The sequence below is a fragment of the Polypterus senegalus genome, chromosome 5 (genome assembly GCF_016835505.1).
Source record: "Polypterus senegalus isolate Bchr_013 chromosome 5, ASM1683550v1, whole genome shotgun sequence".
NCBI lineage: Eukaryota > Metazoa > Chordata > Cladistia > Polypteriformes > Polypteridae > Polypterus > Polypterus senegalus.
This window is the reverse complement of record NC_053158.1, coordinates 148,209,796-148,281,884: the sequence shown is the minus strand read 5'-3', so window position 1 is coordinate 148,281,884 and position 72,089 is coordinate 148,209,796.

Sequence of the window (72,089 nt, the reverse complement as noted above, 5' to 3'; positions counted from 1 at the left end):
CTCGCACCCCAAAGAGTGTATATATATATATACAGTATATATGTATATATGTGTGTGTGTGTGTATATGTATATATGTAGATATTTATGTATATGTATATATATGTGTGTGTATGTATATATATATATATGTATTTGTGTGTATATATGTGTGTGTATGTATGTATATATATTTATGACAGCAACACTTATCACTCACAGCAGTGACAAAACAATTACATTGACAATCATGTTACGTTATTTTCAAAATGTTTCCTTTTCTTTTTCATTACTTCTTTAATACACTACTTCTCCGCTGCGAAGCGAAGGTATTTTGCTAGTACTACATATAGCTTACTGCTCCGACAGTAAAGTAAATACAGTAATCCCTCGCTATATCGCGCTTCGACTTTCGCGGCTTCACTCTATCGTGGATTTTAAATGTAAGCACATCTAAATATATATCATGGATTTTTCGCTGGTTCGCTTTCTGGACAATGGGTCTTTTAATTTAGGTTACATGCTTCCTCAGTTTGATTGCCCAGTTGATTTCATACAAGGGACGCTATTGGCGGATGGCTTAGAAGCTGCCCAATCAGAGCATGTATTACATATTAACTAAAACTCCTCAATGATATGCTTCCTGCGCGGTGCTTGTTTGCTTCTCTCTATCTTTCTCACTCTCTCTGCCTGACGGAGGGGGTGTGAGCAGAGGGGCTGTTTGCACAGAGGACATGGAGTCTCCTCCACAAAATGCAGCTTTATCTCGGTGCTTCTGTATACTTAAAAGCACGTATTGATTTTTTGATTGTTTGCTTTTCTTAGCGAGCGCTCTCTCTGACATTCTCTGCTCCTGACGGCGCTCTTTTGAAGATAAGATATGTTTGCATTCTTTTAATTGTGAGAAAGAACTGTCATCTCTGTCTTGTCATGGAGCACAGTTTAAACATTTGGCTAAAGGGTGTTATTTCATGTCTAGAGGGCTCTAATAATGTTAACAGGGTGGGAGAGTTTATAAGGGTTTAAAATATGTAAAAATAACCATACAAACATATGGTTTCTACTTCGCGGATTTTCACCTATCGCGGGGGGGTCTGGAACGCAACCACCGTAATCGAGGAGGGATTACTGTACAGCGTACTAATTAACAAGAAACACAATGTTTTTCGACCACATTGCCGTCAGCTGTGTTGTTATTTTCTCTTTCTGTTTTATATTCAAACTAATATTGGCGTGGCGACCCCTGGGATTTGGCGGCCCTGTGCAGTGCACAGTTTGCACATGCCTAAAGCCGCCCCTGCTGCCTGCTGCTGCAGCCTAGCACTTCAGTTATGACAAAGTGGCTCATTAACTTTGGTCAAGGCTCATGGCTATACTAGCAGATGACGTTTCCGGTACTGTAATGCTATGGGAAAATGTGCTTTTGTCAGAAGGCACAAGTAAGAAAAGTCAATAAGTTATGCCGAAAGTGCAGAATGATTCAATCACAAACGATAGTAATCATTTTGTACAAGTTCAGTGCTAACTAGGATCTGTCATGCAGGCTGCGTGTTTGACATGCCTGGAATAAAGGACACCGCATACCAAAACGAAAACATTATCCCAATGGTCATGATTTAGGACTGCTTTGCTGACTCTGGACCTGAATAGCATGCCATCATTTAAGAGAAAACAAAATTCCCAAGTTTATCAAAGAATCGTTTAGGATAATATTATGGTGGCTCTCTGCCAAATGAAGCTCAAAATGTTGGGTGATAAAGCAGGAGAATGACCCCAAAAATTGAAATAAATCTACCACAGAATGAGTTCAGAAAAAAAATGAAAATGCAGCCTTTGGAGAGGCCCACCCAGAGCTCAGCTCTTAACCCAATAGAGATGTTGTTGATTGACATCAAGAGTGCAGTTCACCCCAGACATCTCAAGAATATGGCTGAACTGAAGTAGTTTTGTAATGAAGAATTGCCCAAAATTCCTCCTGAATGCTGTGCAGGTCTGATGTGCAGCTAACAAAAGTGTTTGTTAGATGTTGTTGCTGCCTAAGTATGTTGCTCCTGATTAAATTTTTTAACTTATAAAATACCAAATTCGTCTGTGAATAAATTGTGAAACAAGGATAATCATTCCTGATAATTCTGATGTGTCCAAATGTTTTTGAAAATGAATTTGTTTTGGACTTCTTCTCCAATAAGATCCCTGATTGACTTTTATTGATTAGACACACCACTACCCTAAACCTAATTTGCAGAAGAGAAATTAATTCCTAAAATACTAAAAAAGAAACGGGCCTGATTGGCAACAACATTCAGTTATTCAAGGTATTCAAATATTATCGTGCTTGTTTTAAAGAATGTAATATATAGCCTACAGTACCATGAAAACACTCTCATGCCATTTCACCATCACCAGCAGGCTTCAATGTGAACATCCGGTAGAATCACACCATAATTTCAAAATGCTATCAATATTTTTACATCTTCTCATGTCTATTTAAATTGGTAAGATTTATCATTCCACACAGCATCTTTCTGTTCTTCCAGTATCCAGCATTTGTGCTCCTTAGTTCTGTGATTTTGAAACTGATGGCAACCATAAAGATCAGTAATATTCAGTGCCACACTGTAGTTTGTGAATTTAATAAGCTTTGCACTCATATAATCTGCATATGAAACATTCTTTCATTTACCATATACATTTTCTTATTATGTTATATTACTCACTTTTCCTTTTTATTATACATTCTTGCATTTCAATTTAATTATTGTATTCTAACTGTGAGAGAATATTTCTTGGGCTCTGACAGGAGAATTGATGATAATTTTTTTCCCAGGGATTCTTCCAAGAATGGGCAGAGAGCCGAGTTAAGTACTGATTGGTTTATTGTCCCAAAACAATATAATCTAACAGTTACAATAAAGTGTTAGCATGTAGCGACATTTAAGAACCAAAAACTGCTGAACCCTGCACACATGAGAGCTGTCGACTTGCTTAACCCTGGGACCTTTGAATTGTGGAATTATGGCCCTCCGCAATCTTCCTCTCTCCAAACTTCTGTACGTTCTGATAGCAGATGTAGCGGATATCAGCCAGCACACCTCAGCTGACTTTTGCATTATTTTTTTTTTGACTTTTATCTTCCAGCAGGGCTTGACTGTGGATTTGTATGTTGAATGATTCTTCAATACAAGATTAGTATGAAATGATTATTTGTGTCCTGACTGATTTTGGTTGTTGTGGTTATTTTTGTTTCTGTTGTGGCTTTGAAGCAGAACCACCTTTGTACCATTTTGTGTCCAGTATTTAATCTGGTTCAGCTAACATTCTACGATGGACATAGAATCATCTTGTTTTTTGTATTCTCAGTTAGTCAGCTGCCATTCCCCATCTATAACAATGCTCACTGAGATGTGATTAGATGCCTCTTTTAACAGCACTGTTGTATACATGTTATCCAATTGAGTATAATTTGTCACAGTTATTGAGCACAAGTCATGTCACCTTTTCTTTTAAAATTTTATCAGTTTTTCTTTGACTACAATATACTTCTTGATGATTTTTTATTGGAGTGTTCCATTATCAATACACACTTATTAAAAGCTTCTGAAAAGGGTGTTGTTCATACAACTACCAACTGTGACGGTGCAGGTCCGCTTCAGGCTCCCTCTTCCAGTTTTGGGAGCATCTTCAATCCAACACTGTCAATAGCGTAACTGAACAAGCTGACAGATGGGGACAAATCTCACAAGGAGCAATAATAAATTGCTTTTATTCAACAAAAATCAAAACAGGGTATAGATAAATAGTGCAGTGCTCAAAAAATAATCCATAGATAAATAATCTATAAAAACAAGGTTAAAAGTGGGAATAAAATCACAATAAATAAATCATTTAAAAGCAAAGGTTAAAAACACAGTTACTGGATCCCTAATATTCTCTTCAGAAATTAATAAACACAGCCCACCTCCTTCTTGGTCTCCCTGGCTCACCCATGACTCACACAACAGCCACGATCTTCATCCCCCGACCCCTATCTTGGCTGCCTCCACGCAGAAATTTGAAGCCCTTCCTCTTAACACCTTAAAACCAAGAGAAACACTTCAGTGGCTTTTATACTTCCAGACTGTTACATCACAGCATGCAGTTTCCTGCTGTCGCATAGTAGTAACAGATCAAGAACAGTAGGGCTGAGAGACCCACAAAATGGTAGTGACCACATAAACCAGCATGGAGGCCAAAACCAACAACAAAAGAACAAAAAAGATAAGCAGTAATGTAATAATAAGAATAATATTAAAAAAAACCTTAAACAGTCATAACACACACCTGTACAAACTTTCCAACCCAATTTTCTTTATATTTGTTTGACACCTCCACCTTTTAGTTATGTCTTATCAGGTTTCAAACAAAATTGTTACATCATGCATCTTTATTATCATATAAATTATTTTTCTTCAAATGAATTAAACACATCTCTTAAACTAAGTAAAATATTTTTCAATTTTCTGAAATGTGAAAGAAACTTAAAAATGCTCTTCCCTAAATAGTCACCTAAAAGTACTTTACAAGACTAAAAATGTAAAACATAATACTTTAGCTCAATTATAATAAAGAATAAATTATTTCAGATCATGTTCATGTCATTTTGAATTGCTTTAAGAATATTACGGTTACTGCTTAAAAGCTCTTGGAATATACTTCATGCACTGGGCATCATCTTCACTCATTCCTGATTTTAATTATTTTTTATGAACATGACAGCTTCTTCTTCTTCTTTTGGCTGCTTCCATTAAGGGTTGCCACAGTGGATCATCTTTTTCCATATCGTCCTGTCTTCTGCGTCTTGCTCAGTTACACCCATCACCTGCATGTCCTCTCTCACCACATCCGTAAACCTTCTCTTAGGTCTTCATCTTTTCCTCTTGCCTGGCAGCTCTATCCTTAGCATTCCTTTCCCAATATACTCAGCATATCTCCTCTGTACTTGTTCAGAACAATGCAATCTCACCTCTTTGACTTTGTCTCCTAACCGTCCAACCTGAGTTGACCCTCTAATGTACTCATTTCTAATCCTTTCCATACTCGTCACATCCAATTCAAATCTTAGTATCTTTAACGCTGCCACCTCCAGCTCTGTCTCCAGCTTTCTGGTCAGTGCCACCATCTCCAGCCCATTTAACATAGCTGGTCTAACTACTGTCCTGTAGACCTTCCCTTTCACTCCTGCTGATACCCATCTGTCACAAATTACTCCTGACATTCTTCTCCACTCATTCCATCTTGCCTGCACTTCTCTTACACAATCCCTGTTTGCTCTGTACTATTGATCCCAAGTATTTAAACTCATCCACCTTCATCAACTCTACTCCCTGCATCCTCACCATTCCACTGACCTCACTCTCATTCACACGCATATATTCTGTCTTGTTCCTACTGACATTCATTTCTCTCCTCTCTAGAGCATATCTCCTCGTCTCCGGTGTCTCCTCAACCTGCTCCCTACTCTCACTACAAATCACAATGTCATCAGCAAACATCATAGTCCACGGGAACTCCTGCCTTATCTCATCTGTAAACCTGTCCATCACCTTTGCAAATAAGAAAGGGCTCAGAGCCGACCCCTGATGTAAACACACCTCTATTGCAGACCTCACAAATGTCACACGTCTCTCGTACATATCCTGTACATACTTTTCTGCCACTCCCGACTTCCTCATACAATACCACAACTTTTCTCGAGCCACCCTGTCATATGCTTTCTCCAGGTCCACAAAGACACAATGCAACTCCTTCTCGCCTTCTCTGCACTTCTCCATCAACACCCTCAGAGCAAACATAACATCTGGGGTGCTCTTTCTTGGCATGAAACCATACCTGCTGCTTAATAATCATCACCTCCCTTCTTAACCTAGTTTCCACTACTCCTTCCCATAACTTCATGCTGTGGCTCAACCATTTTAACCCGCTGTAGTTACAGCTCTGCACATCCCTCTTATTCTTAAAAATGGGTACCAGAACTCTTCTTCTCCACTACACAGGCATTCACTATCTCCACATCATCCAACCTTCTCTCCCTCTCATTCTCTTCATTCATCAGCCTCACAAAGTACTCTTTCCATCTTCTCAACACACCCTCCTCGCTTGTGAGTATGATTCCATCTTTATCCTTTATCACTCTAATCTGCTGCACATCTTTCCCAGCTCGGTCCCTCTGTCTAGCCAATCAGTACAAGTCTTTTTATCCCTCCTTAGTGTCCAGCTTCGCATACAACTCATCATATGCCTTTTCTTTAGCCTTCACCACCTCTCTCTTCACCTTACGCCTTATTTCCTTATACTGTTGCCTACTTTCTGCATCTCTCTGACTATCCCACTTCTTCCTCACCATCCTGTTATTCTGTATACTATCCTGTACTTCCCCATTCCACCACCAGCTGTCTGGTAGCTCTTCACTTTCATCCAGTGCATATCTTACCTCCTCCCTAAACTCAACCTTGCAGTTTTCCTTCCTTCCTTTTTCAACATCCACCAATTGATCCTTGGCTCTGCCCTCACTCTACTCCTCTTCTTGATCTCCAACTTCATCCTACAGACCGCCATCCTATGCTGCCTAACTAAATTCTTCCCTGACACCACTTTGCAGTCTTCAATAACCTTCAGATTGACTCTTCTGCATAGGATATAATCTACCTGTGTGCATCTTCCTCCACTCTTGAATTTTACCCTATGATCCTCACTCTTCTTAAAATATGCATTCACCAAAGTCATGTCCATCCTTTTCTCAAAATACACTATCATCTGACCATCTTCATTCCTCTCCTTGACACCATACCTACCCATCACCTCCTTGTCTCCTCCATTCCATTTACCAACATGTCCATTGAAATCTGCTCCAATCACCAGTATCTGACCCTTGGGTACACTGTTCATCACTTCATCCAACTCACTCCAGAATTCTTCCTCATTCATCACACACCCAATTTGCTGGGCATATGCACTAACAACATTTATCATCGTACCTCCTATTTCCAGCTTCATAATCATTACTCTGTTTGACACTCTTTTCAACTCCAAAACACTCTTGACATACTGTTCCTTTAGAATAACCCTTAACCCATTTCTCCTCCCATCCACACCATAATAGAACGATTTGAATCCACCTCCGTTCCACCTGGTCTTACTCCCCTTCCACTTAGTCTCTTGCACGCACAACATCAATCTTCCTTCTCTCCATCATATCAACTAACTCTCTCCCCTTACCAGTCATACTGCCAACATTCAAAGGTCTTACCCTCACTTCCACTTTCTTTACCTTCCTACTCTCCTCCTGCTTTCAGACACGTCTCCCTCCTCTTCTTCTCCTTCTTTGGCCAGCAGCAGCCCAATTCCTACCAGTACCCTGCTGGCTAACAGTACAGCAATTTTGATAATTTGTAACCTGATAAAAAGAAAAATATGGATGTCCATAGTACTAAAATACTTGGATAAACTACAATGATGTTTAGTCATCAAGACACACATTTTCCTTTTTTATCTCTCTCTCTCCTTGAGTGTGTTTACATGCATGCTAACATCCCGGTTATTCACAAAAACCTAGTTTCAAAAATGCCATGCATACCCTTTTTCAGGTTAATGAAATCAGGATATTGATCTCTGAGAAGATGGGTTAACACATGTAAATTTCTCCACAAGTAATCTGATTATGTGGCCATGTAAATTTTTAACCAGAGTGCAGTTAAGAATTTAATAGTTTGTGCATATTAGTTGCACTTTGTTAACCTGTGCACGTCTGTGGCCAATTATGTTATCTTGAACATTTAAACAAGGTGAGTGTTGTATCAGAAATACCAGTGCTGCCACCGTGGCTGCAAAAGACTTGCCAGTTGGTAGCAAGGTAGAAAAAATGCACTGTTGTTCCGCTCCCAAACAGTGTAAAATAAGTGCTATTTTCTTTGCTGTCTCAACATTATCCAACCTGGCCGCCAACTGGTACATCTCAAACGAATGATACCAGCGGCTCCAGGGAACTAGCGGTTCACCAGGTACTGGCACGAAAGAAGCTTCAGAAGGTAAGCCAAACTCTGCCATCCTCGTCGCCAAACTGTTGTATCAGAAATAGCGATTCACACATGTATAATGCTTAGCTACTTTTTTATTAACATCCACAACAATAATAAAAACTTCTGTTTTTCTCCTACAAACCCCCATATCCACCCCTGCACAGACATCACAACAAGCAGTAGCAGCAAGAAAAAATTGGAAATGCTTGAGCGATCACATTATTACTTCTCCCGGTTGAAGTAATCAGTCTCAGTATTTTAGTATTTCCTAAATTTATGTTGATGAGCTAAATGTACAATGTTAAACTCAGTAGAAAAATCTTTAGAAATACATGCTCCATGCTTGTTTCTGGATTTACTACAGCCAATGATAACATTTAACTCATTTTTGTGCAATTTAATAATGTTAGAGCAATTTGCCAAAGGAGAACTCTGTACTACAAGTTTAGTCCCACATGTAAACTGGATTTTTTAAGAAATCAGGTTACTCACCTTATCCCAGGTTTGTGTGTGCATGTAAAAACACACTGACTGCAACCTCTTGTATGCCCCCAGTAATGTATTTTTTCCTCAAGTAATAGAGTTAGCTAAAATTATGGGTTTACAATATACTTTTATTTCAGTTTCATTCAGTTTATTTTTGTATAGCGTACTTCACTAAGCACAGACCATGATCATTTTTATTATTTAATGCATTAACAGTGAATATATATATATATATATATATATATATATATATATATATATATATATATATATATATATATATATATATATATCCATCCATTCATCAATTATCCAACATATACTGTAACAGAGACTATATGAACGGACACACTGAACTACACTGGATCATTAATATACATATATGGATAACACCACTAGTGACCCTACAAACCTATAGAGGATAAACCGGCATCAAAGATAATGCTTTTGTTGTGTGCTGATTCAATAAAAGTAAAGAAAAGGCAAGTAGTTCTACCTTGTCGCTCTCTGTATCATTTCCATCAGAACACAATGGTACAAATACTATAAAGGTACAGGAAAAATATACTGTATGCAGTATATTGTATAAAGTAGGAAGCATACTGGTCCCTAGTGCTGATTGATGACAATATTCTATTTCCTAACATTATTTATTATTACATATATGGTGACAATAACATTTACAGGTTAAGTATGAACTAAAATGTAATTTATTTTTCTGCCTGATATCTCATAGAAATATTATTCTGTTCAACCGTTGAAATTTTTTTCATTCCTTTTCTAACTTTAACAGGCTCCTTTGGTGCATGTCTGCTTCTTTTATAACAGCATCATGCTCTCAATTGTCCCAAACCACAATGCTGTAACACTTGAAATGTACTCATGTTTTGAAGTGGAATTGATCACATTTTGGATTCTCTCCTGAATTTTCAATGTCTGTGGACCACTTTTTTTATTGCTGCCTTCCTGGAAAGAGAATGCCCTTTCCATTTAATATTTAATAGTAGGTTTCTTTGTATATAGTATAAATGCCAGACACATCTCCACAAGTTCACATGTTCTTGTTGAATAGAAGTAATGGCTTATAAAACACTGCCAAATTGTACACTGCAAGAAGCAGATAAACAGGTGAAGCAGTAATTATATCCTATGTGTATAATGCTGCAAATCCCTAATTTACATCAGTACCTTCCTGTTTCCTGCTGCAGCTGAAATTAGAAGCTGGAAAGCCAAAGGGCAGGAAATTAAAGATTGGATCCCATTTTGCTGAGGAAGCTGTTGGGCAAGAATCCCCATTTCCAAACAAATCAACGTCATCATATTCCTATTAATGGCACTGTTAAAAATAGAAGGCATTTCAAAACCTTAGCTTACAGTTTGTTAATGTTATATAAAATAAAACCTATTAATTATTAAATGTTGTTGAATGGAGCTGAAATAAACAATAATGTTGGTATGTTTCTGTTGTGTTTACTAATTTAATAACTTTTTTATACTGGGAAAGATATTTTTGAATAAGCTTGCTATAGGTACTGCACTCTTTAAAGAACTTTCGTGTAGTAATTACAAGCAGCTAATACTTAATAATATAGTATATTTCTAGGGAAAATATTTCAGAGATTGGTTGACACAGCAGTTAGTGCCAAGGATTCATAGTGCCAGGGACCCAGATTCATTTCCAGGTCTAATTCTATGTGTAATATTTGGCTATTTTATCCTATGTGCATGTAAGCTTGATCGTAACTGGGTCATTGTGGGTTTGTGTGGTGGACTAGTAACCACTTCTGTTGGTGCTTACCAACCGCGACAGCAGTTTTTTTTTTTATTTTTGTACAGTGTTGCTCATACCACAAAAGTTTGCATCATAGCTCTAAACAGATGGAGCACTGGATATTGCATCAATGCCTCCATTCATCTACACTCTAACCTTTTCAATCCAGTTCAGCTTCACAAGGAACTGGTGAACTTATTCTAGGCTGTCACAGGATACATTAATGGACACAAACATTCTCACTCATAATGGAGAAATTAAAAAAATGGAGAAATAAGCAAATAGCTGAAATTAATTTTACTGGGAGGACACTTAGTTGTTAGAAATTTGTTTTGGCATTTCAAAAGTAGATTTGACAACAATAAAACATAACATGCACTATATAGGTATAACCACAACATTTCATGCAGTGGTAGATCCTGGCTTGACATTTATATAATTTGTTTGACCCTGTAAGAGACATTTTTAGTGAGTTAATATTATGTTAAACTAAGGTTCTACTTTAACCTCTACAAGCTAACATGTAAATGGAATGTTCTAACTTATTTATTGCCATTCTGAATAGAGACCAGATTAGTGCTTGTTAAACTTTGCAGTTGGCAACACATAGATGGCAGTTTTAAACCGTACAACTGTGTATTTTGTGTACTTTATAATTTTTTTCCGGAATTTCTTGTGATAGATAGATAGATAGATAGATAGATAGATAGATAGATAGATAGATAGATAGATGGTGTAATTTATTAAATTTATTAATGTATTTAAGCACAAGCATAAAGTTTTGGGGAATATAGACTCTCTATACTTAAAGAAATGCAAAATAAGAAAAACATCTTTACAGACAGAAGTTCAATGAGGAACTGAGATGAGAAAAAGGTGGCAGATTAATATAATGGGAATAGGAAGATGTGGGATCTTGATTGTACTGCAACTGGAAGTGTTGTCATCATTAGGTGGGATATTGGGAGGTGGAAGTGACATCTTTAGGAGGCAGGTTCTGTAGAAGGAGAAAAGGAGAGAGTGTTACTAGACAGCACCAACCCCTGGCTTAGCTGAAAAACACTGACATTTGAGCCCGTAAATGGTCTTTCATGCACACGTGTGTGACACATGCAAGCCAAACTTTGTCGGGTTGGGTGGCCCCAAACCAAGAGTTCATGAACCCGAGAAAGAGCATCGGCATTAGCTTGGAGAGAACCCCAGCAGTAAACAAACATTGACCTTAATGGGCAGAGCTTAAAATTTCAATGGTGCAGCAGAGGATGATGCAGCTGCCTGAGCCGGCATGTCGTCTACTTTGTCACAGTAGGTCACCACATGACTCCTCACTGCCGGCTGTGTGCACGCCGTGGAGACATTTTGGAATGGATTATGCCCATCCATAAAAGGGCCCAAAAATTTTACCAGAGTGGATTGTGTTATACTACTTTTACTTTCAGACCACTCTTCCCCAAGTATCACTGGATAAGGTGGATTTCGGAGCACTACCACCTGCAAAGCCCTTAGGGAACCATCGCAGTTAATAATGCAATCAATAACACCCTAGATCATTACCACCAGGTTTCTCCATAGATACAAATCAGATTGTTTTTCCCATGTGTCATTGTTGCCGTAACACATATTGGCAAGCGACAATTGAAATGTTGTTGCCTGAATCTATAAGTGCACCTTATGCCCATTAACCAATACCACTCCTGTACAAGGGAAAGACAATGGGTTAGCAAGAGCCTCTCTCCTCTCTCCTTTGCCCATTTGCAATCCATAGTTTCGCCAAATTGAGGGTAGTTGGGGATGGTATGCCCCACTTCCTGCTTGCCTGCGGACCAGCTAGACGAGAAAATCAGGAAGGACATTAATTAACAGGTCACATGTTACTTGCTCCACAAAGTGCTTAGAATCATTTAAATCTGGCCTCAGCCATCATTCTGCTTTCCCCCAGACATTATATGCTTGTGGGTGAGATGGCCCCTCTGGGTCAAACCGCCACTCTCAGCACAACCTCACCTACTGGTCTGCAAAGACCCCGTAGTGCTTTAGCACCTCGGTTTTCAGGGTGTTGTAGTTAGCAGTCTCCTGCTCACCAAGGTCATAATAGGTCCTCTGCTACTCCCACTTTAAGAGTGGCGCCAGAATGTTTGCCCACTCTGCACAATCCCAATTGTGTCTGGTAGCAGTGTGCTCAAATATCAAGAAATACGACTTTCTGTCATCATTGTCCTGAAGTGACATCAGTACCTGGAACAGAGCCCGAGTGCGATCCTGTTGGACTGCAACACGTGCCTGTACCCGTGCCTCAGACTCAATTTTAATGCAGAGGTAAGACAAGATGGTGGTGGATTTATATAATTTGAGCAGGAAGAGGTGGGATCTTGATTGAACTGGAACTCGAAATGATGTCATTTAGGGGGGATCTTAGAATGTGGAAGTGAAGTCTTTAGGAGGCAGGTTCTGATGAGGGTCCCCAGAGGAAGAAAAGGAGAGAGTTTATTATTGGACAGCACCAACCCCTGGCTCGACTGAAAAACACTTACTTTTGAGCCCGTAAACTGTCTTTCATGTGCATGTGTGTGATAGATAGATAGATAGATAGATAGATAGATAGATAGATAGATAGATAGATAGATAGATAGATAGATTGTTACAAATATAAACTTGCAATATCAATACTGTTTTAGAATAAGTAAAGAAATTTCACACCAATTACAAATTAGAAATAAAAACTGACAAATGTTACAAATATCATAAAATCCATAAGGAAACAGGGACATTTACTTTTACAATAATTTTTTTTGTGATATTTTTCTGGCTGTATAGTCATTGATTGCTTCTTCACATGGCAGTGATTTTGTTAGGCTTGATTCCCACCATGGTTGCTTTATAGTTCATGTCCACACACATCTGAGATAGTTCTGCAATCAGATGCTATTTATAAAAAACATCCAGGAGGGGAGCAGTGTGGATGAACTTATAGTCATAAAAAAATCTGTGTAATAGACGGCTGTTAGAAGTTGCAGCATACCTTGACTGTGGAAATTAATGAATGGTGGAAGCGTTATCTTGTGATATAAGCTATCATGGGCCATTACCCCAACACATAAGTGTTCCATCAGAGGGTTACAAGGACCTCTGTATGTTATTAACCTCCATGAACCAAAGGTCATAGACTGTAGTGTGCCAGTTGATGTATTCAGCAGTCATATCAATGTTATACTATGTAAATTGAATTATTATTGATGTTTATGTGCAAGGGTTTTATGTCATCAACATAGCAGTGTTATATAACATTATATTACAGGGACTTGGGACAGGACTTTTCTAGAAAGTCAGGCTTTTTCCAGGATTGGTACTAATGACTTACCTGTACGCCAAAAAGATGTTGAATCAAAAACATTAAATTAGTCCCAGAACCCAACTATTCCTTAGCAGGATGATAATAATGCCCAAATACTGTTGCTCTACAGTAGTGGACAAAAGTCTTGTCAGTGACACAAATGTTTTGTTTTGCAAAATTTGCGGATTCTGTTTTTCTGGTTGCAGTTCACATTGTTTTTGTATGATTGTGCAGAGTGATCAGAAGCACCACATGTGCTATTATTCTGGGAACAGTTTGCTGCCTCTTTGGGTGCATTGCAGGGAAGAAGAATGCTATAAATGCACCTTTAAAGGGGTGGTCATAACTCAGTCAGGGCGGTTGAGGTTGAAAACTTAAAAACTGGAAAAGATGGGGAGAAAGAGAGACATCTTGTGGTGGAGCAAAAAGAAGAGACGAGGTAGCGCCAAGTACAGGATTTACTGGAAAAAGTTCTTTATTCTAAAGACTCGGCGACACAAGGGAGACACGTCTCTGAAGACGGGACTTTTTTTTCCTTTGATTTCGCTGAGGAATACTGGAACCGGTAGGATTAAATTTTGTTGATATCAGCTTGATGGCCGGCGTATTCCCATTGGGTTTCTCTTTGCCCTGCACAATAAGGACAGTAAGCCCATTTGGACAAACCGGTTTATCTTCTTTATGAACATCGCGCGCTTAAACCAAGAAGGGGGGTTTCAATTGTTATGTATTTGTTTGCTTGTTTTTTTTTTATGTAAAATGTATATGTGTTATTCTTTTGCTTCTTCTTTTTTGTGATATGGCTTGTTGTTAATGCTGAGTTGGGACTTGTGATGAGGGGTCAATAAAAGGATGAGCATTGGCCACGTTGCCCGATATATTTTCGATATTGAACTGCTTTACACCAGCAGTTTTCTAATCGTGCGGTAACCCGGGGTTTAGTTGTTCTCCAGGGGCAGCGGTACAGATTAGTGGTGGCCCGTACGGGGAACTGACTAAAATACATCCTCTATCTCCTTTCACGCCCTATTTGCCACCAGAAGTTCAGATGGAGGTTCAGATGTCTTCTGAGGATTTGGCGCAGGAGGCTTCCGGACCGAACGAAGCGTCAGAGAGAGGGATGATGCTGGGCGAACATGTTACAATCAAGGGGGCATGAAGAGGTTGAGGAAGCAGCCAGCCTGTTCGATTCACTATACATGTCTACTCCTAAGGTGGAAAGAGATGAAAACATCCTGCCGTTGTTGTGGGGCGAGTTGCAAGAACGGATGGAAGAGATGCACGATCAGATCAAGGAATTGGCTGAAGGGGCTGCTGTGAGCGAAGAGGCTCTGCATGGATCATTGGAAGGAGCTATAGAAGTGATGCGCGAATATGTGCAAGGTCAGGTGCGGCAGTTAGAACAACGATTGATTGCTTGTCTCCAGAGAAGGGATCAGCAATGGGAAGTCGAGCTGCAGGACGTGGTAAGGAGGAGCATGGACGCTTATTGCAGGAAATCACGGCAGTCTAACTCAATGGGAGGTACAGCTTCCAGGGTCTCCCTTACTGCTGCACCTGCCGCGGAACTACGCTTAGAATTCCCTAAATTAGAAACCTCTTGTACATCAGCAGAAGTTCTCAGATTTTTGGAACAGGCAGATTCGTTTTTAGAACTACACCCCTTAACTAATGTGGAGTTGATGAGCTTTTTAAACGCCTCGCTGAGCGGTCCAGCGGGGTCATGGTGGCAGGCAGAAAAGACAAGCATAACCGACTGGTCTTCTTTCCGCTCCGCATTTTTAGAAACATTCCTGCCGGCGGATTATCAGGCTGAGGTGGAAGAGCAGCTAATGAACACCCACCAGGAGCCCATCAGAGACTTTGCATACGAATATCATGCGTTGTGTTTGACATGGAATCCCAGTATGTCAGAAGACAACATCGTGAGGCTTGTCCTCAGTGCTTGTAACCCGCGGTTGGCTGTGGCTTTACGGGGTATTGTGGGCTCAGTAAAATCTCTGGTGAAAATCGGTACTTTAATTGAGAAAGACTGGGCTGCCATGAGGGTACATAAACAAAAAAGTAATTTGCCTAGTGGACGGGGTCAACGACAAAAGGACCGATCCGCTGGGGTTGAGCTCACTACTGTGCAAACCCAGTTACCCCTGTTGGTCGTGCCAGTAACTGTGAGGGACATCACTGGGGATGTGGTAGTAGACACTGGAAGCACTCTTACCTTAATGAAGCGCAGCTCGTGGGAAAAGATAAAAAACCCCATGAGCTGCCCAAGGTGAATGGTACAATGAAGTTCTTTTTGGCAGACGGGAGGGCATATGGTGATAGTGGCAACGTCCTGATGTGGTTTGCATTGCACAGTGTTTCCTGGGAGGTGGACGTATATGTCTTAGAGGATGACTGCTTGACAATGCCACTGCTGCTGGGGTTGGATTCCATCATTGCAGCAGGCATGAATTTATGTCCGAGGTCCGGAGATTACATGCTGCCCGGTGGAAAGGCGTTTAGGTTCGAAGAAAGATCTCAGGAAGAGCTGCGGTGGCCCAATCTTTTTATTATCTGGCACAATCCGTTGCAGAGCTGAGTCCTATAGAAGCTAGCATAGGTGCTCATGCCTGGGAGGTGCAGCCTCTATTGAGAAGATGGCCTACTGTTTGGACAGATAAACTGGGACGCACAGCAGCAGTTACTCATCATATATATACTGTGGATGAGGTCCCTGTCCAACTTAGGGCTTACAGGGTGACGCCAATGAAGAGGAGGCTCATTAAAGAATGGGTTGACCACATGTTGGAGGACGGTATTCTTGAACCTTCATCCTAAGCTTGGGCAGCTCCAGTAGTATTGGTCCGGAAAGCGAATGGCATTTTTCGATTCTGTGTTGATTACAGGGGACTGAATGCTAAAACCCATCATGATGCCTATCCCATTCCTTGGGTGCATGAAATTTTAGAATCATTGGGTGGTGCAGCTGTTTTTAGCACTCTGGATCTTCAGTCTGGATATTGGCAAGTGTGTATGGGGGAAGACAGCATAGAAAAGACTGCTGTGATCACTCCAGAAGGCTTGTTTCATTTTTGGGTAATGCCGTTTAGGCTTAAAAATGCTGGGGCTTCCTTTCAGAGACTGATGGAACAAGTGCTGAGAGGGTTGATTGGGAAGACCTGCTATGTGTATATTGAAGATATTATTGTCTTCTCTCCTTCTTTGAAACAACATATCCTGGACCTTGATGACATCTTCTACCAACTCAAGCAGGTTCAGTTGACCTTGAACATGAAAAATGCCACTTCTTGCAGACCCATCTCACTTTCCTGGGGCATGTGGTGTCAGCCGAAGGCATCAAAGTGGACCCAGACAAGATAACTGCCATTGTGGATTACCCTCCTCCTGGCAACATCAAAGCATTGTAGTGCTTTCTGGGGATGGTAGGCTGGTTCCACAAATTCAGTCCTAAATTAGCTGACACTGCCGCCCCTTTAAATCAGTTGACCAGAAAGGAAGTGCCATGGGAATGGAAACCGGAATGCGAGGGTGCTTTTAAAAACCTCAAACAGGCACTTTTGGAACCTCCTGTCCTGTCGCAACCCGATCCATGCCTTACCTTTCAGGTGCAAATGGATGCCAGTGACTTAGGGCTTCGGGCTGTCCTCACTCAGACTAAGGAGGGAGAAGAACGAGTGATTGCATGTGCTTCCTGCTCCCTACGTGGCCCAGAACTAAATTATTTAGCTTCCGAAAAAGTATGTCTGGCAGTAGTCTGGGCTGTGGAGAAGTGGCAACATTTTCTTGAAGGGGTTCTGTTTGAAGTATATACCGACCACCGTGCCCTGGCATGGGCTTTTAACTCATCCAGATTGACCCGGTGGGTTTTACTTCTTCAGCAATTTACTTTTAGAGTGTTTTACCAGAAGGGATGCGCTTTCCCGGGTTCTGGAACTACCCATGACTTCGGCGGTGGCCCCTGTATCGACTCAATGGACAGACCTGCCGCTGGATCTTCAGGACATAGTTCGAGTCAGTCTATCAGTCCTGTTTGTCAGGAGGCACGGAATAATTCCAAAAAGTGAAAGGGTCACATTACCTTTCAGGAACTTCAGGGTGTGTTATATTGCTGTGTGCCATCCAGATTGGTAGGAAAAAAATAGCAGCTTGTTGTCTCTGAATCACATATGCCTGAGTCTTTGCCTATTTCCATGACAGTCCTTTTGGGGGTCATCTAGGCCGTCTGAAGACGCTGAAAAGGATGTTAGAGGTAGCCTGGTGGCCAACAGTGAGGAGGGATGTTTGGAAACATGTAAAGACTTGTATTATTTGTCAGCATTACAAGAACCCACCTGGTTTTTCAGCAGGACCTCTTCAGTCCACAACAGTGAAAGACCCTGGAGAAACTTGGGGGGGTTGATCTAATGGGACCGCTCCCAGTCAGTAAAATGAAAAATTTATTTAATGGTGATGGTAGACTATTTTACTAAATGAGTAGAGCTGTTTGCCTTGCATGACGCCGAAACATCTTACATTTGTTCTATCCTCAGAAGTGAACTTTTCACCCGCTGGGGAGTTCCCAATGTATCATCATAGATAGGGGGCCACAATTCACAAGCTCAGAGATGGACCGTTTTTTGATGGATTGGGGTGTACAGTACAAGAAGACCACAGCATACCATCCTCAGGCTAACCTCTCAGAATAAGTGAACCGCAATTTAAAAACCATGCTTGCCTCCTATGTTGGGAACCGTAATCAAGACTGGAATCAAAATCTTCCTGAACTACGACATATCACTCCCCCCTGTCCACAGGTTAGGGAACGGGTGGTGATGTCCCAGGCCAAACAGGCAAGATATTACAATAAACGGAAAAGAGTAGTTCTCTATTCTGCAGGTGACCGGGTTTGGTTGAAGGTGCATCCCCTTTCTAAGGCTTCAACTAAACTTGCTGTGAAGCTAGCTCCAAAATGGTTCAGCCCAGCTACAGTACTTAGCAAATTAGGTCCTGTTAATTACCGCGTTCAATGAGCAACTGACTCTGGGGTAAAAATGGATACAGTGCATGTGACCAACATGAAGCCCTATTTTGGCCCTTCACTTGGTCTGGGGGTGGGGAATATGTAGCGGATGCCACTTGTGCTATTATTCCAAGGATTGCTGCCTCTTTGGGTGCATTGCAGGGAAGAAGAAGAGTGCTGTAAATGCACCTTTAAGGGGGAGGTCATAACTTGGTCAGGGCGATTGAAGTTGAAAGCTTAAAAACCAGACTCGGCGACACAAGGGAGACACGTCTCTGAAGACGGACATGTTTTTCCTTTGATTTCGCTGAGGAATACTGGAACCAGTAGGATTAAATTTTGTTGCTATTGGCTCGGCGGCCGGCGTATTCCCATAGGATTTCTTTTCCTGCACAATAAGGACAATAATCCCATTTGGAAAAACTGGTTTCTCTTCATTTTTTTTTTTTTTTTTTGTTTGCTTGTTTTTTGTTTTTTTTTAATGTAAAATATATATGTGTTATTCTTTTGCTTCTTCTTTTTTGTGATATGGCTTGTTGTTAATGCTGAGTTGGGACTTGTGATGAGGGGTCAATAAAAGGACGAGCGTTGGTCACATTGCCGATATATTTTCAATATTGAATTGCTTTACACCAGCGGTTTTCTAATCGTGCGGTAACACAGGGTTTAGTTGTTTTCCCGGGGCAGCGGTACAAATTCATTGTAAAGAGCTTTATTAGCATAAAAAGTTCTAACTTTATCACAAAAACCCATTTTCACTTATTTTGGCCCTGACACAAAATGTTCAGCTAAAAGTGTCCAGCAAGCACCAGGACTGTCTCTTCTTGAGGAGTCAGCTGCAGAATTGTGTTGCCACCAATGCAGAGCATTCTTAATTTGGCAGTAGATGGGTGTGAGTGCATCTGCACACACAGTGAGGTGAAGACTTTTGGACAATGGCCTTGTGTCAAGAGGAGGCAGCAAAATAAATACATATTGCTTATGAAAAGGAGCTAATTTGCCGTGCAGTGCTTGCAGATAATTAGTCTTTCCTCCTATACCATACATAGCTCCATGGCTCAAATATTCCTTAAATGAAATTGCTGCAGAAAAATAAAGATTAGGTTGTGGCTCCAACTCCTAGGGCAAGAAGAATTCTTGGTACTTGGTCAACAACTGTCATAAAATTGCAAACAAGTGGACAAATTGTAAGGCATATCTAGCACAGTTAAAGTGGGCTCTGGCAAAGAACATAGAACCCTGCATAGTAAAAGTGTGAATCAGGTCTTGGAGTCTAATACCTCAAAATAAAGAATGTCAATATCTGGAACTCTTCATCTAATGAATGAGGATCTGGACTGGATGCGATGCAGGCTGTCCTCAATGATTCTGAACCGAACAGGAACCCATGATCCCTTGGACTGGAATTTGAGTACGTTATCAAGTAGTCAATTGGTCAATGGCCTGGTCCACGACTTGGACCCCTCTCTGGTATGGCTTCGGATGATTCATTTGTCTGCAGACCTTTAGCACAGGTCAGTCTCCAGGTTCAAATTCAAGTGCTGTCATAAACAACATGCTAGGAAAAATAGCTTTTACCTGCAGGTGTAACGACTTAAAGGTTTTGTTCCATATTATTCAGCATTGCAATACTTCATCTGTAAATTTTTAAAAGTTACTTATAGATCCGTAAAGTAGTGTCTCATGAGGTGTTAGACCGGTTTCGTTGTGGGTACCTCTTATCAAAAATAACACTAGCGGTAAAACAGATGGTCATTTTATCCAGTCTCTTCTTGTCTCTTAGCCAATTTGTTTTTTAATGGTTGAAAATGAATCTGCAGCTGGTCAGCACAATGCAGAAGTTTCCACTCATTGTAGCCGTTATGTTAAAAAAAATAGATCCCTCAATAAAAAAATTTCCTTTATAGTTGGATCTAGTTTTTCTATTGTTGTGGACTCCACTCATTTTAAAACATATTCATCATAACAAGTAAATAATCAAAAAATAAAAAAATCAGTCTTATATATATTCCAAAGGAAAAACATTCAGTTGTCTCAAAATATTCATATTCAAACTATTGGCACATGACCTTTTCTGTTATGAAAATAACTTTACAAACTAAATATCAACCTATAACCCTATTCCCCCTTAGAGGGAATGTGGAGGGAGAGGGTATTGGTCAGTTAAACTTCTGAATCCAGTCCCATTAAATATTACAACTTGGCAAGAGCCAAATGTTATAGTTCTCCTATAGAGAACACAAATATGTCCAGGAGTGGCAAACCAAACAAAAGAAAAGAGAAAGTAGAGTGGTGTGGAGGTTATCAGTTAATGTTCTATGGAGGTTCCTGTAGAAAATTTTAAAATATTTACTTTCTTTTCTTATTCCAGTCTTGAACTGGAGCCTAACCAGGCATTCTTGATCTCCTTAGTGTAATATAATACAAGTGTCCTCCAGAGAACATCTCCCAGCCAGCATAGGAAGCAAAAGTCTATGCTTTTGCTTATTTCTGGAAATAAGAGCAAAATAAACTAAAACAGTTAAGTTCCACATTCCCTTTCCCAATTGCTCTAATGACAGAATATTGTTCAATTATGTGCAGTCTTGGGATTTACATTATTAAGAAAAGAAATTCATATTTCACTTCATCTAAGGCTAACAGGTTATTTTCAAAAGTTACAATTATCTTAAAATACATCTATTGTTACCTCTCAACTTTTAATCTTAAAGCTAAACAGTTTCTATATTCATATCACAGCTATTTTTCTTTAACCTAATATTTTACTAATTAAATTGACACATACATTTCTACCTATGGCTTCAGAATTTAACAAGTGTTCTGAATGTTTCATTTGAGCATCAAATTCTAGAAAATAAAACTAAATCCTATTATCAGCTATGTAGTCACTCAAATATCAACATTCTAATTCACATTTAAGATATTCAAATTAATGAACACAAGGAGTGATGGGAAAAGAAATCAACTTATCACACTGTATCAAATGTCTTAAAATAATCTAAAATCTTATTTTATTTAAAAATGCTCTCATGGTAGTTAGTCCATCGCACCATTGCATACAGTACTTAAAAGAAAATATTCTGATATATAAAATTTAGCTAAGCTTAATAATATTGATTTCTTCTATCCATAATCTCCTGTTAAGGCTAGTTGTTTATGCACACTTTTTCATTGATATCATACCGAAATGCTTCTTGCAGCTTCTCCAGAGTGTTGATCTGTAGAAAAAGCACAGTCTACCCTTTTTGTTAGTTGACCCCCCTTTTGTACAATATACTGCATCTTAGTATAGAACACTACCTAGTCTTAAAGCCAGTGCTCATCACCAGCTTTCTTGCTATCCTAGAGATTCTCTCTATTTTTTTTTCATTACTAAAATAACTTTCTTCCATTTGAGTATGGTCAGTCTCAAAAGGAAAACAGCACACATGTTTATTCTAAATCTGGAAATGTTTCATTGGACCTAATCATATTAATTTTTTTAAGTTTAGTTTCAAAACATATATATTTATGTAAACCTTTATCCATTGCCTCATCATTTCAAACAACACCACATATTTCCATACAATGTCTTTAACCAAACATATTGCCAAGATCGCTTAAATTCCTTCAAATGCACTTCAGTCACACAGATCTTTTACATTGCGCAACATACTCAAACTTATGTAAACTGTCTTTAATACATTATACTTAATCGTGTTTTATTATTATTTAGCATCTACTGTTTAAAGAATTAACACACTCTTTTCCTCTCATTGCTTACATTTATTGTACTCCATGCAGAGAATATGCAAGTTTTAACCTTTCATATCCTGTTAGTGGGCAACAGTGCCAACCACTACGCCACCGTATCACTCCTACTTCAATCACCTAACAGCTGATGGATAGCTTTTAAAACAATGTTCATAATAAATATGCACCTTCACACACATACACACACACACGCGCACACACACCCACACACACACACATCAGCAGCATTTTAGCCTTGTAAGAAACAGTTTCTTTTATATTTTATAATTATCAAAAAACATTTATCCCTAAGACTTGATCAGGGTCTGAAAGAAAGATGTTTTATACATATAAACATTTTTATAAGCAAAGTGGAGATGTTTCCATTTTATCAAATATTAACACATTTTCAAACCTCAAATTTTAACCCCAATTAACTCAGAGTTAGGGAACTTTATCAGATATTTCTAAATTTGTGTGCACAATATATTTTACTTTAAGCATTCAGTGTAATACAAGTACATTTCAGACAAAGATGTTCTATTCACACATTTCTTAGGCACAGAACAACACTTTCAGACACACAAAGCAATTCTTTCAACATGTCATCTCATACACACTGTAGCAGTAGGGGGCACTATCGCTCCCTTGAACCCTCAGGTACCACACCAAACACCAGGTAAAAGTGCTACAATTAATATTTTTATTATAATAATGTGCACTAAGCACCCTCCACTCTACACTCTCATTAATCAACCACAATACAATAATAATAACAATAACCAATCCTCCACTCCCAGACGCGTTGCCCTCCTACCACCCAACTCAGCTTGCCATCTGGGAGCTCCCATAGTTCTTTTGCAGTTCCTAACCCGGAAGTGTTTCTCATCCTTCAGTCCATAATTCCTTATCACTTCCGGGTCAGATAAAAGTCCTTTTTTTAACCCCGGAAGTACATCATCCCTTCCGCTCATGTGACTTGGAAGTACTCCCGAGGCATAGGGCAAATAGCAATCCCTGGTTCTCCCTGGAGTGACCCCTGGCAGCCCCGACGTTATCCAGCAGGGCTGTGCACTACAACTCCAAAGTCCATGATGCCCTGCTGGAATTCAGGGCATCTCCGCATCGCAGGGAGGGCTCCATCTAGCGGCTTGGGGGTCTTGACTGGGATAAACAGCAGGGCATAGTCCACAACACATTTCTTTAAATTCGGTATGCATCAAAATGTCTTATTTACGTACACACTCTCTGGCACAAAACAAAACAAAAATATGTACTTCTTTATTTTCACAGAACATACAAACTCTACATAAACTTTCCAATATCCTTGTTCTTACTAGTTAACATTTTCCACATACTGCGTAGTGTAAACTGATTTCTCTTCAGTTATTATACAATTATCTAATTCTCCCTTTAGCCCTATTTTCCTGTGGGACTCTCCCTTCCACTGGTTGCAACCTTATTACCTCAGGGAGGACTGTAACTTCCTTTCTTTTTTGCAAAAGGGAAACGCAGTCCCCCTTGTTACGTGCCTGGGACTTGAACCTAGGCCTTCTCTATCCATTTAACAGCATTTCTGTCTACTGAGACCTTTTGCCAAAACCAGAGAGAGCTTTGGGCAACTTCCACCGACAACAGTGCATCACTTCCTCCGGACAGCAACCCAAAATAATCCGCCATGTGACAAGGAGTGACCTCGGCACTATTCTTTACTCATTGTCAATCTCCAATGTGTCCCGGTGAGTGCCTGGGATGACGTATGCTCTCCGTAGTGGGCAAAATACACTCACTGAATTTTTTCTACTTTCTCTTAACATAACAAACACTCCTGTTCTAACAGGACGACATCTAAACCAGCGCCTTATCCCCAAAAGAACGAATGAACATACCTCTTCTCCTTCCGTTTCAGGTCCGACGATAGCATCCTCCGGAGTGAAGTCCCATGCAGAAGGGAACAAGTCGGTCCTAATTTTGAACGCACCATAATTACCTTGTCAGCTTTGCATCTTTTGAGATTCTGCTGGGAGTTTTTTCGGGGTATGGATCACCCCACATTGGATGCCAAAAACTGTGGTTGAAATTTAACATCTTACTAAAGAAAGAAACATCCTCTAACAGGACAATTCAGTAATCAGGCAGAAGAAAAGCTGTTCATTGTATCTTTTAATTATTCCTCAGCAAAATGCCTTGGAGGGAGCACCCTTCAAAAGCAGTCTGTTACAGCATGGTCAGAATGAAACAAAGAATAGAGGTTCATTTTATAAACTACTGAATTTACATACAGTGTCAATCAATGCATACATTTTACTCTGGTCGGTTCATTGGTTTACACCCAAATGATTTACATAAAATAAAAGTCTGTTATATTATATTCTGGTTCTTCTTATACCTTTGAGTTGCGCCACCACCCTTGTAATTTCTGTGCATTTAACAATTGTCCATTCTTATTTATAGGACATCTACTGATTTCTTAGTCATCTCTTAGTCATTCTTCAGTGCATTTTGTATATTACATCAACCTTTCTTCTGGTACATTATTTACTTGACCATCTCAGTATTTTTCCTAAACCAATTCTTATATTTCAGTGTACATTTTGTTGTTCACTTGACCTTAATCTGGCTTCCTGGTGTGCCTGAGCAGGTTTGTGACATTTATTAAGCCTTTATGCTGTTTCTTTAAGATGAATGTTATATTACCCTAAAATTATTCTTCCACAATAAGTGGAGTAGGATCAGTCAGGTGCAAGGGGTTTGCATTTGTAACCTGTAATCTTCTATAGTCCGTCCCAAACAGAAGAACAATTACTGTTGAAAAAATTGTGGTCAAATTTGTTTTCATTTAGTGTCCTTAACTGCTCCATCAAACTAATATTATGCTTTTTTTTGCAACCTTGTCTCCAGTTTTGTAAGAGAGCTTTTTTAGCTATGCATCACTTTTAGCTCTTTAGAAAACTGTGGTTATTTTTGTATTTTATTACTTTTGTTGAAATGCATTTTTGCTGGCAAGAAGTAAGATGCAACTGTATAATACAATACAATACAATTTATTTTTGTACAGCAAACATTACACAAGGAGTGCCACAATGGGCTTTAACAGACCCTGCCTCTTGACAGCCCCCCAGCCTTGACTCTTGAAGAAGACAAGGAAAAACTCCAAAAAAAAAAAAACTCGTAGGGGAAAAAAATGGAAAAAATCTCAGGAACGACAATTCAAAGAGAGACGCCTTTCCAGTTAGGTTGGGCATGCAGTGGGTGTCAAAAAGAACGGGGTCAATACAATACAGTACAATACGCAGAACAGAACACAAGTAATCCTCAATATAATACAATAGAAATATCACAAGTACAGAGAAAAATGCAAGAGTAGATGATATCACATAATATGATTCAGATTTGTTCAGAGTCCTGGAGACCTCTGCCATCAAGCTGCCTCTCTTCGACTGACCATTCCATAGCTGAGTCAGTGCTGGGCCAGCCAATCCGATGAAAGGACCCCTCTACCCCATGATTCCTGCGATCCTCCATTACAGATGACTTTTCCTTAGGCAGGCAGACAGCTTCGCAGTAGGGCAGTAGCATCCAAGTGCCACATTTGAGTACCAAGAAGAGAAACAGAATAGGTAAGGGTTAGTAACAAATTATTAATATCATTATTATTTATGTTGTAGTGCTATTGACTAACAACAGAGATGCACTATGCACAAATTAATCAGCAGTTCTAGTCTGAGTATGCTAAACTGAAGTATTGAGTTTTCAACCGGGATTTGAAAGCTGAGACTGAAGGGGCATCTCATACAGTAGCAGGCAGGCCATTGGACAGTTTAGGGGCCCTGTAACTAAAAGCTCGACCTCCCACAGTTATTTTATTAATCCTCGGAATCATAAGCAGAACAGCATCTTGAGATCTTAATGTGCGGTTTGCAAGTCATGATAAGTTCAGATAAGTAAGCTGGACCATGGCCATTTAAGGCTTTATATGTTAAAAGGAAAATTCTGAATTCTGCCCTAAACTTTACTGAGAGCGAGTGTAAGGATTTAAGAACTGGAGTCATGTGTTCGTATTTTCTTGTTTTTGTTATAATTCTTGCAGTGGCATTTTGGATTTACTGAAAGCTGTATAAAGAACAATTTGAACACGCAGTGAACACCACACTGCATTGCAATCCTACTAGAAATAAATGCACAAATTAATTTTTCAGTATCCCGCATATTTAGAAAATAGCTTAATTTCCCAACATTTTTAAGATGGAAGAAATATGCTTTGGACAATTTTGTAATGTGCGCTGTGGTGTAGTAGGTCCACAGCTCACGTCAAAAAGGACACTTTTTAAAATAAACAATTGCCGCACTCGCGGCTTATAGATGGGGCGTGGTATGTGTCGCTGGAGTGGGTCCCAGGTGGATTCGTGATGCGGGCGGTCCTCACTTAAGTGCACAGGTGAGGAATTGTCCACATTCGTGATTGGCGCCGGGAGCTGCTAATTGCCATCTCTGATCCATGTCCCTGTAATAAATAGAAGCGCAAGGCGGCTAGAGAGGGAAGAAAGAAAAAATGGACGGAGGCTAAGAAGGAGAGAAGGCAGGAAGCAGGGAGCAGGGCGCTGGGAGGAGAAAGCCGGTGCATGAGCTAGCAGGACGAACACCTGCAGCTGAACAGTGAGAAAGGGGGTTTGGCTGGACCCCAGGAGCAGGCGGTACTGGTTGCTCCCGCTGAGCATTATTAAGGAGCGGGAGTGACCAGAAGGAGGATGGCTCACCGCATAAGGCCGGGAAGGCAGCAGGAGTCGGACTTGGGATGTAAAAGCCCCAGCATGAGCACCCTGGTCGCTGGGGAGCCAAAGTCATGGTCAGGTGAAGCCCACCGGAGCCAGGGATTGGCAAGGCAAACAGACCAGCAGAAGAAGGCAGAAAGAAGGTCAACTGCACGTAGGGTGGCTCCCATGGTGCATAGCCTGAACGGGAGAAGCAGGGGAGTCACCAGTAGAAAAGCACTGGGATTTGTTTTAAAAAAGACTGCTTCCAGCCATTGTTTTAACCTCATTGTTTTTAAAGGATTTTTTTCTAGTGTTTTTTTAACCTCCACCAGTTCATTCATTTTAATGGATTATTTATTTAAGGAACTTTGAAGACTTTTGAAGCACTGCACTTTACTTTGAACACTGTTTTGATTTTGATTGTTATTAATAAAAGCACTTTGCACTTTTTACACCATCCCCTTGCTTTGTTGTGCCTCACTGTCCAGCTCATCGATAACATTACCGACGGTGTCGGGTTCAGAGCTCCCAGAAGGAAGATGTGAGCATGGAGCAGAACCTGCATCGTCACATGCACTTTAAATGACATACTAGAGTCAAAGATAACTCCTAGATTGTGGGCTGATTCAGTAAAACTAATAGTGATTAACTGTGTTAAATAATGCCAATATATTGTTGCTATCAGCATCATTCTCTCCAAGAATTAGCATATCTGTTTTGTCTTTGTTTAAAATAGTTCTCATTCATCCACTCCTTTAATTCACTAACACAACTAATTAAAGTCAATATCAGAGAATCTTCATTTGCTCTGCAAGAAAGGTATAACCGGGTGTCATCTTCATATGAGTGAAAATTAACATTGTTTTCTAATGATAGATCCCAGTGGAAACATGTAAAGTCAAAACAGTAAAGGTCCCAGTACTGAGCCCTGCAGGATACCATATCTCACTTCTGTGTATAATGATGGAGTACTGTCAGCACATTTCTGTACATATTGGAATCGATTTGATAAATAAGAACTAAACCAAGCGAGCACAGTGCCTGTAAGCCCAAAGTCATTTTCCAGCCTGTGAAGTAAAATAGAATGGTCAATGGTGTTGAATGCTGCACTTAAGTCTAACAACATGATTACAGTGGAGTTTCCTTCATCAGAGGATATCAGAATGTCATTTACAAACCCGTGTTAGTGCAGTTTCGGTACTATGACCAGTGCGGAAGCCAGACTGGAATTTCTCAAATAATTTGTGATATGTAAGGTGTGACTGAAGCTGATTGGCAACTACTTTTTCAAGTATTAACAGAGAAAGGGTAAATTTGATATAGGTCTATAATTATCTGTGGGTCTAGGTTTGACTTTTTAAGTAATGGTTTGATGACTGACACTTTTAGTGCATCAGGTAGTGCCATGTAATAATGAACTATTGATAATGCTAAGAATAGGTGCTGCAAGAACATCCATTGCACTTTTTTTTGTTGGCACCAAATCTAGGAAACAAGTAGTAGGTTTCATTTTAGAAATTAAAGTTAAGACTTCCTATTACGGTGGCGCAGTGGGTAGTGCTGCTGCCTCGCAGTTAGGAGACCCGGGTTCGCTTACTGGGTCCTCCCTGCGTGGAGTTTACATGTTCTGCGTGGGTTTCCTCTGGGTGCTCTGGTTTCCTCCCAGAGTCCAAAGATATGCAGGTCAGGTTCATTGGCGATCCTAAATTGTCCCTGCTGTGTGTGTGTGTGTCTGTGTGCACACCCTGTGGGTGGGCTGGCGCCCTGCCCAGGGTTTGTTTCCTGCCTTGCGCCCTGTGCTGGCTGGGATTGGCTCCAGCAGACTCCCGTGACCCTGTAGTTAGGATATAGCAGGTTGGATAATGGATGGATGGATGGAATTCCTATTCTGTTACAGGATTAAAATTTCTAAAGTTTTTTAAATGCAATATGAGGCTAGTATGTGGTTTGCGCTCTGATGCTGAGATCCGGAATCTTATATTTTTAATTTTTTCATCAAAGAAGTTCAGAAAGTCTGTGCTGCTAATATCTGTTGGTATTTTACACTGTAGATCTGAATTCCCATTTGTTAATTTAGCCACTGTTTTAAACAGTACACAAGGATTATTATTATTATTACTATTATCTATTATTTTAGAATAGTAGTCTGAGTGAGCTTTAAAGAGAGCTTTTTTATATTTTTTAACACTCTTTGTCCATGGAATTTGAAAGAGCTTTAGATCTGTTGTTCTCCATCTGTGCTCCAGCATTTGCAATACTCATCTAAACCAACACATGAACATGTTTCATGTCACCCTATAGTCTTTCCACACCTTCAGCAGTCCAGTTTCACAATGTTTATAATTTTTTTCTGATAAAAAAACTAAATAAATATGATAAAAACAACTAAATAAATATGATAAAAACAAACAATGACCACAACACCAAACACACATAAAACATCTGGTTTTGATAATAAAGATCTGTCATACTGTCATTAGAGGTTTTTAGGTGCCAATAAGATGATGTTAGACCTGCTCAGATTGTGCCACAGGTTTATATTTAAAGGCATTAATATTTAGAAAGAGCAGTGTCCATAAAAGGAACAAGCCTAATAAGCATTGATTCCTTCTTTGAAGTCAGCAGAATTAAAAATGATTCATCAAAAAGACATTGGTACAGAGTGAATCATTTCTGTTGCTGAGTCAGCCAGGATGATGTAACTTACTTTGCCAGGCGGTGACATGGACGAATTCAGTCTGCAATTGAATGCAAACATTTAGTTTTAATTATACTGTGCTCCTTTTTTCATCACTTGCACATTTACAAAAATGTCCTGTCCTCCTGCAGCATTTCCCATGATGAAACCCATCCAGCATTAAAATAGCCTCTGAAATAAGTGGTGTAGGCCGAATCTCTACATTGCCCAAATATCACAGTACCTGAGCTCGTCATAACTTGCTATGAAATATAACAGTATTCCCTCTTTAGTAGCACATCATCCCACCTGCTTGTATTTGGGGAGTTCAGATAACAATATGGAATGATTTTAAATCACCCAAGATAATAACTTTGAAGTATGAGCAATTATTCCTGGCAGATGAGACCCAATCTGCTAAAAGCTGCATTGCGATAGTAGTATTTCTTCAAGGGAACATAAACTCTAATAAAAACAACAGATGCAAACTCCCTTGGCAGATAAAACAGTTTGCAATTAATTATCAGAAATTCCAGATTAGGTGAGCTAGATATTCCCAACACTGTAACATTGGTACACCACAAATTGTTAAAATGGAAGCACACTTCACCCCATATAACATTTATTGCAAAACGAATAACATCTATCAGCTCTGAAAAGATAATATCCAGGAAGAGCAGCAGTCTCATCACAAATTAAATCATTCAGGCAATCCACTGTAAAAAGGAACACCAATGTGAGAAAGTAATCAGTCCTAAAGCTGATGAGTAATTAAAGCTCATTTTTATTGAACAGAGTTCAGATATTTAAAAGAAACATACTCAGTAGAGGTGGACAAAGGCCACATCACCTGAAATGAAGAACAGGCCCTGTTCTGTGATCAAGTTTTTATCCTATGCTGATGGCTCTCTGACATAATTTTGCTCTTTTTTTCTCATGCAGAACCACTGTTGTCTTTCTGCAGGGGAACCAGATATGTTTTCAATTATTACATTGTCAAAGACAGAAGACACAACAAAATCTGGCATTACAGTATACACTGTGACTGTAAAATGTCACTGAAATTTTAAATAATTCTATACTTTGAAGAAAATCTACATTTGCAAACAGCAGTGATAAAACTAATAGAGACTGTAACATTGTGTTACTTTTCTTTAGTAACATCTTAAATGTACTAAAACACAGAAACTACTAATTTACAAATATAAAAATGCAGAATATATTTAAGGCCAGAATGTTACGAAGTAGACAAAAAATTCCAGGATAACTTCAAGTAAAATTAATTCTGGGGGAAAAGGTGACAAAGAGTGTAGTGGTTTCAAAACAGTCATGATGTAATTAAGTAGTGTGGCAGCATCCTTCAGTTACTATCTGCACCATACATTTGAATGTAAAAACGCTTGTAGAAAGTATGCCAGTATTTATATCTTGGCGAGATCTAAAATTGTCTGTCACTTTATTGCAGTGTTTAAAGTTTCTATTGTCTTTTAACACTTGAATCCTTGAAGCCGATGGATATTTTCTTTGTCTCTGACAATTTTCATTTTCCTCGCATCTTCTTATCACTGCACCAATTGCCTTTTGAGAAGCAGTTTTGTTTTGCAAATGTGTCAATTATTACTATAACATATGAAAAAAAAATCTGTTTTAACTGTGTTCAACATTTCTTGCCTCACATTTCCTATGTCATCATACTTTTACATAGATTGTTGTGGACATGGAACATACAGGAAATGTATGTATTTCAAATAATGATATATCATTTACCTATACAATTCCCTACAATTCATTGTCAGATAAATACATCAAGACAGAGTTGAGTTGTGAAAATTTTAGTGTGTGATGCCTTCATCTTGGCTGAATGGAGGATGGGTGAGTGCAGGTTGTGTGCTGCTAATTGACACATTTGCTAAACAGAAGCACTTATCAAGAGGCAATTGGTGCTGGTGCTACGAGGAAACTTAAGGTGGTCAGGGACAACAAACAGTTTTGTAGGCTTCAGGGAGTCTAGCGTTAAGGATAAGAAAAACAAAAAAAAAATTGGCACGAGAGAAAAGACAAAATATACTTTGTCAAAAGGATCACTCATCCACATGCCAATGGGTAAGGACCAGGCCACAAGGGGAGATACGCTGGGTTCTTTAAAAGGATATCTTCCAAATCTCTTCAAATTCAATAGAACAAGAACAAGATAAAGTAACCCTGTAACATTCCCCAAGAACATTGGATAGCAGAGAACTTGATTATCAGACAGGAAATGAGTCATGAATGACGTAGTAGGCTATCAATACGTCTCTTGAGTGTCAGGCAGCAGCACAAAGATGAGAACAAAGATCAATTTTAAGAAATGAGACAGTACAAGAACTTTCTTGGAAAGACAAGTCAACTAAGCCTTAGATAGGTTTAGGGACTGAGGTTTTCCAGTGGCTGTAAATGGATCTTCATACTTCTTTCACTGATGAAAAGGAGACGAGTTCTTTTCTGGAGGTGAATTTTGGATTTGTTTGCATGTGATTCCAGGAAAGTATTTAAACATCACCTGCCTTCAAGACTATGTTCAGTCTGAAATAAAGTGAAAGTTAGACAAAGGTTCACCGGTGAGAGAAAAAAAAATGATCAAGTAGGTAGTCAGTCCCAGGTCAGTGCGAGAAAACAGCACTACACTACCATGAGCCACCAAGCAGTTCTTTTACTATATGTTTTCTTTTTAAATATATATCTCAATAACAACACTTTGTATTTTGTGCAGGGTCAGGTTAGATTTCACATTTTGATTAAGTGCTTTGGATAGTGGAATTGTGTGTTCTGAATCTGGCCAGGTTCACATTATTGATCCATGGATCTATGTGGCTCTATAAACTGAAATCAATATTTTATTTTTCTGTGTAACCTTCGAGATTATACTTTATGACATTTTAATATAGAAAAAATAATGTATGTGAACATTTGTGACACAAGTAATTTCTGTTTAATTAACAGTCATAAAATTTAAGGAAAATGTTTGAATTGTTTAAAATTAATTGCACATTCATTTAAGCTGTTTCCTTACTTTTACCATCTTGTATGAAAAACGTGCCACATCCTCTAAATGACACATAATCATTGTGCAGTGTATACACAGTAGCATAGCATTTGGTATTGTATTTTTCATAACAAATATGCTGTATTCACAGAATATTTTCCTGGAAATTAACAGTATGGCCATTTTTTTTCTAAGCATTCTATAATGGTTTGTAAGGCCAGTGTGACATCGCAGAGGTGTAGCAGCCATGCATAGAACTTTTACACATGCATAGTGTAAAAACGTTGCTGATCTGTTGCATGCATGACCCAAACAGCACTCCTTCCTTCCACCCCACATGCATTTAAAGAAAAACCTTGGAATATTTTCATTTTAGGGATACTTAAGCTGACCATTATGAGTGCTGCCACTGGATATAGAACACTGACCCAAGTATGCTGGTAGAATGCATAATTAGCCATGTGCTGCAACTATGAGTCAAAACAAGCCGTAAAAGGAGTCCTCCCCTTTCTCTGCCCCTCATCAGAAAACTGGAGACCATGTAAAATGATAAAAATGAAACATGTATTACTATTTACACAGCATTTCTTCTAAATAATTGAATGGAAATGTGAGAAGTATCTACACAAATACATGGGAAACAAAAAAGACATTTTAGCTGCACTGTGACTTTAAACAATGGAACAAGGTTTTCACATGATGTGACTTCCTTACACGGCCAATTTGTGCCCCAAGATTGGAACTCTGTGAGTGCTATGATATATATTTATATATTTTTACTTATTTCTAATGTTTAGCTATTTGTTGTATTTTCTTTGTTGTTATTGTTGCACCTGAGTCTTTTGTTGTTTGAGGTACAGTGGCAGAGTGGGTAACACTGTTGCCTTACAACACAGATTATATTTTGGCCTCTAAAATCAGTCCAGCATAGTTGGCACATGCTTCCCTACCCATCAGGAACACTTAAAAAGCCATTGCACCATTATAATCCACTCAAAACTAGTTCAGTCCTCCTTCCAGATTTACTTCAAAGCATTTTGGTGAATTTGGTGAAATTCTCAAACATTTCTGTGATTTTGCCAAACACAGAGCAAAGCAAATTCTGCAAGGTTTATTCATCACTAATTAAGGATTTTTAGCTAATTATTTTTTCAGCAGAAATGTGTCAAGAAATTCTATTGGTGCTCCTGTACAGCCACAACAATATGGCTTTATAAGACCTTGCTGTGACTGCTGACTGTTCATTAGCCAAGTCAGAAGATTTTCTTCTTTTTTTGTAATTCTTGTGTGTGTTTGACGGGGCTGTTGATTTATTTTAATACTATTCCTTCAACTTCTGTAAAATCTACATTTCCCTTTGTGAAAAATAAAGTTATGCCTATGTATTCCACTAAACTTACAAAATATTTAAAATTATCATTCTTGTTTTAAATTGTGCATACATACTTAATGTCTTCTGTTGCTGTATAGTGATATTCTCAGTTTAGTTCCAGATACTGTTGCTCAGGAAATAAAACATGTGAAATCCCCAAATGTGCAAATGAGATTAGATTTGATTTATATCTGTTTTCCAGCAATAGTAAAAACATTGTATTGCAAAGCGTATGTTAATTAATTATACATTTAACACAATTAAAGTGAAATCACAGTTTTTTTTAAAGACAAAGGTCATCAAATGTAGTAAAAGAAAAGAGTGACAGTTTTATTATTAAGGGTAAGGATTATTAATTATAAGCTCATAAATAACTTTGTAAAAAATGATAAAATAACATTAAGGGAAATCTCAGGGGATGTATCAAGAGTAAACAGCCACAGTAATTAAAAACTCAATGCCATTAAATAGCTTTTACACAAAGCAGTATAAGCACAGTAGAATGGAAAAAATCTATTGAGAGCTTTTCCATAACAAGTCAAAAAGGATCCTATTATTTCACGTTACATTCAAAGGACAGTGAAAAGCACTTTAAGGAGGCTGCAAACAGTTGCTATGGCTTTTAATATAAAATACAGCTTCCTGTTGTACAAAATGTACAGTTTAATTGTGCGGCCTCAAAATGAAAAACAGCCCAAATTAAAGGTGCAAGATCTTTGCATATTTTCCACACAAATGTAACATATTCATATAAGGAATAATGTCACAATGTGTTTCTTTTATGATGTGACCTTTTTATTTTTAATCTCTGATACATGATCTCTAGGCAGACCTCTTATTTTTGAAGTATGATACATCCAGAATGCAATAAAATAATCTTTGTATGATACTTAACACAAAAGAGTCTTATTTTGCTCTTATATCTGAAATAATTTAAAAATCTCCTATGCCTGCCTCACATATTTTTCTTGTTGGGGGCAACATTGTAGGCAAACAGTGTTACATTAGGATCTAACTTTGCATGAACACAAGGCCATCTACTGTATTAGATATAAAAATGTTTCCCGCACAACAGCTTTTTATCAAATGCATTTGTATATTGCATATATAGTACCTAGTCTGAATAAGGAAGATATTAATATATATGTCTAGAGATAACCATGAGTGAATTTTACTTAAAGGTGGGTGGGAACAATTAGATGATTCGCAGTGGCTCATTTCTAAAACAATCAACTGCCTTAAGAAATCAACGCTCAGGATAGGGGTGGTGATTTTGAGCTGCTAAGAGTAGCGGTTCTCTTGTTGACCTATTCTGACAGACAGCAGTATTCTGTTTACTATAAACTGTCAACAGACAAATCTGCACTGGAGATTTCAGTACTCGAAACACCCGAATCAACAAAGTAGTCTAATGACTCCAGTAAAAGTATTGACAAGGCAGCACAACATTCACCTTCTATGGTACATCTAAACAAACAGCTAAAAGAAGTTAACATTACTGCCTAATTTCAGAATATAGCTGGAACATTTAACACATAGTACATACAAAGACAGCAATGCTTATCTAAAGCCTGTTTACTACTGTTATGACATACGGTGATGCAATAATCACAATGACAGAAAGATATTGTAGCAAACAGAAGTGGTTCTCAAGCCAAACTAAGGAGCCAAGTAGCTACTGAGGTCTACACGTGTGTGTGTGTGTCTGCTTCTTCTGTAGTCACGCTCATTGCAATGTACTCAATGTACTTAATCATTAATCTTCAGTTACCTTGTGCTATTGAGCTTCTGAAATGCTAATAACAAATGTAACTTTTTTATTTTCCCTCAGTTTCAAGACTTCTGTTCAATTTCTTTTGCTCTCTTCTTCAAACCCCAGCAGTTTAAAGTGCACAGACTGGAGAAACTGGAGGTGAGTGTTTTAGGAAGAAGGGTGTAAGTGGCCAATTTCACTGCTATTCACTACTAACTTTTTATAGAGGTGTCACCACACATGTAAAGTATTTTTGTTTAAGAATCATCTCTGCTTCCACAAGACTATACAGTTCCTAGTTTTGTTTTTTTTTTAATTATTCCTTATGTATCGTCTACTTAATGAACCTCTTGAATTCAGTTTTAGGTTGGCTGATCAGTAGAATTTTTACTGCCACTGTGACAATCATTCAATAAATTTGAATTTATAAAATATTTTCTTGGAATCTGAAAATGAAGTAAATGTCATTATCAAAAAAAAAATTAAGAATGTCAACCTTGTTCTGAAAATCTTTAAGCTCGTGTACAGATAATACTTATAAAAATACAACGCACAAGATTATTAAAAACATATCACTTGCATGGAGAAATGTATTGCACTGCACCTGTTTCTCTTACCTTTAAGAGGATTACATGGGGTGTTCTGGTTATTGTAATTCTGAACAATTGTCCAGATGGAGCTAATATTTCTGTTTGTTTCCAGCCTGATACAATTAAAAGTAATTCCTTGAAAAAGTTGGTGGCAACACCATTGAAAACGTTTAGAGCGTCACACTGTGAATGTGTAAAAGAGAAGCATTAACTAAAACTCTCCAAAACGTTTCCAGGGCATGATCCAACCTGCGAACGTTGCAACCAAGCCCCAGCCTCACTAGGTCACATGTTCTGGGCCTGCTCCAAATTAACATTATTCTGGACAAAAGTTTTTAATTACCTCTCAGACAGCCTTGGACTCACAATCCCTCCTAACCCATTAACAGCTGTGTTTGGGGTTCTTCCAGAGGGTCTTAAAGTGGAGAAGGACAAACAAATTGTGATTGCATTCACTACACTGTTGGCACGCAGACTTATTCTGATAAACTGGAAGAACCCAAACTCTCCTCTTTTAAGTCAGTGGGAAACTGATGTGTTATATTATTTAAAATTGGAAAAAACCAAATACTCAGTTAGAGGATCTGTACAGACTTTTTTCAAAACATGGCAGGATCTAATCAGTAATATTTTAAAATAAGTTTATAAAGCACAGAGAATTTATTAATTTAGGTATTTTTACAAGCCTTAAATTTTACACCGTTTGGCTTGCTCTCTCTCTCAGGGGTGGGGATCGATCTGTTCTTAACATAATTCTTTTTTTTGTAAAAACTTGCTATGTATTGATTGTAATAAAATTAATAAATAAAAAAAAAAAAAAAAAAAAAAGAGAAGCATTAAGTCCAAAGGGTTGGCTTCACAATTTAATGTTTAATTAAATTTAAAATAAATGTCAAGAAAATTCATAGAAACAGATGAAAGGCACTGAAACCTGATTATTTCTTTTGTCTTTTGTTTTATCACAGGTTACCAGGGGGTCCAAAGGCTTTCATCTTTTAAGTTTTTATATGGTAAACATATATACAAACAAAATATAAATCAATATGATTCTTTTCCTCTCCTTCCACTCCTCCCAGTGAGCCCTTGTCCATCTCCTCGTGACTCCAACTCTCCGATTAAGGGGAGGCAGCTTCTTTTATGCTGGACTTGGAGTACTTCTGGTGCCACAGCATTGCACAGTGGAAGCACTTAATCTGCAAAACAGGACTACTATTTGTTGCACTCTCTGATGGCTCACAAGGACCAAAGTTGCTCACCTAAACTATGATTCCCATGCAACCCTGCACTGTGACCTATCATACTGGGGGATGAAAAGTTCCTTGTAAGCAGCTTCCCCTAGTCTGTCCATTATTTTTTTCTTCCTGAGTGGGAAAAGCAGTAGGAACCATCCCAGTGGGGTTGCGCGTCTATCCACACTGTGCATCCAGGTAAAGAATTGTTCTCAATCCCAGTCGGGATGCCAGCCCATCTGCTATGGCATACACCCCCCTTTCTAACAAGGCTGTTTCAGCTGGAAATCCAGGTGGAATTTGTCAATCCTGTAATGACTTCCAGAAACTCAGCCTTAATATTTGTTGCCTACCCTGCGCCTAGGATAGTGGTTAACTAAGCACTTTATCAAAGCTCATTTTATAACCAGGAATGATATAACAAAAGATTACAGTTAAAAACTGCAAAGAAGAACATGATTTATAGCATCCTTAGGGGGCATTGCAAGTAATATAACATTCCAATTGGGCTTGGCAGAGCTGTGGCTACTTTCCAAAGAGTGGTGGCTAGACCGCTGTTCCCAATCCAAGCATACAGTTTAGGTGGCAATTCGGAATAGGTCTTATGTAGAATTTGATCAGAGCATTACCTTTGTAAGGAGTAATTTTAAAGGGACACATGTAGAATAATTATTTTAGCTGTATTCTTATTTATGAAAATATCCTGACTTTGCAAAAAAATTAACAATAAAGTTCAGTGTGACTCTGCCTCTTAGAAGGACTGCTGGTGACAGAGAAAGAGATAGAGAGAAGCCATCTATACTGACTTGAAAGAACCAGAGAAGGAAAGAATAAAAACATAACCAAGAGAATCATACTGAGTGAATGGGCAAAGATTAAAACAGAGAATCAACATGCCAAGCATCAAAACCAAACCAAGAGTCAAAAATCAGAGCCAAAAAACAAGAACAAAGAAATAGTAAGGATAAATGAATATTCTTTATCACAGCAATACAAGGGTTTATCTGTCAAGCTAGAATAAACTGGCACTGCCAAGGATGATCTTTAATCTGTTGCTCTGATGATGTCTCAAACGAGAGCATTGTATTTTGGGAAGCATTGCCAAGGCATATTTGAACCTCATGCATATTGTCAAGCTTGGGTCACTGAATTACACAGGAGCCTGGGAAAAAGAACCAGGTTTCCAAGATACAAAATCTTTATTGCTGTAGTGGCAGGAACAGACACAAGAATTTATTGAAAAGGGGATTATCTTCTGTAGGCAAGAGTATTCGTCGCAGTCCAGTTCCCCTCTCTTGGTTAAAAGAACACAGTCTTCTTCATTAAGTGGATTAAGTTGTTTCAGAGGCAGCGACTGGGGCAGAGACAGTCTGAGGGAGAGACGAGAGGAGACTGAGCTGTTAGGTTGGTCGGGTCTGGGTCTTTTAAAATGTTATAAACCACATTTGAGAAGCACATTATGAGGTAAGCATACAAGCCTGCAGCTGATTTTGCATAGGACGGGTAAGAGTGTGTTTGTTTCTCATTGAAATGCTGTTTAAGATAGAGTTTCAGAAAGGCAGCTGTGTTTCTTTGCCATAGGTTTAATGTTTAACAAAGGGTTAGCTTGCAGTTAAGAACATATGAGCATGCAGCTCACGGTGCTAAGCAGTAGGAAAACGGTCACAATGTGAAAAACCCAAACTCTTTATGTGGACTGCCAGGTGTATAATTAGGAAAGATATAATAATGTTTTGAAAATTAAAGATCCCAACAGCACCACAACACCAGTTTGGAATTTACTTTACCTAGTGATCTGAAATGTGCTTGCTTGAATTAAACAAAATGAAAATCTTGTTGGTAATCCAAATCTTTTTCTACCCACAACAGCATTTAAAAAACCAAAACTGCTAAGCTTATAGAAGAAACAGTACCTTGGAAACCATGAATTTATAGACTCTACCCTCATCCCCAAATTTCCTTTAGGATTACCTGGAATAAACTTTGGAAAGGAAACAAAAACTTCTGTTGGAGATTTGTCCTTTATTACTTGAAGTGAGAAGAATGGGGGATGAACAGACCGAGAAAAAGAGTGAATATGAAAGAATGAGAGAAACAGAGAGACAAAAATTGTGAGAATGAAGAGGGTATAGCTTTGTGCAATATTTGAGATGGGCAAGTGGGTGAGCCACACTACCTGGATCTCGGGAGTAGTACATTGAGTTTGAGTAGCATCTGTAAGTATTTTCTTTCTTTGCATTTGCTGTTATTTGTGATTTCTTGTTTTTAATTTTTTTTTGTTTTCCTTTTGATGCTATTTTTGGACATATTTGCTTTGCCCTGCTTTTTAGGCATATTCTTTTTGCTCTTTTGAGCATTTTATTATGTTTTCATTAATGAACTGTTTGGCAATGCCAATACAAGCCAATGTTTCACAGTTTTATTTCCCATATAATGAATTTTCTTACATTTGGAACTTTGGTGCATATTTTTGGTTTCCATTTTTGGGCCTGCTTAGTCTGATAACTTCAGATAGTAGTTGGAGACTGGCTGGCTTGGCTGAACCTCTTCTGGACTGACTAGTGAAGGTCATGGCCTGCTTTATGGATATTTTGAGGGCCTCACCTTGCTCTTGTCATGTTCCTGACTCAGTGTCACAACACATATGTACTGACACTTGCATATCCAAGCCCACAAAGAGTACAAGGTTTTAGTTACATAGTGTTTATATGGAACTATAACAAACTATAACTTTTATTACTAAGTTAATTAACAAACATTAACAGAGTATTAGCTCATGTGCCTTCAAATACTAACCCATTTTATTACAAACTTATTAATGAAAACAATAAAAATAATTATAAAATGTCATCAGCACCTTTGTCTGTTGTCTTTGTTTATCCATTCTTGTCATTGTGTGGTAAATAAAAGCATCCCTTTTGTATACTTTTGTTTTCTTGGCATCATTATGGTTTGGGCTGGTCCAACACAAGCCAGTATTGTCTACACAGCCACACAATCCTAATTCTGGTAGCAAATAATTAGTTTTTGTCTGCCATCTTGGGAAAAAAGTGGATGCCTTGTAGGAAAAAATAAACATGACAGTTCCTGACTTGTCTGCCAGTTCCTATTTTATTATCGATGTTCCTCCCTGATACTCGGTTTGGCCACAACATACATTTCCCTTTGCATTTGCATCCCCACTACACTGTTACAATAAAAATTCTCAGATCTGACCTTAGTATGTCTTCCAATTTCCTGTAATTAAGCCCCTCACTCTGATGTATGGTGTGAATGTGCAGTATTGACACCTGCTTTGCCAGATACCGATTTCTGGTTATTTCCTTTGCAATTTACTTTTTTCTTCTGAAAAGACTTTGAGCTTGTGACCATAGCCTTGTTTTTGACCCTAATTTTGTTTAGCACATATTGACTTAACCTTATCCACTTCCAATTCAATCGAGATAAAAACTGATATGTTTTTCATTTTATTTCTTTATCCATCTCATATCAGAGCAACATTAGACACTGCGGCTCCTGTGGAAATGATGGATGTACAGCATTGATAAAAAAACAGAAACATGAACAGAACTGGCAATACCTGGGCTTTTTAATAGGTTTCTAAAAATATTAAACACAATTTAATGAAAACAAGCTGTTAAGATCAACACATCACATAAACTATAATACAAAGCTGCAAAATAAAATCAACAGAGAAACAACCAAAAAGGCATGGAGTATCTTAGGCCAAGATTCTCTCGTAGGATGCAGATAATTACCAAGTGTTTCACATTATAAGAGGATCATAAGTAATGCGTTGCTGAATAGCGATCAGGAAGTCACAGCGCCATGCATTGTAGGTCAATGAGTGTTTTCTAGAGAACATCTACTGTAGCAGAAGTATCCTGGTAGTGGAAATATGGTTAGTTTTTAATGTTTGTATTGACTCCTTGACAGCATGCGTGATAAGAGAATATCTACTGTAGAACTGACAATGCATTTCAATATGGCCAGACACAAGAACTGTGATGTGCATGTCTGTGTGTGTTACCAGGACAAATTAAGAAGAAAATGTCCTTTTCTCTATCTGTATCATCTAATTACCTAAGATGTTTATTTTTCATTTTATTTGTACAAACAGCTAATCATCAATCTTAAATGTCCCTTAAAAACCTTTATGTCCCTCTCATTTAAGATTAGTGAGTCTAATTTATGCTTAATGTAAAAAAAGTGTGTTGTCCTCATGGAACTGCAGTCAAAAATAATGTGTTACATAAATTGTTCTAGTATTCCTGAAGCATATTTTCTACAGACTAATTTATATAAGTTCATAAAAGAGAATAATAAAATACTATTGGAAGCTATACCAAGGAAGCAATTCCACTTTTGTAGTTTAAGGGAAAAATTGTATGATGGTGTATTTAATCACATAATACAGTTAGGCAGTAAACAGTTAACATTTATTTTAATAAGCTGAGCTGAGGTATAACATAAATTTCACAGTATTGCAACAGTGTCGGCTGTTTTTTCCCCAGAACGCGGATGACTTATATTAATATAAACATTAAAGATGTACAAATAAAGTAAATATTTTGATTTAAAAGATGATGCAATGGTTATTTTAAAATGCCTATTACAAAAAAAAAACTGTTTATTTAAAAACAAAACATTCAGGTTTATCACTTTAATGATATTCAAGTGCAGTATGCTACAACTTTAAATATTGTGTGGAAAAATTTTCAATTTCTGGAGAAAATATATTTTATCGAGCTTAATAAAAATAATTCATAGAATAACTAATTTAAGATTATATAATGAGTTCAGAAATAAATAAAACACCATTCTAGAAGAGATGGTAATTTATACTGCAAAAAGAGACAAGTTGACAGAACTAGGAATTTGTGAAGAAAATAGCTTCACTGTGTTATTATTACTCAGAAATATAGGAAGGAAAACTACCTACCAGTTGACATGGAGAAATGGCTCCTGCTGTGCTACTTTTTCTTTTATTTCTGAATCATAAAATGTCTTAACATGAATTCTAAAACCATAGGAAATTGCAACAAACCGAATGCATTATCGTGATGTTTGTGAGACTTAACAGGAATGTTTATTGGATTCATCTATTCCCATCCTTGAAGATTAACGCAAACACACTCATACACATACACAGAGAGCCTCTCCAGACAAAGTCTTGGGTGGTGCCAGTTGGCAGTCACCCTGCAATATTCCTCATAAAATTCTCTCCCCACACATACATATAGAAATCCTTGCCAGACATAGTCTTAGGTAGTGCCACTTACCAGTCACTCTGCAATATATGCAAATGATTCTACATATGGGCTCACTCTCATCAGCACTAAAAACATGCAGATGTCATCATATTGAAAATTTTCCACAGAAAAACACCAAAAATAATATTCTATAGCAAATATTTGTTATTAATATCTTAAGTAGTAACAGCCTTTAGATTTTGTTCCATTCATTGACTGTAAATAAGCCATTTACCATAGCATCCGACAAATTATGTAAGTTTATCATAATCCCTTAAAAAATCATCTTCTGTGTCACCACAAATGTATATCGGCAGTCATCAGTTATGTGGTATTTTCAACTTCTGTGACAAATACCAGATTTTGACTGTCTGTTTTTTCTTGTTCATAAAAGATCTTGAACAGGATTTTCTAATTTAATAATGAGAATGCACTACCACTTAATGGGCTTTGCATGAAGTTTTGAGCCTCTGTTGCTCTGTTTTATAATGGCTTTTTTTTCATTTTATGAAAAAGTTAGAATTATCAATACACTTTTTACCTCTCGGCTTCAAATGTGTTCATTAAATAATGTAAGTGGTAGGCTATTAAAGTTATTAAATACATCTTTCTAGCTTCCTTATAGTCTGCTTGGGAATTCTCTGGTTTAAGGTATTAGTTTTGAAATGAATGTTTAAATATTATAATAATTTGGTTAATTATATATATATAATTATCTGCTGTGGGTTGGCACCCTGCCTGGGATTGGTTCCTGCCTTGTGCTCTGTATTGGCTGGGATTGGCTCCAGCAGACCCCTGTGACCCTGTGTTCGGATTCAGCGGGTTGGAAAATAGATGGATATATATAATTATTGTGAATGAGCATCTGATATTGAATAAAGATGCAACACGTAAACAACTGATAATGTCTTTCAGAGTATGGCAAGTGAAATATGACTTATAGCACTACTGTTTTGGGCATAACTGCTGTTTCAGATGAACAGTACAGACTTAATGGCCATGGAAATATTCTGTTATCCCTTAAAAATGCTGTACAAAAAATCTGTCAAAAGAGTCCTCATTCATTTAGTGCCAACTTAAGCATTCTTCAGAATAAACCCGGTCACGAAATTGTTATAGTACATACAAAGACAGCTTTTGAATTGGCACAGATTTTTAGAAGTGGAAAAATACTCTGTTCTTCAGTGTTGTCCTTTTGTAATGTAGGAGTTAAATTGTTCAAAAAGGGTAGGGTTACACAAGCTGTTAACAAACAGGTTGAAAGGTAAAAAGAAAACCTGTTACATATATAAATATATGTTCTGATTTCTGTGAGTGCTTTGATGTTTTAAAAGCTTTGGATCGAACAAGTATCAGATTGAGACACTACATTTTGTTGGGCATGTACAGTATGTATTCTGGTGGCTCACTGGAACAAACTGTGCATGTTAATATGATCAGTTTGTATTGCATGGTGCAAACAGTCCACAGAGATAAAAAAATAAATACTAAAACTAAATTAAATACTGTATTATAATAAAAACTTGCGCATATAGTATATGTTCAATTTATAATCAGTGGTTTAGTTTCAACCATAAATATTAAAACAAAAAACTGCAGAAAGTAAAAATAAACTATGCATGCCAGAGCAGACAAGATGACAATATGCAATGCTAGTAAATGGTTACCACAGGGCACATAATCACACAATTTACAACCACAGACCCAAACAAATCTAAAATGTAGTAAGGGCATACAGGCGGGCATTAAAAAATTAAATTGGTCTTACATTTTAACTGTAAAAAGTCGTAATACCAGACCACTTTCCTCTGCATGCTGGTTAATCACGGACTTTGTGTTAGGAGGAAGCATTAACTCCAGTGCTCTTTTAGACACCAGTCATATTTTTTATGCAACAAAATGAACTCCAGAAAGATACCATGATATACTGTATTCTTTTTTACGCATACATAGCAAGCTATGCTCACATTGCAGCTAAAAGAGACTCTATTCTGATTTTTAATTCATATCCATTTTTTGTTAGGTTGTTCAAATTAATTTTGTAAGTGATTAAAATCTGACATTTCTGTGCACAGATGCACTCCTAAATATACCTCACTTGTTCAAAATGAATAAAAAATAACTTAGGCAGATCATATGCACAACAACAGCATACTTGAGATTGTTTTTAGTGCAAGACATTTGCAAATTTATCAGCTTGTGATGGCAAGGATGAGAAAAGGAAAATAAACATCTTTGATGTTGCTTTGAGAACAATTACAACAGCTGCCTCTGTTTGTACTAACCTGTGGACATGAGTGTAGAGCCAGGACTGGTGAGACAAGATGTAGAGGGTTGGGAATGCAAAACAGTGGTCTGACAATTTAGGAATGATGAGGGGAACATTCGATTACTTATGTCAATGTTTGCCAATGGTAAATCTAGAACAAAACTTAAGTAATTACGCTGTATTGGCAGCAACAGAAGAGTAGCACTTAGGTGTTTGAGGAGCCACAGGCAAAAAGCAAAGAGTTTGTCCTTTTGGTCACTAACATATATAGATCACTTTCAGCTTTAAGTTACATTTAGCTAACCCTTGAGTTACATTTAATCCTTTTCCTTACCTTCATATATAATACACTACCGTGGCTGTCTGTTTTTCTGTCCAGGATTTAAAATCACCTGTAGCTCACAAACCGTTTGAACTATTGACCTGAAATTTGGTACACATATACTACGTGACCACTACAACCCACTTTCGGGATGATGATTGACCTCCAAGGTTATTTCTCTTTTTACTTTATTTTATTGTAGAATCAATTCTCGGCAACGGGCAACAGGGCGGCCGTGCAGAGCATATGTACGGGCGCCATTCTCATCCCTACCACCTTCGCCGTCACTTCCCCTACCTCTTCATATCTTAAATCATTCTTGAGGCAGACTGAAGATTTAAGTGCCAGCTTCAGTGAAAAATGAAGGAAAACATACTTAGTAATTGCACCATAAGCACTGATTTAATCACTTAACTTTTTAACAAGATGCCAGCGAAAGAAGAGGAGAAGCAGCAAGCACATTAACCTCTGAGCAAATGAATGCTAAATGTACTGAGAAAGAGGAGGAAAACTAGGAATGCTCAAGTCAAGTGTATTCACTGCACGTTATCATGCAGTGCGCAGTTACTGGTATTTAATAATTAATTATCTTATTGCTTCACTCAATATATATATATATATATATACTTATAATAAATTATAAAAGATTATTATATACAGTATTAAATAAAAACTATGTGGAAAAATGTAATCTTTTTCAGCACATCTGATACAAAATAGTTCCATGCTGAGTGCAAGTAGCAGGTACAGTACACTGTACCAAATACAGATTCTTTTTTTATAAGTTGTGCTGCACATATTTGAGTTTATTTGTAGCTTAATCATGACAGATTAAATGCCATGGGAGAAGCTGATTTAAGGCATAAAACTAAAGACAAAAGGATTACATTTTGATTGCCCACAGCACACATGTCATGGTACACAATAGCTATATCTTTAATGATTTATGTAGAACAAAATCTACAGATCAATTTAATTAAAGTGTCAAATGCAATGGCATACAAAGAATGAGGCTTCGGGAAAAAAAAAAGAATCATATTTACTATTATTATTGTTGGGAATTAAAAGAAAATGGTGAGGTTTTTATTTTATTACTTTTGTTTTTTCCTTCGTGTCAAGTTGTACAGTCATGATATCATCAAGTACCACAGTTGGAAAACTTAGTTGCTCTAAGGCCATGTTACATTAGAAGGTATGACCTACTGTATGTGCATATGTGTGTAAAAAATAAATGGGTTGTGATCACATTAGTTTCAATAGAAATTTAAATGAAAGAATGTTTTTAGGTGTTTTATTTTACCTTATTAAGTGACTTTATTCAGACCCTTTATCTTATTGTTGGTCTTTTGGTATAACTATCTCTGCTTAAATTTTGACTTATGAAAGCCATTACTGTTTTGAAGTATCTCTTCCACTCATTCCAAAAAGCACGTCTTCCTTTGCTGGAAAAATCCTAACATACCTGACAGTTAGACATGGTGCTCTAGGGAAATTTATTCCTGGTTTCAGGCAATGATGAAAGCTGGGTCTATTATTTAACATTAAATTGTTGTTTTACACACTCATGATTTACACTTACATCTATGATTATTGTGCACTGTATGTGAGGAGTATGTAGAATGCTTGTGTGTAATTAAGTATTGCTGACATAAGCCTTGCTGCTTCTAAACATTACAAACTTCTTTAAACTATTAAAATCAAACAGGTCAGTATACCTGGGGATAAACTGTGAAAATAATTTCTATACTAGCCTCTTTGCCTTGTAATAAGTATTCCATTTCTTATTATTGCATTCAGAGCAGTATGGATACAACACATGAGCAATTACTATTTAAATGGAAGTCCTTTTTATTCTTGCTATTTTCTTTTGATTTTCAGAAACAAGCAGTACTGTAGCTTTTTCAAGTTATTGCTTAGTTTAAATGATTTTGACAACATATTTTACTTTGATAAATGCTGTGGTTTTACCATTAAAATAAGAATGTCACCTATGCCTAATAAAACCATGACAACAATCATGAGGGCATAAGATAATTATTATCAAAATATGACAGCTTTACATGTTACGGCCTTTCTCTTACTCACTAATGAAAACTGAAAGGCTTAAAATTAAGTATATTTTTAAAATATAGTAAAACCTTTACACCAGCCCTTGTTCTTTTATTTTTCTTTCATATTGTACTGTAGTTCTGTCAAAACAAAAAGACAAAATTAAACAATTGTTATAAAACAAAACAAAAGTAAAAAAAAAAAAAACATATATCTAATATATAATAAGACACAACAGTTTGCATGTCCTGTGTTTTTGAGCAATCTGACTGGTCATTTTGGCTTTGGTGACACGACAAAAGAGGAAGTGAGAGTGTTAGATGTTCAAGGAGGAGTAAAGCTGTATGACGCATGTGCCCGTCTCACATAGTTTAATAACCAGCAGCTGCTTGATAGCTCATGCAGGTACACCTGCCAGAAGTGAGTTGCAGTAATCCAGATATGACAAGACCAAATCCTGGCCTAGACGTTGTGCTGCATACTTTGTCCGAAAAAGTCTGATCTTGTGTATGTTGTACAGCATGAACCTGCATGATCAAGAAATAGTGGAAATGTGGTCAGAAAAAGATAGCTGCTCATCAATCACCACCCCAAGGTTGCATACTGATTTGGTAGGTGTTTGCGACAGTGAGACAAGCTACACAGAGATGGAGAGTTGAACAGACTGGCTGGCTGGGATCACAAGAAACGCAGCTTTTTCCAGGTTGATGATGGTCCTTCATCCAGGTTGAGATATCAGTAAGACATGCTTAGACTCTAGCTGATCACCATGTTGTCCTCAGGTTGGAAGAACAGGTACAGCTGCATATCATCAGCATAGCACTGATAAGAGAACCCATGGGGTTAAATGATGGACAGGTAGTGTACAGAGAAAAACACAGAAAACCCAAAATCAATCCTTGCAGCACCCCTGTGCATGTCTGATGTGCCTTTGACAACTCTCCTCACCAAGACACACTGTAGGATCTGCCAAAGATGTAGGACTCAGACCATCTGAGAGAAGTCCCAGTGATAGCAAGGTCAGAGAAGGTGGCCAGAAGGATGTTGTGGCTGACCACGTAGAAGGCAGAGGAGAGGTCTAGATGGATCAGCTCTATCAAGTCATAGCTGGTTGACCAAGTGCCGTCTCAGTTGAGTGGTTCCTCTTGAAGCCAGACTGGTTGGTATCGAGCAATCCATTCTGTAAAAGGATTGAAGACACCTAGATAGAAACAGCATGTTCAAGTGTTTTGGAAAAAAAGGAACGAAAAGAGACAGGCCTGTAATTGTTAACTTGGGATGGATCGAGTGTTGGTTTTTTGAGGAGTGAGGTAATCAGTGCGTGTTTGAAGATGGTAGGAAATGTGCAAGTGCTGAGTGGGGTGTTAATAATATTTATAACTGCAGAGATGAATGAGGTGAAAATGGAGAAAAGAGAGTGTGTGTCGGTGGAGCTGTTAATTCTGGTCTGATAGAACCTATACCTTAGAGTTCATGATGGCAGAAAAAAGGGATGCAAGAAGGGACTGATACTTAAACTGGTCTGCCTTAGCCTTTGACTCCCTCCATTTACTTTCTGCTACCCTTGAGACTATGTAAGAGAAATGGGTAAAAGAGAGGGAGCGGGAGGTGATGGCAGAATGATACAGTGGAGAGAGGAGAAGAGGGAAATAGCAGAGAGAACTGAATGAAAAAGTGTTTAGACGTGTAGAGGAGTTGCATTGGTGGGTGTGCAGCTGCGTGACAGAACAAGGTCAAGCAGATTGCAAGCCTTGTGAGTCAGTGGGGTGTGGAGCTGTGTGATGTTGAAGGGGGAAAAAGAATGCAAAAGTCAGCAGCAGGAGGTGAATGTTCAGGTCCCTGAGAATTAGAAGTGGCTGCCACCATCTGGCAAGGAAGACAGCAGTCCGTCCAGCTCAGCAAGGTGTAAGAAATGGCGGACAGCTCAACCCGACTTGGACACTCCTGAGATGGAAAGATGAGGGAAGGCAGCTCTTTGAGGACACTGCCCCCCTCAAGATGCTAGACAGCAGCTCCCCTGGACTGCAGCAGTGCTCTGGATTCCCACAAGGCACTTTGGGACATGGAGTTTGGCACCACAGCGCTGCTGGGTACCGTGGGTGCCACCAGGAGACGCTGTGGGAAGATAGTGAGAGAATAAATTCTTACCTAGCCTGGAACTACTAATGGATCACGAGGATGGAAGCCCCGAAGTACTTCCGGTCTGATTAAAAACTTGAATTCTTTGTCTGACCCAGAAATGGTGGCAGGTCACATTAATGGAAGAGCAGAAGCACTTCCAGGTCAAGGACTATTTAAAAGACTTTGGAACATCCAGCAGGCGAGCCAGAGTCAGGGGGATGTGGACAAAGGTTGCTGGGAGGTGTGGACAAGAAAGCAGAGAGAGAGAGAATTGTGACTAGTGTATTATTTGCCTGTTATTTGTGGTTGTGGTGCCTATGGAACATATTTATAGAAGAAAAAAAAGAAAATAAATTACTTCTTGGTGCTTTTACCATGTGTCCTGCGTGTCTGTCTGTTGGATTTAAGGGGCAACAGTTACCCCTGGCATCCACAAAGGAGGTTCCTCAGCACACCTGGAGGGTGAAAAATAACGACAATATTCATGTCAATTGGTAAGGATACTGTAATTGCATGGTACTCAGAAGTAGTAAATTTACATACAGCTCTTGGACGTATGGTTACCTGTTCCCCCATCAAGCATATATTACGAGCATATACTGTATATATATATATATATATATATATATATATATATATATATATATATATATATATACAGTGGAACCTCGGTTTGCGAGCATAATTCATTCCGGAAACGTGCTCGCAATCCAAAACACTCGTATATCAAAGCAAATTTCCCCATAAGAAATAATGGAAACTCAGATGATTCGTTCCAAAACCCAAAACTATTCATATAAAAATGATTAAGACAAAATATAAAGTAAAATACATAATACGAATTAACCTGCACTTTACCTTTAAAAAGAATCATGGCTGGTGTGAGTTTCTAAACTCATTTGGGATTCCACCCAACAGGAAGACACGCGGAAGAGTGTCCCAAAGCAATCGCAGTCTCCCAGCACTGTAGCAGTTCGCCGTATAAGCGCATCCAAAAAGATCGCAGACATGCTATAAGCGCCTGTCGTCAATGGGTCATACAAGGAACATTATAAAGATTCCGCTGCAATAAGTAACAGCGCTGTTGCTGTTTCAAGCTGAATAAAACTAGTGTTAAAGTACTGAGACTCAGCTTCGTGTTTTGGGGAGCAAGATGGGGACTCGCACTTCACAGCGCACACACACACAGTCACAATGCTGTAGTAAACAGAGAGACGCACTGGGCGAGCGAGATAAGGAGAGAGAGAGAGACGCGCTGGGCGAGCAAGCGAGATAAGAAGAGAGAGAGAGACGCGCTGTAAACAGAGACACGCTCTGTAAACAGAGAGACGCACTGGGCGAGCAAGCGAGATAAGGAGAGAGAGAGAGACGTGCTGTAAACAGAGAGACGCGCTGGGCGAGCAAGCAAGCAAGATAAGGAGAGAGAGAGAAGAACCATCAGCTCAGTTGTGATCACATGACGCTCAGCAGACAAAGTGTATCAATACTGCTCGTATTGCAAGACATCGCTCGTTTATCAAGTCAAAATTTATTAAAAATTTTTGCTCGTCTTGCAAAACACAAGTTACTCGTAAACCGAAGTTCCACTGTATATATATATAGCCCAGCAAAATATCCGCACTTCGCAGCGGAGAAGTAGTGTATTAAAGAAATTATGAAAAAAAAAGGGAAACATTTTGAAAATAACGTAACATGATTGTCAATGTAATTGTTTTGTCACTGTTATGAGTGTTGCTGTCATCAAGGATTTGATTATCATTATTTCTTTCAATCAGGTTCGTAGTTGGAGGACGTGTTGTGATCAAGTTACATTCCGTGTTTGTCAACCGTTGTAAAGATAACAGATTTACTTCGTCAAAGTGTTCACTACACAAATCGCTACTCGTGAATCTAAGATGTTTAACAGGCATTCCCGGTATTAACTTATGGATTTGCCTGCGAATATTTAGAGGCAGTGTGTCTATGAACTTGTGGAATCGCCTGCGAGCATTTAGCGGCAGCGTCTCTATTAAGTTGTAGAATTGCCTGTGAGTATTTAGCGACAGCGTGTCTATTAACTTGTGGATTTTTATGCGAGTATTTAGCAACAGCGTCTCTATGAACTTGTGGATTTGCCTGCGAGTATTTAGCAACAACGTCTCTATAAACTTGTGGATTTTTCTGCGAGTATTTGGTGGCAGCGTCACAAAGTTGTTGTCTAGCTGCATCAGAAAATGTACCACAGCCTGGCACACCTCCACAGTCCAAAGACATGCTGGTTAGGTGGATTGCCGATTCTAAATTGGCCTTGGTGTGTGTCCTGTGGTGGGTTGGCACCCTGCTCAGGATTGGTTCCTGCCTTGTGCCCTGGGATTGGCTCCAGCAGACCCCCGTGAACCTGTGTTTGGATTCAGCGGGTTAGAAAATGGATGTAGTGATGAAATAAAGTCCATAAAACAATTATAAAGTTTTGGGGAATTGCCCCATATATTGCTAGGGTACAATAGCTGGTCAAAATTGATTTGAAAATCACACATTCGACATACATTGATGTGAGAAACTCATTTTTATACAGTAGGTAAGTGGCTACAGGAAATGATTTGGAAGGAAGTTAGAGGTAATCGGAAGTGATGTCATCCAGTCTGGACGGAAGTGACGTCATCGGCGAGGGACTGGAAGTGCTGTCGTCCGGGCTGGATAGAAGTGACATTATTGGCGAGAGACCGGAAGTGATGTCATCCGTATGCACTGGAAGTGACATCATCGGCAAGGGACTAGAAGTGACATCATCGGCAAGCGACCGGAAGTGACGTCATCTGCGGGAGTGGGAAATTATGTTGTGGTTGAAGAGGAGATTGTTGTGGAGCCATTTTCAATTGTGAGAATTGTTGATGGTGTGTGAGGATTATTATTTTTCTTCTTTGGTTCTAGAAAAGTAGAGAGAGGCATCAGTACCACAATTCAACCCCCCGTCTGATAGTAAATCACTCACCACTGGACTTGTTGACTGCCTCCTAAGTGCATGTGTGTGACATGACTCCCCCTCAGCCCAGACCCATCGGATTGGGCGGCCAGAACCGAGAGGTCATGGATCTGGGAGAGGGCATCGGCGTTGGCTTGAAGAGAACCTCGACGATAAGTGACTCTGAACCTGAAAAGTTGAAATTCCAAAAACTACCCAGCGACACGAGTATTGGAGTCTCAATTCAGTGCCATCCACTGCAAAGCGGCATGGTCCGTCACCAGAGTAAATTCCCATCCCAAGAAAAAACGAAGTTGTGTCACAGCCCACTTAATAGCCAAAGCCTCTCATTCCACCGCCTCTTGCCTGGTCTCCCTATCCAACAGTTCCCGGCTGAGGTACATCAAGGGGTGTTCAGCACCGTTGATGCATTGGCTCAACACGGCACCCAATCCTGTGTCCGATGCATCGGTCTGGAGATTAAAAGGATAAGAAAAGTTAGGGGATTTCAAAATAGGTACTGATGTCAGGGCCAATTTTAAGTCACAAAATGCGGCTTCAGTAGTATCATCCCACACTACTTTAAGAGGAGCTCATTCCTTTGTCAATTTTGTGAGAGACGTAGCCCTTTCGGAAAAGCAGGGAACAAAACAACAATAGTAGCTCGCTAGTCCCAAGAAAGCTTGCACTTGCCTCTTAGTAATCGGACGGGGCCATTTAATAATGGCATCAATTTTGGAACACCGAGGTTAAATGGAACCGCCACCCACTAGATAGCCTAAATATTCGGCCTTGTTCACCTCAAAGAAGCACTTCTTTGGGTTGATTCGTAGCCGGCCTGAGCCAGTGTGGTGAGAACAGTCAATACCTGCCATACATGATCCTTCCATGTGTCAGAATAGATAACAACATCATCCAGGTAGGCGGCACTGTAGGAATTATGGGGCCATAACAGTGTATCCACCGGACATTGAAAAGGTGCTGGTGCCCTGTGCAAACCAAAGGGAAGGACCCTCTATTTCCAGTGTCCACTAGGGGTACTAAAGGCGTTTTTTTCTTTAGCGGAGGATGTTAAGGGAATTTGCTGGTACCCTTTTGTCATATCAAGTATAGTTAGAAATTGTGCATTTTCCAGTCTCTATAGGAGATCATCCACATGGGATAAGCATCAAATTTAGAAACCTGATTGAGTCATTGGAAGTTGTTACAGAACCTCCACAAACCATAAGGTTTAGGAACTAAGACGACTGGACTAGACCATGGACTATACCTTTATTCAATAATGCCCATGTCTAGCATCCGTCTAATTTCCAATTCTACTCCTGCTTTCTTTGATTCGGGAAGTTTGTATGGGCGTTCTCGGACAATTACCCCATGGTCAGTAATTATATTATGTTCAATCAACGCAGTGCAACCTGGTTGCTAACTTATTACTTCCGGAATGGACAAGATGGCAGTTTCTAGCTCTTGTCTTGTCTCCATGACAAATTAGATCCAAAATTAGGGGTTGATGGTCTATGAAAAGGGAGCGTGGCTGACTGGTGGGAGGGTCCACCTCTCTATCCTTCCATGGTTTCAGCAGATTGATATGATAAACACGCTGGCTCGGTCGATAATTTGATTGTTTAACTAAGTAATTGATGAGGCCTTTTCATTCCTTAATTTCATATGACCCTTGCCAATGTGCCACTAAATTGGAATGGGAAATAGGGACGAGCAAAATTACAAGATTCCACGGGTGGCACTCCCGGAGGGTGGTGTTTCGATTATAATATCGCGCCTGTACTACTGCTTGAGCTTTTTTCTACATGTCCTTTGAGTATGGGCCTAATTTTAATCAATCTATTGCGTAACTGTGCGATATATTCCAAAATATTAGTGGATGGGAGGGCCTCCTCTTCCAAACCTTCTTTTAGCATATCCAATAGACCTCTGGGTTGTCTTCCATAAAGGAGTTCAAAAGGGGAAAAGCCCATCGACGTCTGAGGGACTTCCCGATAGGCAAAAAGCACGAGGGTGAGTAACTAATCTCAGTTCCTTCCATCCTCGCTAACTACCTTGCATAACATCTGTTTAAGTGTTTGATTAAACCGTTCTACCAGCCCATCAGTGTGCGGGTGTTAGACCGATGTTTTCAGATATTTAGTTTGCAGTAACCTAGCAACCTTCCTGAACGTCTCAGAAGTGAAGGAAGTTTCTTGGTCTGTTAAAACGTATTTGAGAATCCCAACACGAGCGAATATCCCTACAAGTTCCCGTGCGATTATTTTGGAGGTTTCTGAGTGCAAGGGAACAGCTTCAGGAAATCACGTGGCATAATCTACCATGACTAATATACATTTATTACTACGTAATGAGGGTTCTAAGGGTCCGACAAGATCAACTCCAACCCTTTCAAACAGGATGTCAATCAGGGGTAGAGGAATAAGAGGAGCATGGTCCCTCCTAGGAATCTGGTGAATCTGACATTCTGGACAAGAAGTACAGAAACGTCAGACCTCCTCATTTATTCCAGGCCAATAAAATTGGAACTTAATTCGTTCCAAATTTTCTTTTGATCCCAGATGGGCTCCGATTAAATGAGCATGTGCTAATTCACACACTTGACGATGATAAGTGGGTGGTATTAGCAACACTGTCCGTCTTTCACCTTCGTGTTCAGCCACGTGATATAATAAATTATTTTTATTAAAAAGTAGGGCATTCATGGTGGAGGATCAATGGATATATGTCCGTTTACTGAAACTACTGCATTTCTCATGAATTTCAAGGAATCATCATTCCATCGTTCCCTTTTAAAAGAAGAGGGTGTAAATTTAAATTGTGAAGCTAATTCAATAATAGGGTCCGGAGCGATTTCAAGGGGTGGAGTTTCAATCGGTTCAGGTCCTTCGGAAGGTGGTGTGCCTCTCGTAGAGTCTGAGGGACCTTCATCTCCATTTGATAAATTGACTGTATTGGGATTAAGGGAACTAATATACGGCATGGAGGCAGTCAGATTAGATTTTTCCCATCCGTATCCAAGCCCTCTTTTAATAAAGGAGCAGTAATGTTTTTTCCACAGTTATTATTAGACCAGTCCTGCCCTAGTATCACCGGGTAAGGTGGATCAGGCATCACAGCCACAACTATGCTTTTCATGACGTTTTCCACCGCTATGATACATGAGGCAGCTTTGTAATATTGGGTTTCCCCATGAATACATTTTAGACTGATCTTGCTAGGTAACAATAGATATGTTACTTCCAGAATCAAACATCACGGTAACTTTATAACCGTTAAGTACTACTACTCCCGTATATGGAAAAGATAAGGGTTGATTACAGCACAGTACCTCTCTTCCTTTCCCAGTGAACAATCCATTGGCTCCGGAGTAGGGCAAGCAGTAAATAAATGACTCCCCCCCCCCTCCCACTTGAAACAGTGCGGGGGATAGATCGTTTTTTCTTTCTTTCGAGCAGAGACTTCAGGAGGAAATCGGGTGGACACAGAAATTTGCTGCCAGAAAACTGCTGACACTAAATTTGGTTTGATCGGATCAATCAATCTTCTTGCTCACAATCTGAGAGTGCTTTAACTGCCTTTTGCAAACTACAAGAGAGCTTCTATTTATGTTTTACTAAGGAGAGGTTTCTTTCTGTCCATTCCATCATAAAGCCCAGATTGGTGGACTGTTGCAAGTGATGGTTGTCCTTCTGGAAATTTCTTCCCATCTCCATACAGGTTGCTGGTGCTTAGCCACAGTAACCATCAGGTTCTTGGTTACATCGTTTACAATGGACCTTCTCTAACAATTCCTTATTTTGGTGGAGTGGCCAAACCTTTCTCATTTAAAAATTACAGAGGCAGCTGTGTTCTTGGGAACCTTCAATCCTGCAGGTTTTTTTTCTTTCCATACCCAGAACTGTGCTTCAACACAGTCCTGTCAATTATCTCCAAGGCCTGCAAGCAATTCCTTCAACTGCATGGGTTGATTTTTACTCTTTTACACATTACCATCTGTGGGACTGTGACGATGTGGGTTCTGGCTCCACACTCCCTTTGATATTGGAAGCACATGAACCCAACACCGTCGATAATGTTGCCGAGTGAGCTAGTCAATGGAGGCAAATAAACAATTGAGCAAGGGGTGGTATACAAAAAGTGCAATAGTGCTTTTATTAAAAGCAGTCAACAAAACAAAAACAGTGTTCAAATAAATAGTGCAGTTCTTCATATTCATTAAATAAATAATCCATAAAAAGAACACGTGGGGGTTAAAACTCAATAGAAAAAAACAATCCTTAAAATCGAGAGGTTAAAATGATCAGGACGCTGTCTTTAAAAACAACAAATAAGCTTGGTGCTTCTTTTCTGTATGCGTCTCACCTGCTTATCCCGTACGGGCTTAGCAGTGGGCAAGACGCTCTCTGCAGCTGCCCTCCTACATCACACGCTCGAGACTGGAGACCTCCCGATCCCTGGCTTCGGTTTGGCACTCATCCCAGTCCCCGAGACTTGATTACCCTCAACGGCCAGGTCGCCCACGTTGGGGATTCCATCACCAAGTCTCCCGACTTCCGCTGCCTTTTCCATGGCCTCTCTGCGGCCCGTCGCTTTCACCTTGTCACTCCAGCTACAAGATCACTCAGCGAGAGCGACATCTACACAAACACCTGGGTGTCGGCCCAACACCCAGCTTCCTCGCAGCTGCCCACGAGCGCCGATCGGCCACCACCACGCCCGCGTGTCCGCTCTCTCCTGCACCGCTTGCTTCCACGCTCCCTGTAACCTCCGTCCTCTCCTTTCCTTTCTCTCCGATCGATTCTCTCTCCTCCTCCCCAACCGACTTGCGCTTCTTTTAAAAACGTGAGGGGCCATCACAGCTGCAGCATTAGCCACGGGAGCAATCACGAATGTGGGCAGTTCCTCACCTGTGCACACGGTGAGAAACGCCCACATCGACGACTGCCCCGCGGCTCGCTACAACAACGCCTCACGCCGCCGAGCGGTGATTATTTATTTAAAATCAATGGCCTTTTCTCCACGAGCTGTGGACCCATAACACCACAGGGACCTTATATGGGCAGGTGTGTGCCTTTCTTAATCATATGCAGTCAATTGAAATGAACGATGGTGGACTCCAAACAAGGTGTGAAAACATCTCAATGATGATAAATAGAATGGGATGCACCAGTGCCAGATTTCATGTGTCATAGCAAAGGGTCAGAATACTTGTGTCAATGTAAAATTTCTTTTTTTATTATTTTTAATACATTTGCAAACATTTCTAAAATCCTGTTTTGCTTTTCATTCTGGAGTACTGAGTGATGATTTATGTGCGGGAAAATAATTTTAAATGATTTTAGCACAAAGCTGCCAACATATCAATATGTGAAAAAGGTGAAAGGGAATAAACACTTTCTGAAACCATGGAATGTAGCAAGCTGCTGCAGAGAAAAATCTGAGCCACAAGCATAGAGCAATAAAGGCTACCAAAATTCCAACAGCATATATTTTAATAAATCTGTTGCATTTTGAATTTAGCATATACCTAAATAGTAGTTTCACCCCATTGGGTAAAGCAGGTTTGTCCCATCAGTTTGATCACTGAATTTGGCACAGCAAATGTGCAAATGCTGTTCAAGCAGCAAAGTTAACTTAGCCAGAATAACAATTTGTTGGCTGTACTCTGAATACCACTATAGAATAAATCCAACGTCAACTTCAATCAAAATTTTAAGGCAGCAGGTTAGCAAACTTTCTTTTAAAATTAAAATAAAATATTTCTTTTATTTTGCATGTTTTTTGGCACAGCTAAGATTATTATAATTTAAGTTTACTGATATAACTTAAAGTTGAGTCAAGATCACTAATTTTAAGTTTATATTGTTTGAAAATAAAACACTGTGACAGATTGGGGGTGCTGTCGTCCCCTTGAACCCTCAGATCAGTCGCCAGACACCAGGTAAAAGTCCAAAAGTTGACTTTATTATAATAAGTCTGTGCACAAAGCACCCTCCTGTCCACAATACTCATAAACCAATACACAATAACAATAATCAATAACTCCTCCACTCCCAGACGCGTTGCCACCCTGCCACCCAGCTCAGCTCATCCGTCTGGGATCTCCCACAGTCTTTTATAGTCCGTGACCCTGAAGTGCTTCTGATCCCTCAATCCACGTGACTAGCACTTCCGGGTCAGATCAAAAGTCCTCTTCTTCATCCCGGAAGTACGTCATTTCCCCTGTCGCCCTGACTAAGACATACTTACAGGTTATAGGGCACGTAACAGTCCTTGGGCCTCCCTGCAGCATCCTCTAGGGGCCCCTGTGGATGGAAACTCCAATTTCCATAATTACCTGCCTGCATTTGGAGCACCTCCATTCTGCAGGGAAGGCTCCACCTGGCAGCCTGGGGGTTTTGGGCAGGATGACTGGCCGGCCATATTTCACAACACATAGTCCAGTTTAAATAACATTTAAAACAGTAGAGTAATAAACTTTCTTTTACAATTAAAACAGAGTTGTTGATTATTTTGTATGAGTATGTTTGTTTAGCATAGCAGAGGGTATTACATTTAAGGTTATTGATACAGTTTAAAATATAAAACCATTCATTTTGTTAAAATTTAGCTTATTTAAAAATTAAATTTCTGCTGATTTAAATTAAAATGTTAAAGCAGCAGGGAAAAAAACTTTTTAAATTGAAGAAACACGTTATTTTTTACAGTTACATGGCTATGAGGACCTGAAAATCAGACCTGAATAAATCCTAATATGGGATACACTTTTTACAGAACACACCACAAACCTTTATACCTAATACGAGTACGATGCTATTTATAAAATTATCTTATCCAAAATAATTGCAATTTTGAGAAAAGCTAACACGAAGCCTTAGTCAACTCATTTCTATTGTGGCTTGAGCATTTTATGCACCAAATAACAAATGGTTGCCAGTCCTAAGAAAAATATGCCAGAAACCAATGCAGGAAAGATTTTAATCATGATCAGTTACTTTACCCGATTATTACACTAAATTCTTTCTTAGGGATTTTTTTTTATAAGGTTTTAGGAAAGGGGACTACAGTATAGAAACAGTCCGGAGACAACCATTAGTGAATTTTGCTTAAAACTGGGTTGGAACTATTAGACGGCTCGTTGAGTGTCACATTTCCAAACCAACACCTCATGAAGGCAGTGCTCAAAGTAGGCACAATGATTTTGAACTGCAAAGATCAGAGATGCTCTCAGTGAGAAAACTTTTGTCTACAGTCATAGCCTCCTAAAATTAAACCCTATTGGACATGTGCTGTAAATTTGTGTCACATGTGGAGAGTGCACAGTGCATGTTTTAAAAAGAAATATAACCTGTTTTAGGGAAAAAAACCCTTTGTAGCATCAGATTATTTATTTGTATTTGATGGCATTAATGGACGAATGGTAAAAGTGAACAATACATTGCTGCTGGTGCTGTGTGTGCTGTTCAGCATTCTCTGTTGTTCAGCATTAAGATGGTAGTGTAGGAGTCAGTGTAAGCTTGAAAATATTGGCAGCTTTATTCATGAAAATATGAACTGAAAAATATGCATTTGAAGAAAACAATGTGTCACACTCCATCAAAAGGACTGCCATTAAGAGAGATGATAATAAAGAGGCAGAGGAGATATGGATTTCAGTACTGTAAACACTTGAATCAACAAATCTATAAATCATTGCTGCCAATTGGATCCCGTGTTCAAAGTGCACACCGACAATCACTGCCTGCATGAAGTTTCCATTTTCTCCCTGTGTCTAAATAGGTTTTCCTCAAGGTACTGAACTCCAGATTTCATCCCATATCCGCAGAGACCAGTGTGTTATTTTAAATGGAAATTTTAAATTGGCCCTGGGTGTGTGTTTGTGAGTGGGACCTTCTTAGCACCCAGTGCTGCCAGGATAGACTTCAGTCCTTTAACAACTCTATTATTTTTTCTCTTTCGCTTCTTCTTTCCTCATCCACTCCTCCTAGGCGAGCTTTTTCCTTCTTACACCTGACTGGGAAGGCAGAGCAGCTGTTTTTACAGAAGACCTGGGATTACTTCCCATTCCAGGACATCGCCCATAGGAAGCACTTCCAGGTCAGGTGGAAACCCCACAAATTAGGGATCGTGTATTCCTGCAGTACAATCCCGGTCAGCATCCACAGAACCCAGCATGGCTGCTTCACAGCAATACAGTTCCCAGCAATCCCTGTGGGTATCTTTATGGGTATCAACACCCCAGGATGCTGTCTCCTGGCTGAAAGGACAGGTCTTTGATCCATCCCAGATGAGATTCCAACATACTCTTTGCATTGTTGCCATGTTCTGCGAACTCCTTGGCAAAGACAGGAATAGTTCTGCCCTTTCTTCATCCTGGCTTCCTGGCCTAGGTAATGGACATGTACCCATCCTGGAAGGGATGTCAGCCCATAGGTACTGTCCATCACAATATTTAAGGATGCATTTAAACATTAACAATGCTGACTGCTTAAAACAAAACAAAAAAAATCTTTCTAATCAAAAGAGTCTTTTCCAATGGGTTTGCTGTTTCCAGAGTTCAATTTTGCCTCAAGATTTACGTTTAAAACAGTTCAGTTCATTAATTAACTGAATGTGAAGCTTGGATAAGCAGATTTAAAGTTCGCCATTGACCAAAAGGATTTCCTAAATTGCTTACACCTTTTTCAAACTTCCTGAATAAGCAGTAACAAACTTTTTGCTGTTTTATTTTCATTTCAAGGTGAATTTTTAATAATCAAATCTCTTTTAATTAAAATTACAGTATCTTACTCTGCACCAGTTTTTTTCCTTTGCTTTCCCGATATAAAACTGCTGAAACCACAGAAGTTTTTCTCTGAGAACAGTGTTTCATCCATTATGCTGTAAGGACATAGAGGGGAAAAAAAGCCTTTTGCAAATCATATATCTTATTCACAATGAAGAAGTGCTTCATTCCAGGCTGTCTATTAGAGTCACCTTAAAATACAATAACTTCCAGAAGCTCTGTAAGCAAAACTTACTGTGGTTTGGCTCAGATACATATAATGATAAATGAAGCAAACAATAGTAGTAAGTAACCCTTTACAGCTCATCAGGGTGTTAAAATATGTATGACCTACCTTCCTGAAATATAAATGAAAATCACTTGGAATTATTTTTCCCTGCTCTCAAGGGTTCACTTTCTTGGCTCCATCTGCTATATCAGTTCACCAGGTGAAAAGAGACAATTGGCTGTAGATCACTGAGAACTTTTTAGAGCTTAAAAGAATACACAGTAGGATAAAACCAAATAATATTTAAATTACTTTATTTTCTCTAGCTAATGACTGGCACCAAAACAAAGCTTTGTAGTGCTCTTTTTGTGGTCTGGTTCTCTGCCTAAGACCAGATTTACACAATCTACATTTTTTAGAATAATGATAAGGTGTTTCCTTTCATTCTTTATCAGAATAATATTATTTCACACTCAGTAGTGTGTGAAATTTATATTTTTCTTGCATTTAGTAAGTTTAATATAAAATCCTAATCTTGTTAACTCTGAAAATCAAATGCATGTTTTGTTTTTAAATTTCTGATCTTTATTCTGCCTATCATTAGTGTCTCCTGTTGCTTACTAAATAACTCTTGTTTGAATGTGCAATATTTTGTTTGTGTTTGTTTTCAGGGATTCAGCTTTAAAATGAATTTTTATTATTTCTAATTAGCCTTATTGAAATTCAATTATATTTCAAAATTTGTTGTTTTACCTTACTCTATTCTGATTGTTTTATGCTTCCTTTTCCATTTCAATTTTCAATCAAATCTCTAACCAGCAAATTAGATTTTTGGTAAGGTTAGCCTGCATGTGTTTCTTAATCTACTCTTAGTTGCCTCTTTATGAAAATAATCTGAAAGGTATCTGAAATGAATAGCTACTCAACTCTAAATTGGTTTTACTCTCCAACACTACCAGAATATCTCCAATCCTGCAGCATGAAGCATCAAGACTAATTCAAACCCCCACACTTTTTTAAGTGTCAGTATGACTTTTGCATCCTACGACTGTTATGTCCTCTGAGGCAACAAAAAATATAAATACTGTATATCTACAGCCTAGCAGACAAAATGGAAAATACTGTTATTCTTATATTCACAAATCTGGGCCGAGATGCCCATTGCTTGGGGAGCAGTCAGACTGATAAAAAATACAGAATATTGGATGCATTACAGCAAACCAAGATAAAAATAAATAAAAAGTCCCAGCAAACATTACTGAAATAATAAACGATAGAGTGCACATGTTTCTAGAAAAACATGACATGTACAATCATCTCATGTGTTGATGATTTTGCTAATGCTACAAACAAGAAAAACATTACAAGTATATTAGATATAAACCAAAGAATAGCCTCACCACTCAAAAACAATAATAATACAAGTTTAAGCTTAACTGCCTGATTATAAGTTTTCCACCACTGGAACATTTAATTTAAAATAAGCAAATAATCTGGTGTTGAATTAATGTTAAAGTACATGGTGGCTTGGATAAATCATATTTCAGTTGCTTTGTCCCTTATTTATATCATACTGAGCATCACTGAGTATTTTTATAAAAATTATTTCTCTGGGTTTGAGTCAGGTAATGTAGATGTAGGATGCGGGATCAAACAATGCAACATTTTATTTTTGAATCTGCTTATTTCATTTCTACTAGCCAGGGATTAGTAACCACTCCATTACAAGACATAGTTGTTGGCAACACAGTGCCCCCAAACTCCCTCAAGATCTTTCCAGAGCCTACAACCTCAAAAAAGTGGCTGATGCACACTCTAACATAAGTAAACAAGAAAAAGAAGCACCAGAGGGTTATGTTGAATAAAACAGGACATGTTAGCTCCCAAATGAATGTGGATATATCAACCAGGTTTACAACCATGCTGATAAGGCAAACATAGAATGTGGTCTGTTATCTTGAAGGGGTTTAGGATTTGGTGACAGAATGAGACAGGGGTTCCATCCATCAAAATAGTAAATGGCGTCATTCTGATTTCCATGAACATCCATATATTTTTCTAGACCATTTTGTCAATATTAGACAGTCTGAGAAGTCACTGCATTATTTTCTCAAAGCCCTTATATAAAAGATCAAATCAAAATTTGAACAGGAATTCAAGTGTACTCATCCCCTTGTGCCCTGTAACAGCACTTTTAACCTAATTTCTGAAAAAAAAACAGCATCCTGAACCCATAGGACCACCCACTGAACATGCATTACAAAAGGCACCTTGAGAACATTTGAGGGCTTAGTTCCAAATTCCATTAGACTGTAAGACTTCACAGACAACCAGCCTGAAAATCCACAGAGTAAAAACTTGTAACAGGGTTTGAAAGCTAGATTCACGTATGTCCATTTGTATAAGTTTGTGCACTATAAACAGAATTTGATTTGCAAACAGTGGGGTCAATTTCTATGTTTATAATCCAATGTGAAAGTTTACTCCATCTTCAAAGAATGCAGTCATGGAGCCCAAATCAGAATGCAGAAAAGTTCTATATTTACGCACGGTTACGCACAAATGTCTCGGTCCATGGAGTGAGCCATTAATTAAAAATACATCATGTCATCTGGCTTTTAACATAAAAAACTTTATTACCTCCTCCAATCAACTAATGTCACCAGTAATTTCATTCTGAACATGGCTTTGTTAAGAGGGGTGTTTAGTGAATTGTCCTACTGATCTTAGCACTGCTTAACAGGAGGAGTGTATGAGCTTTCCCATCAGTTCATCCCCACTTTCTGGAAGGGTATTCATTACTCATTTACCTAATTTTAATCTTGGAAAAATTACATTGGTAGTTCCTCTAAGATGGGGCACAGACCTCTTGCGCTTTAAGTTCCATTTAGTTAACCCTTCAGTTACACTCAATCCTTTTCCTTTTGTTTAATGTGTATATCTATAAACCTGTAGTATAATGTAAAAGATTATTATATATTAACTAAAAATTCCATAACAGCAAAGAGTTATGAGAAACCGCAAGAGTCAGTCAGTCAGTCATTATCCAACCCGCTATATCCTAACACAGGGTCACAGGGGGTCTGCTGGAGCCAATCCCAGCCAACACAGGGCACAAGGCAGGAACAAATCCCCGGGCAGGGTGCCAGCCCACCGCTGTACTGCAAGAGTATTGCACAAAAAAAATATTTAGGACATATGACTAATTTGAAGTACTTGATAATTAAGCTGGGGAAAGATAGTATAAAAATGAATTAAAAAATGACAGTCTGTTAAATAGTCATTGAACACCCTATTATCATTCAAGTGTTTAGTTTTAAATGTTTTATTTAATTATAAACAAATATACAAATCATTATTAAATGCCTATTCTATTATTTTTGTCATTTTTGTAAAATGAGTTTTTTCGTAGGCTCTGGTAATTCTAGTGTTAATAAATAAAGTCATGTAGGGTGTTAAGTTGTAAAAAGATCTTAAAGATTTAATGATTAATGTCAAGTGACTTTGTTGAAGAATCACTTTATAATTGTAATTCACTTTATAATTGTAATCTCAATGGCCTTTCTTATGATAATAGTTATAATGTTATCAGGGTCCTCTGCTAGTAGTATTAGTATAGTATTATCAGTGACTGAAAGACTGCTTAGTTTCAGTTGTTTAGCAAAACCAAAATTACCACACAAGGCACTTTTAATTTTTGTCATTGTTGTTTTATTGAAAAATATATAAAATTTATTTACTTACTTCCAAAAGCCTAAAGTCACAAGTAGTGTGCAGAGGGCATGCTCAAAAATGTGTGTAATGCCACGAAAAGTGCCTGCTGACACTTTAGTATGCAAGCAATGGTATGTGCATTCTTGCTCTGATGTAGAAGGGAGCTGAGTTTACCTTTGTTACAGCACATCTATGTGAAAACAACAGTGTCAGATGCGGGGGTGGGGTGTGTTTGGGCTCGTGAACACGGCTGAGATAATAAAACTGACTAAAAAAAACCAAAAAAAAAAACCAAAGCTAACCTTTACAAGTATCATAAATTACACCGTCTGTTACAGACTGAAATCAAATGTATGTTTTTATTCTAAAATTATAAGACTAAGAGTAGTTTACTTCTCAAAACAGAGTGGTGCAGGATCAAACTCACAACCTTTTGATTCCCAGTAGGCAGCTGATTCTATTGCGCCACGGAGGCAGCAGTCACAATAAACAAGTGTCAATGTTGCATGTTAAGGCGGCTTTTTTGTTTCTGCAGTTATATTTTTGAATAAAAGCGCAATAGTTGTGTTAGATTTGTACCTTTTGTGAAAGTATTTATTTGATATTTGGACTTCAGGCTTCATACATTATATAGTTTATGCCTACATTTTGTCATCTACTACTAGAATATAAAAAACTTTTCTGTTTTAACAATGTGTTTACACAGATTACTGTAGAAACGGAACAGACATGAAATGCGTGTGTTCCAAACAACGATCTATTATTTCCACTCTAAAACTCCACTCCCAGAAAATCAATCAAGGCATGAGCTGAGAGAAGTTTGTGCACGTTCTAAGTCGGTGGGGGGATGGAATAGCCAGCTGCTTGTGGCCTGATTTTATCAGCACATTTAGAGGACAAAAGACGCTAGTGGAGAGCTATGAACGATTTTAAGAAGCAATTTAAGGTGGGACGGATTTACGAGTTTTTTCGTAGGCTCTGGTAATTCTAGTGTTAAGATCCCAAAATCATCTGAAGTTAACCTTAGCAAGGTTCTGGATTATATTTGATGTTCAAATAACAATTAAAAATGTATAATGCTATGTTTTCCACCCCTGAAACATTTCCTTTAAAATAAGCAAATAATTTGGGGTTGAATTAATATTAACATGGTAGCATGAAGAAAACACTTTTCTTTCTGTTGATTATTATTATCTTAATTAATACCATAATGAGCATCACCAAGTTGTATTTTTTTCAGTAACCCATATCACATAAAAGATTTTCACATACACACTCTAAACCTGATCCCCGGGAAAATAAAATAATTTTAACATGAAACAAAATCCTAGTTTTGTAAATATCAAAAAGGCATTATTTCTCTGGGTTTGAGTCAGGTAATGTAGAGGTAGGTAGGTTTTATTCTAGAATCTGCTTATTCCATTTCTACCAACCCTAGATGGACACTACTCCATTACAAAGCACACTCATGCTCACATGTATTCATGCATAGGACCAAACTAGAATTGCCATTGACCTAACCTACATATCTTTGAGATAAACCTGCTGTAAAAAGAAAACATTTCAGATACAAGCAATGTGTGTAAGCCTCACTCAGGCAGTTACTGGAAACAAATTTGATGTCGGGGTTATGAAAATGCATTAGAACAGTGCTAACCACTGAGTCATTGTGTTGCTCCAAAAATAATCCACTACAACATTTTAATTCTCTTTGTTCACAATAGTTTCCAAGAGTTGATATATTTCTGGAATTTGCCATGGCTGTTTCAGGGCTGACTAAGTCTCACAGTCACTTTCCTACCTGGTCCCTCAGCATAACATATGTTTTTGGAAAGTGGGAGGAAGCTGGAGCCCCCAGATAATAACCCCTACAAATTTTGGAGTCTCTGCAACCAAAGCAAGGGACAAGAATCCAACAGGGTGAAGTGACAGACTTAACCACTGAGCTTCCATGTAGTCCTTTAACATACATTAATTCAAAGCATCAAAATAAAACAGATGTTTTATGGACTGCTTAATGATTCATTTTCCTTTTATTATTATTTCTCTTTTAGAACAGTGAAAGCAAGATGCCCCATTAAAACTGTATTTTCAGTATAATATGTATAATATGTACATCAAAGGTAATATTAAATTTAACTTGAACAATACACTTATATGCTTTATATAATCCAGGGCCTAAAAGTGTATATTTTTAAGTCAGTGTCTGTGTATGTTTGTAATCAATGTAAATTAGAAACTGGAAACAATGCTGATTTAAAATGTGTTAGTCCTGCACCTTGTGCATTGTTCCTAAATATACTAAATTTAAACAAGTTGGATATATCTGGAAATAACTAAAGTCAGACATTGCTGAATGTTACAGCCCTCTTTAGGAATGCATGTTTGGATGTATCGAGTTCAGATGTTCTATCTAAGACCCACTCCTGCATGATTAATAGAAATATTATGTTTCTTGATATATGCAGGCAATGCCAGGTAGTTTGCATATGATTAATAAAGACACACAACTTGTTTCTCCAGTATTTTCTTTAAGTAAAACATTTTTCTTGCCATATCTCAAGATGAATAACATAGTGCCAAATAATATTGTTTTCACCTAATATTGATTTACTTTCTTATTATTACAGCCTACTTTATGGAAATGTTGTATAAGGATTTGTTGTTATGATGTCAGCCTACTACATAAAGGAACAAAAATCATTAATAAACAATAGGAATCTAAAATGATCTAAAAAAAAGAAGTCTTGGGATGCAAGAGAACATATATCATTTTATACTGTGGTTGATGATGAAGTGGCAATTAGACAGAATTTTTGAACTTTGAAAGTTGCCACATTAATCAAAATTATACCAAAATGTAAATCCTCACTTAACTAGTAATGGTAAGACAGTAATCACTATAATTGCCATAATTTGTTATTGAAGTGAAGGTGGAAACTAGAAAAAATCCAGGGCAAAATATTTTTATTCTCTAGACACCAATCAGACTAAGAGAATGTCCATTCAGAATAAAAAATTACAGCTCCAAATTGAACACAGCAGTACTCTGAATTTAGTGGCTTAGGGCCAAAGTTGAAACACAGTGGAATAAATCTGTGGAATTCATGTTCACTGACAATTATATGTGGGCTGCACCAGAAATGGAAATAAACGAAATTGAAATATGTTACTTTAAAATGGAAAATGAATATAGTACTCATTGTAGTTGTGTATTTTAATTAAATACATAAACATCTTTTAATTGTGCCATTTTCTGCATCTTATATAGTAGGATACACTCAAACACCCACAGTGACTCACTATGGTACAATTTACAGTTATTGAGTAACCTAATATGCACATTTTGATATTTGAGAATATTCACATACTTAAACATAATCCACACAGATACAGAAAGAATATGCAAGTGACTCACAGACAATGAGAAGACCAGAATTTAAATCCTGAAGCTGTGAATGCATTACTACCCATTAAATCTAAATATTATAACAGTAAGAAATGTAATTTTGAGGGAACATACACACTTGACCTTAAAATATATGCACAAGTTTGGAAGAAACCTTTATCTTATTTTGTTATTTTCCACATATTATATTATAATAGAATACAAAGGATTTTATATTTTTCTTGCATGTTTAAATTATTTCATTGCCCGGACATTAAATTGTCCATGCATAATGCTGAATTACTAGCTCTACGTATTATAGCCTAAATGTAACCATTTATCCAAAATTATAATGCCTCCTCTGCTGCAACAATAAGCAGTAGCATAGGCATCCTGAAAATATGTCTTCTGTATCAAGATTTCATTGTAGTAGTTTATACTTGCATTAATTTGAATGTATATCCTTGAAGTTATACATGCTTTAAAAGTAAAAAGAAGCATTAATTAAACTGGACGTAAGCTAGTTAGTTTGGTGCATGAGAAAAAAAGGAATGTGAAAATGTGGTCAACCCATGAAGTCAGAGGCAGAAAAAGATGAGCAATAAATTTCCCAAAGGCGTTTCCCAGAATGCATCAGCTATAATAAAGGTGTGTCATATGATGACTATGTTTCTTTCAAAGAAAATTTAAACAAAAAGTTAAAGTATAATTACTCAAGATAGAAATACACCAATAATTGTAAATAATATGTATGGGCAGACTTCTATTTACATTCAAGTTACATGTAATTATCAACAGTGGTGGTCTGTAATGTGAGGCACTGCAGCAATGCCCCCAACCCACCTCCAGAATATTTAAAAAAACTGTACTTAAATTAATTAAGTAAAATTAAATAATCATGAGTGCATTTTTTATTTTCACAATGTGCCTGGTGTCTTTGTCATTGACTTTCACACTTTCACACATTTCTGTGTGAATGCCTATATTTCCTGAGTGAAGGATGCCAGCCATATCAGAATGTATACAAGTCCTTGATCTTTTGGCAAATAGGTGACACCTGAGCCTGCCCTTTAGTTGGTTGCTTTCAGCTCTCTGCGCCCCTGACACTCCCACATTTATTGGAAGCAAATTAGTGTTGTGTAAGTTTTTTTTTATGCTTATGTGAATGGGCAATTGTCAAGGCACTATTTCACATTCACAGGAATGGCTCACAGTTCATACTGCCATTAACATAACTACAGATGAGCGAGCACAACTTTACAGAGAGTGGAACTTCAGAAATCAAAGAAAATTTGGTTATTTCTTTAATGAAATACCGCTTCATAAATCATTGAATTGAAAAAAAAGAGGGTATAGGAGCTTGGACCAGACAGACCTGACTTAAGAATTCAAGTGATCGAGGGTGAGCTTACACACACTTTTTCTGCTCTTCTTATGACATACAGAGTTGGCTAAGTGAATGTGGTGTAAGTTATGCCTTTTTTTTTGCTTTCCCTGTTTGCTTTTTCAAAGTGTCGAAGTTTTGTGGGCATATGTTAGGGTATGTGACCTAAAACATCTTTCTGAAAAATGCAAGAGGCATGAAAGTACCTGTAGTCACCTAGAGCAATGTTCTGGGGCACAGTGGTGTGGCCTGAGAGCTACCCAGGCATGCTGTGGAAATAATATTGTAGCGCAATTGGGTCTGTACCTGAGATTGACAAACTCCGCAAGTGGTCGAGACCTGTCTGAGGAGGATAGGTCTACCTGGAGAAGCTCCATGATTGCTGTATTACAGACACAACACTTAGAGGACTTCAGATGCATCTTTGGCCACTAGAATCCATCTTCCCTGGGTGTGTGGTCACCATTTGAGCCTCACAGCGCTGGTGGATAGTGGGCACGAGTTGCCTCTGAGGCAGAGAGGGGCAGGCAAAAGGGCGAAGCAGCTTGGAGATGCCACCAAAGTGCCCACTAAGTGCTGTGTCTGCGAACATTGATTTTGAAGCTCTTTTTTTACCGGCTTCTCTGGTAGTCCTGCCCCTTTGGGCAGTTGAGACAGTGTATGAGATACATTAGTGTTTGTGGTTAATAACATACTGGTGGGCCTTGGGATGATTTTCGTTACAAAAAGTGTACCACTACAGAAGAAAAGGTTGGGAAACACTGATCTAGGCAATAGTATTTATTGACTTAAAGTTACACTGATCTAGGCAATAGTATTTATTGACTTAAAGTTGAAAATAGTTTTTTTGGCAGGTTTAGTGAAATGACTCAATTTAATGTGATAGTAATTGAGAAATTTTCAGGCCTGAAAGAAGGAATGGCAAAACTTACGTTTAAGATGATATAGGTATCTGTATTGTAAAGGCAGAATAAGATTTAGGTTGGACTTATCCTTTGGATATAGTACAAGACATGTTGGGAGGCAAATTATATTTTTTAAAATTGCACCCCCATCCAAATTTTTTTTGCCAGCCACCAGTGATCATCAGTGGTAGTGCGGTTCTGTTTTATTGATTTAAATAAAATGTTTCAGTCAACAACTCTACACATTTAACTTATTAGCAGAAAAAAATCATACTCTTGAATCCTCATAAAAAGGGGGCAGGTTATTAATGAGATGAAAGAAGAGTATTTTAAACTTCAAGTATATGTAATAAAGTATTAAAACAAGTCATGAAAGTGGTTTCTTGTTGAGTATGTGTAGCTATAGTTAAACAAAGATGTGTCAGTATTTTATGGAACTTAGCAAATATGTAATCTTGAAAAGGGTTTGAATACTTTTGCAAGTTATCCTATTAAATTTTTATAGTAAACAGCATTCCATAGTATTAGTTTACATCTAATATACAATCATATAAGCATAAATTAAGCAGTACTGCTCAAGGACACATAAAGATTCAGATGTGGAAACTGAACTAGCAATGTTGTACTGCAAAGACTTCACTGTGTTCTGCAATGACTGAAAAATATTTGTTAAAATACAATAATAAAGTCCAATACATAAACCAAAAATCATCTAGAAAAACACAAAAAGTGCTATCTCATTAAAAATGCTCTAGAATAGTTAACCACACCATAAATTAATCACACTCCCATTGATCACATTGTCTAAGATGTTAAACACTGATAGTAGTGTACCACCATCTTATATAGGTGAGGAGCCCCACAGTCATGCAAAAACTCAGAAAGTGGGGGCACATGTGATAGGAGATGGAGATGCAGAAATTAAACAAACATAATGATTACAAATATTCACAAAAAGAAGAGATACACAAAAAGTTCTAAAGGTAGAACTGAA